The sequence below is a fragment of the Cupressus sempervirens genome, chromosome 10 (genome assembly GCF_028749045.1).
Source record: "Cupressus sempervirens isolate cs-2001-9-10 chromosome 10, ASM2874904v1, whole genome shotgun sequence".
NCBI lineage: Eukaryota > Viridiplantae > Streptophyta > Pinopsida > Cupressales > Cupressaceae > Cupressus > Cupressus sempervirens.
Genome location: NC_143127.1, coordinates 73,515,365 through 73,587,453, shown reverse-complemented (window position 1 = coordinate 73,587,453; position 72,089 = coordinate 73,515,365). Strand labels below are relative to the sequence as shown.

At 34.5% G+C, this 72,089-nt stretch overlaps 1 protein-coding gene and 2 long non-coding RNA genes across 3 annotated transcripts; 2 read left to right on the top strand and 1 right to left on the bottom strand.

Annotated features, from left to right (window-relative positions):
* The first annotated feature begins 9,961 nt into the window (after window positions 1-9,961).
* On the top strand, window positions 9,962-11,268 carry LOC149532647 (uncharacterized). The gene is made up of 2 exons (XR_016357057.1): window positions 9,962-10,245; window positions 10,737-11,268. It is a non-coding gene; the product is annotated as an uncharacterized LOC149532647 (long non-coding RNA).
* Window positions 11,269-20,751: 9,483 nt separating this feature from the next.
* LOC149532645 (uncharacterized) lies at window positions 20,752-71,447 on the bottom strand. Its single transcript, XM_089804815.1, has 3 exons — window positions 70,491-71,447; window positions 21,389-21,990; window positions 20,752-21,214 (listed from the first exon to the last, which is right to left on the bottom strand). The coding sequence occupies exons 1-2, from the start codon at window positions 71,102-71,104 to the stop codon at window positions 21,702-21,704; spliced, it is 903 nt and encodes a 300-aa protein (XP_089660941.1). The 5' UTR covers window positions 71,105-71,447; the 3' UTR covers window positions 20,752-21,214; window positions 21,389-21,701.
* Window positions 24,739-25,485, top strand: LOC149532646 (uncharacterized). The gene is made up of 2 exons (XR_016357080.1): window positions 24,739-24,945; window positions 25,019-25,485. It is a non-coding gene; the product is annotated as an uncharacterized LOC149532646 (long non-coding RNA).
* Window positions 71,448-72,089: the final 642 nt, after the last annotated feature.

The following is a 72,089-nucleotide window of genomic DNA, read 5'->3' as shown; positions in this document are numbered from 1 at the left end:
AAAATTTGATGTCTCTGGATCCAATAGTATGTATGCCTTTACACTATCTTCATGACCAATGAAGGTACAAGGCCAAGATGACTATGCCTTGCATCCCCTAGAAGATATCTTTGCCCATGCAAGACAACTAAAGACTCTGAAGTGTGTCACAATAGGTTTTCTACCACACCATGCCTCAAAAGGAGTTTTGTCATCTAAGGTTGGATGAGGAGAACGATTAAGAATGTGAGTGGCACTAGAGATTGCTTCGACTTCTAATGATGGATCTAGAGACTTGACTTTTATCATGCAACTTGCCATAGACTTAAGAGTTAGGATCCTCAAAGCTACAACATATGTCTTGTGTAGACTGAATGCTAGTGGAGTTTGAAGATCAATGCCCTCATGTCTGCAAAAGTCTATAAGTCTTCTGTTCACATGCATGCTTCCATTGTCCATTCGGAGAACTTTGATGGCCTTTCTAGATTTTTGTTCTACATGAGTCTTGAAGTCTATAAATGTTTCCAACACTTCATTCTTGTTATGAAGAAATTAGACCCAAGTGAATCTTGAAAAGTCATCAACTAAGGTAAGTATGTAGCAACCCTGGTTGAATGCAAAAGGACCTGCTAATACCATGTGAACCATCTATAGAACACCTAGTGCTCTTGAAGACTTCCCTTTCTGTAACTTCCCCTCTGGATGCATATCCACTAAATCTGTTGAACATTCACCCTTAGAAAAGTTGATTTGAGGTAGACCTTTGACCATTTTGTATGTGCAAAGTTTTTGAAGATAGTGGAAGTCAAGATGAGCATATTTTTGATGCCATAATTGCATGTTTGAATTTGATTGAGATAACAAGGCCTTTAAAGGAGACTTGGGCACAAAATGAGAGAGAGTATAACCTTTTGTTATGATTCACTTTCCCCACTGCAACCAATGAGTCGTCTTTAAGACTGTGCACCTTTACTGAGTCTGGAAGGAACTCAAGTCTATGTCCATCTCTGAGGTGAGTGATTTGGTAGATTAATAGGAGATTTGAACTTAGGTTTGGAACATAGAGAACATTTTGAAACTCTCCATTTTCCATTTCCACATTTCCTTTTCCGTCAACTTCCATTTTGTTATCATTTCCCATGAAGATGTGTGGTACCTTTGATTGCTTCATTGAAGAAAAATCCTCCTTTGAAGAACCCATGTGATAAGAGGCACTTGAGTCAAATATCCATTCCTTTGAAGAGTTTGAATTAGCCATGAGTGCTTGCCCTTTGCCCTTTGAATCTGAAGAAGACCCTTTATCCTTATAAGCATTAGGCAATGGAACATTATGTTTCTTCATGATGTTGGTTAACTTATCAATCTTCTTAAGATAACACTCATGCTCTTCATGACCTAATTTCTTGCAATAAGCACACTTCTTCTTCTCCTTATTGTTGTCCCCTTTCTTGTTGGAATTCAAGGACTTGCCTTATTGATTAGATTGTGGTGTTGTCTTTTCTGCATCCTCTGATTTGTTCTTCCATTTATTCTTACCCTTTCCTTTATTTGAAGACTGACCAATTGAATTTTGAGAACCCTTATTGTTGGCCACCAATGTTTTAGACTGAGGTGATTGGAGAATCCCCATTGATTTCAACTTCTTTTCTTCATTATCCAACAATTTAGCATATTCATCAAAAGTGACTTTCTTATAGGCAAACCCTAAGGTAGTCTTAGAGGTGTTAAAAGAAGATACAAATGTGGAATACTCTGATGGCAGATTGTTATGTATGAGATAGATTAATCTGTCATCTATGATAGAACTCCCACAATCAATAAGTGTCCTTAGTTCATTCACCTTGATGATGAAATCCTATATTGAATCATATGACTTAGGATCTAAGTGTTGGATACAATTGTTAATTGTGTATTATCTTTGATGTTACACAAATGTCATATCAGCCATCAGACAGAGTCTACCAAGCTCAGACGGTCAGCAAAGCAATTTACAGTGTCTACTGAACGTTCCTGAACAGCACAAAGGAAAGTTAGCTCTTACCGAGCTCACTCGGGCATCAAAGGATTCTGTAGCAAAAAGTTAATGTTAACCGATCTCCCAAGGTTAACAAAAGGAAAGATAATGTCTACCGAGTTGACTCGGTCATCAAAAAGAAAGTTAGCTTTTACTGAGCTAACTCAGTAAACAAAGGAAGGTCAATGTTTACCGAGTTAACTAGATCTCTAAAGGAAGTTGCAAGGTTTGCAGTGATTACCGAGCTTCACTTGGTTAACACTGGGGAAACTATTCTGGAGCAGTGGTCACCGAGCTGGGTCGGGCAGCGAAGAATTTTATTATTCTAAAGAATTAAGTTTAATTGTTTTGTGCAATGTTTGCAGCCGACTGATTTATGTTTTTTAGTTGTTGTAACTTGTAATTGAGCTAACTTGATAATCTATAAGGTATATATGAAAGGTCAAGTTGTGAATTCATAAGATGTAAGAGTTTGGATGCATAAGAGTGCGAATGTATGGATATGGAATGAGCGAATATTGAATATATGAGCGAATGTTGAAGAAGGATTAGATATGCTTATGGAGCTACAAAGTTATATTCGATCAGTGAGGATCCAGTAAACCAGAACATAGATCTATATTCAACAAAGATAAGTTGCATATATTTCAGATCACTTCATTGTTGCTTTCTAATCGTTGTAACAGTGATTCAAAATCTCTTAACAGAGTTGGTTTAACAGCCATTTTGTAAATCCTCTAACAAGGTGACAATTCAGTTGAATTGTTCTAAAGACCTCTGACAAGGCCACTTCTAACAGGGTGATTAAATCCTCTAACAGGGTCACACCTAACAGTGTGTTTTGTAACCTTTAACAGGGTTGGCTCCTAATAGGGCTCACTTCAGAAGAGTGAAAATTGGTAACTAGTTACTTGGTGTTTTTTCCCAAATTGAGTTTCCACATTAAATTTGGTGTCTCTTGTGTTCATGTTATTTCTTTATGCATGCATGTTAATCACTTTAAATGCTTAATAAGTTAATAAAACATCTATCAAGTTTTAGCATTTATTTGTGTGGTTACCGAGTATCAATAGCAACTATATTTTAAGACATCTAAGGACCTGTGGATTTATTTTTGTGGTAACTGATTCACCCCTCCCCTCTCAGCTACTCCATCTCTATTTCTAACACTAAGGAGACAACCTCATCTTCAATTTTGAACACATCCTCTTCAAACACTTTACCATAAAGGTTTTCAAGGGTATCCCAAGCTTCCTTGGATGTAGAGCACTTCTTGATTTGATACATGATCTTATCATCAACCCTCAAACATATATCACCTAGGGCTTTCCTATCCATTGCTACCCATGCTAAAATATCACTTGTTGATACATTATCACCTGCTAGTTTAGGAAGAGTACCATCTATATATTACGAAACTTCATTATGCATTAAGTGATACCACATTTTTATGGACCATGTAGCATAGTTATGAGGAGTTAATTTAGGAAACTTAAAGTTTCCCATAATGCAGAAAATGAAAGAAAAGTGCAAAAAAGAGAGAACACAACACCAAGAACACCCCCCGTTTTCACTAAATCAAGAAACCCCCCCACAATAGATGCTTTGGGCACTTTATCAGTAGTGTGATTACAATGAGCCACTTGCCAATTTTGGCCTTCGTGGACTTTTGGTTTTTCTTGTTACAACCTCTTAATAGATTACAAATTTGGAACTTTACAATGTACTACAATTCTAAAGCATTACAAAGAAAAGAAAGGCGCTATTGCTGAAAGTGACAATTTTTTCCATACAACCCTACAATTTGACTAAGGATCTGGAAAGTAGATGAAAAATAATGCACTTTCAAAAAAAAATGAAACCTATTTTCGACTCCAGATGTGCCCATACGGAGCATTTGAAGTTGCAAAATGCAGGATTATGCGGGTATAATGGCCAAAAAATGCAATTTCTCAAAAAATCATGCACCAAAACTAGAAAAAAGATGCACCACTAAAAATTTTAGGAAATTCTGCCCAATTTCAAAAAAAATATACCTGATTTGGATTCTAGATGTCTGAGTTATGGCCTCTTGAAGTCGGATTGCAAAATCTAAAATCAATCTGGAGAGGGGTTGCATCAGCGAATGACAGGGTTAAATTTGACGGTTAGAAGGTTTTTTGGTGTTGTATATTTTGATACTCTTATGCTCATCTTGCTAATAAATGTTTGTTGACTCCTCTCTTTATTGTATTTTCTCCTATTCTCAAGCTATTTTGTAAGAATTTTGCTTAGGCTAGAATTCACCCAAGAACTAAGAACTCAAACACAAGTACATAGTAGACCAAAGATAGAGCATGATCAGAATGATGATATTCATTCCATATGCCAACTTGAGAGTACACTAGGAGTACCTGTATATAAAGGCCTCAGGAGAGCTTCTAGAATGCATAGAAATCAGCAACATGATAAGTCATACAACCATGCACATGTCCACCAGATATGAGTTATCGTCCATTAAGCATGGTATTAAGTGTGATGATGTGAGGATAAGCCTACAATGGTGTAGCACACAAATCAGTGGTGTAGACATCATGTGCTAAATTAGGAGTGTGAATAACTATGTTGTCATCATGACAACTCAGTGAATGATGCAAGCTCCTATATTGTAGACACCATGTGCATAATTACAGTTGTGTAACTCATGAGAGTACACAAACTCCTAAGTGTCTCACCTAAATAAATAATAAAATAATGCATTAACCTAAGTAAACTTAAGTAAAGTGTAATAAGTAAATACTTATTTACACCAACATATTCTAATAGAAAAAATTTCCTAAGAGATGGATCCCACTTCCAATCTTTTTTGAATTTTGTATAATTTTTTCTTTATATTTCCTTTTTCTCTTCCTTAAAGTTGTGAGCCATCATCATCTTTGGAATTCTTATCCAAGTTGATTATATCATTCAAGCTACTTTTGGTATTTACTCAAAAATCTCCTTCAAGTTCATCATGATCAGAGATATCAATTTCACCTACTTCTTCAATACGTGGCAGTAGTTGGAATCTTGTAAATGTACTTGTGATGATGCAACTTCCTGATTTTGGCCACAAAATTTTTCACCACTAAAATATGATGATAAGGTTTTGTGGTTTGTTGGCCTTTCTTGGCTTTCCCCATATGTAGGGCTCTTACTCTTGTTGAATGTTTGACATCTCAAAAGAAATATAGGCTGCCAAAAAAAATCAACTTGTTGAAGAAGTGGCAATCACCTATTGCATATATTTATCTAAATGCAATTCATTAGTTGTACGACCTACAATATAAAATATAGATGTTTGAGGTCACCGAGGTGATCACTGACCACTAACAATCTGACTTGTAGCTACTAAATAAGAATGAACCATAAATTGTAGATAAACAAGGGTATTATTTACTCACCTTTCCATCAATTACAGTCATCACTTGCTAATGTTCTCAATAGTTTGACAAATCAAGACTTTGATATGGATCAAAATTGAGAGAACCAACTGAGCTCAATTGTATAAACTAACATTCATCTATGAATGCATTTATACTATACTTTTTTGGTAAATTCAACAGAAATCTTATAGTGTATACAAAATATTTGGCGAAGCTCACTTGATAAATAATAAGTCTTATGTCATTTTCAAGGTGATTATGATATGTCCAATACATGGTCATTTATAATAAAGTTGGTTAAAATGGCATTAGTGTGGGGCACAAGTCCACAAATTGTGGGGCAAATTTTGTCTCTCCTTTAAAAAAACCGTATAAAACATGGATAAATTTAGGTCGTCCAAAAATTTCCCTACGGAAATTGTAGGCCAATGTTTTGAACCATCGTGTGCCAAAAAATAAATTGAATAGCTATATCATGATAAAAAGAGAGAGCCAATAGCATAAATCATTGGGTGATGGACCCAAGACTATGAACCATTTTAACTAAATTTGGGGCAACACACCCTTCCCCGTATGTTCAAATAATTTACCAAATTGATGTAGGTCAATTAGTGAAATTTTCCAATTGGTGATTATTTGTCACTAAAGTAAACCTTGCACAAAGGACTACCCATCAAAGCGATATTTTCCTAAGATACAACTTATTCAATGTATATATAACCATGAAAAAAATTGGTTCATTCCATCCCCGTGCCACAAATGCTTGCATAACAATGGATGATTTTCATACCCCCAACATTCTAATTTTCCTAGATATTCTATTAATGTTTTATTCAGCCCTCCTTCTAATGCCACTTAAATGTTGAATTTCATTATTACACGAGAAAATGACACAAATTATGGATACAAATTCCTCTCTTGAAATAATAATAGAAATATTCCCAAAGTTCCTTTATGTTGTTTGTCAACCACCTAGATAACTCAATTGAAGACTTGTGTGAATTGTTCACAGAGAGGCTTTTGGTAGTTTGAAGAAAGATGTTGGATGCAAACAACGAACTAGTAGCACCAATTTTTGTTTTTTCTTTTTTTGGATGAAGTGCAATTTAGTCTATATCTACCATGAATTCCTATTTTAACTAATCTTTCCAAAAAAATCAAACATGTAGGGTCATAAGAATTTAAGAAAATAATTGAAATTAAAACTGAACATATATTAATTATTACCAAATCATCCTGTGAATTAAACTGCTAGAAAGATGAAGGAAACCCACAAAACATGAAATAAAATTACTCACATAGGACACTTTATAGATGCAATCCTAAAGGAAAAGTACTCCCAAGTGTAAGATATATTAAATTCATCAAATTGTGAAGCTATCACAAATGTATACACCCACAAGACAAATGTATCTTAAAGCACTGAATATAAAATCTTCCTGATGATCAATTGTGACTACATAATAAACATCAAAACTAATGGTCACACACATTAACCACAAGAAGTACAATTGACTCTTGGAAACTCATAAATTAGCTATCACCACTTCATAAATCTAGCATAGATAGTAGAATACTCATCATGAATGAAGCACCGATTGTATATAGATTTATTACAAAAATATCAACCCCACTTACATTATTTTATTTTTCATATATAGTGCTCCACATCTAAAAATGCGAAACTTGTGGCTAGGGTTTCAATTATGCATACAATTTAAAATACAATAGAAACTTTTGTTTTTCTATAAAAGACTACTTCTAAACTAGTTGCTAACTACTATGCACAAATTTGCATCCAATCACAACATTTATTTATGCAAAACCACTCAAAATTTCATCCAAATATGGAGGAAAATAAGTTGCACTTCCACTGTTCTTTATCTTTGGTGGAGCTTGACTCTTAAAATATCTCCTTGAATCTTGCACATGGAATCCTTGCGTGTATGTGATTGATTGATAACTACAAGGCATGCAAGAATGACCCCAAAGCCACATGCAAAATTCCCAAAAATATAGTCAACATGCAAAAAATGTGTGACTACTAGAAATTGTCAAACCTGACTCAAACTCTGAAAGTTTGAAGTCTAAACATGACTAAGTATGGAGTTTCATTTTGGAATTTGTCCAATCATGAATATTTTAAAAGTCTAGAAGGTTTGAAACTTTGAAAAAATGAAGTGCAAAATTTTATTAAGCATTGGAAAAAATTGAATTGTAACTTTTTTTGCTACTTGACCTTAGCTGTATGGTAGGATCGATGTGTACTGCATAATATTTTTGTTACCTATTGGAATTCCTCATAATTAACAATTCTAAGGCATGGAGTTTCCCTTCTTATTTATTTCAAAAAATCATTAAGCGCACCTCAAAATCCTCTATCTTGTCATTTTTCTTCCATCATTTTTTCTATATATCCTTTGCTCTTGAACATTTGCTTCAAATCTTCCTTTATATTCATTGTGGTAAATATCTTTGTGAATTGTTGGAAAATATTTTACATGGAGTAGAGTTGTATTTTTTCCTTATCTTGGTGGGAGTGTGATACCCCTTAAAAAGGCATCTCATTAGTACAACAATTGCCATATCTGAGCTTCTACATGCAAAAGCAATTGTTAGCAATGTATTATTGAAATCATAAAGAATATTATAAATATCTAAGCTAATTATGCAAGAAAAATGACCAAAACCCACCAAAAAATCTCAAAATTTGGGAAAAAATTACAACAAATCCCTAAGATGAATCCTCTGCTATAGTTTTCAAACTTTTGGACCTTTGAAGTCTAAAAGATAATCGAACTCTGAAAGTGTGATCAGACTCCAAAAGTGTGAAAGTTTGGTCTTTTTGTGCATGAGTGAAAAATGAAATTTGGAAGTACCCTTCTCCTTTAGAGCTTTATAGTGTGAAACTCTAAAAATCTAGCAAACATTAAAACTCCGAAAAAAACTAGCAAAGTGTCAAAATTTTAGACTTTTGGACTGTGAAATTCCAACAAAATTCTAGACTATGAAAGTGCAAAAATCCACTAAAGTCCGGACAATGAAAATCCAGTATTGCCTTAGCAATATGAAAGTTGATCGACCTTTAGGGGTTTTTCAATTTTGAAAAAGGACTAAAACTACTACTTATAAATAAACTTGAACTAAACACTAAACCTTAGAGGAAAAGGACAAGCTAGAAGGAAGAGAGACCTACCAAAAAATGGAAAAATGCATCGAACTATCAAGAGCACCATTGGGCCCCACAATCTAACTTATTGGATACCTAGTCAAGCTTACTTTAAGAACTCTAAACCACCTAAAAGGTTGAAATACCCCTAAAAAAGGATCCCCACTAGGCCAAGTGGCCAAAATGGAGCGTTCATTGTGAAAACACAACTTTAAATAAAAGGAATGGAATGACGAAGACATGCATCGAGTTTCAGGACTTCTTAGGAGTCCTTGTCTACAAGGTTTCCAAAATAACCACACAAATCCCTGTGTTAAGCTTGAAGTTTTCTTCTAATTTTCTCCATTGCCAGGGTTTGAATCACACCATGCTCTATGGATTACACCATTAAGTTTCTCTCACTATCCTCTATAGGTTTTGTTTTCTTGTATTTTGATAAACTATCACAACTCATGAAAATAATGTAGTCAAACACAATTTTAGAAAGCTTGTCAAAATACTTACCAAATTCAAAAGTTTTAACTTGCAAATAGGAACAAAAGAAATAAAACTATCAATGTAAGATTGATTTTCTATGAACTTATAAAATTATCTAGTGTGCACATTTTACTATATTAATTATTGACCCCTGATTAAATGATAAAAACCATGTTGAAGGTATTTAGATTATACTAAGTTCAAATTTTGACGAATACCGTGAAATGTGTATTTAGTGCTTTAAAGGCAACAAAACAATTTTACAAAAAGAAAATTAAAATTTATTTTCATAAACTGTACTTATGAATTACTTTGGATAAGATTGTGTGCTAATTTGTAAACATCAATATTCAACATCTTCAAAAACTTTTTTTATTTATTGAATTTTTTTTCCCTATAAAATTATGTACCAATTTTTAAACATCAATATTCAACACCTTCCAAACTTTATTTTTTTTTTTAAATGAACTCTACCAAATGTCCTTCAACATTACACATAAACTTTACTATTACTTCAATCATAAGCTTTGCCATTCCTTATATCATAAACTTTTAAGTGGCCATAAAACCTTACCTTTGGAGAGTCTTCATAGAGTAAATAGCCTCTAAGCACACAACATTTTAGAGAAGACTTTGTGAGACCAAACTAAACCCTAGGGCTCGTTTGGTTGATGGAATAGGAATAGAAAAATTGGTATACAATTTTTATTTTCTGTTTGATTGATGGAATAGGAATGGAAAATTTTGGAATACGATTTTTGTATTCTCATTTTGCCTCTAAAATGAGCTTATACCCATTCCAAAAAATACCTGTTATTGGAATAGCCATTACTATTCCCAATATTACATGCCTATTCTCCATTCCTATGCCCGTAGTGAGAACCCAAATAAATACTCGTGAATCTGCTCTAGGGTAGTGGTGGAACAATAATCTTAGGTTGGCGAGGCGATGGGGATGGATTTAGGGTTAAGCGAGCAAGGCGTGCATTGATATCCTTTCGCTTCTATATTTCACAAGCCATTGGATGAATGCCTGCTCGCGCACAAACGATTTACAGAGCCTAATCCTTGCTCTTCATTTCCCGTGATTTGCAAGTTTTGCTTCTCTGTTACATTTCTATTTCCCTATTGGATCAATGTCTGCTCGCACACAAACTATTTACAGAAACCAGTCTTTACACTTCATTTCCCGTGATTTGCAGGTTTTGCTTCTCTATTGCATTCCTATTTCACTAGTGTTTTTGGCTTTTTATCTTCTTTGTTTGCCTGATAATTATTAGTTTTGACGTGTAGTTTTTGGTTTTTCTCGGAATTGAAGTCTTTTGTTTTAAGTCTTTACTCTTGTTTAATGCCTGCAAATGGGCAGCCGTCAACATTGCAGATGCTTTTATTGATAATCCGTTTTTGAAACAACGAATTCTTGAGTTTTTTGATGCTTGTTGATCTGCCGACGCTTAGGGCTAATGCGGAGCCTGTGGATCACTTTACATTGAGCTTAATTTAGAAACACGGCCAATCGATTACAAGCTTCCGATAAAACACAGGGCAATAGTTTTTTCTTAGTTTAAAACAATTTATTGTTTTTCATTTTTCGAAACATTGGATGCAAGGTTCGGGTTTTCCTTTTTCTATTTGTATTTTAGAATCTAGGGTTATTTAATCACATTCCGTCGTTCTTTTGCGGTGATTGCAGAATCACAGCGCATCGGACCATTTTTCTATGTTATATATTCCAGGTACTCAAAAGATTTATTTTGAATTCCAAAATTTGATCTTTTACATGCCGAAAGTCTTCATTGTTAATGGCCGTAAGCAGTATCATTCAGAACTTAAGGTTTCTTTTATTCAGTGGCTTGATTGATGTATGTATAAGAAAGCTGAAAGCTGAGCTTACTATGCTTTTTCTAAGAAGAGGTAGCTTTAAATAATAAGCAACAAGTTATTGGATAAGAAAGATAAAACTTTTTTCACTGGGTCAGGCTTTATGCTGTCGTTCTAGGGCGTTGTGGGAGAAATGGCTTGAAGAATTCTCCTCGAGTTTAGTGGGAGAGTCAAAATTTCCATTTGTATATTAAGATGATCTGACAAACAGACATGTAAGATTTATTATCTCATGCCATCGGGGCCTGTTTTTCCATGGCTTCGATGCTGGATGATGGATGGTGTAAATGACATGGACTAAGATCTCAAAATTGAAATAGTGAGCTGTTTCTATGCTTGCAAGACTTGAAAGCCCCTTGCCAATCTGTTATGTCATTTGGATTAAACCTTGTTCTATTCATCGCATTCAACTCTGGTACCGGGATTACCCAAGCCATGACTCAATTAGCCCGTGGATCTTCACCATGAAATGACTTCCATCTAGTTTTATTTGTTATGTGAGTCTAGTATGCAGGGTCGATTACTTTTGTCATCATAACCTGGACAATGGGGTCATCAATCTCATCAACAGTTCTGGGGGAGATCGTAGCATTTTTTTTTTTCTCTTCAGCTTTCATCCTTATACTATACTTATTTTTCTTTAATCTTAACTCAGAATCTATGGTGTAATTCCTCTACAGTGACACATTTTCAATAAAGTAAGCTGTGCTCCTGCATAGATAAATCCTCGAAATCCCCATAGCCGGAATTTTGACAATGCATATTCCAAATATGTGCCCAACACTCGGCAGTTTCTGGGGTCTTTTGATAGTATCTAAGTTCCATGATGTTGTCCCATTTTTTCTGTCCACCGTGGAAATGGACGAGCAACGAATTATCATCTCAAACATGTCATCTTGTTATCACTCTTTATGTCCATGAACTCTATGCCAATTCCATCTAAGAATCTGCCAAAATCAAATTCTTTGTTCACCTCTGCATTGTAGAACCTAATGGAGTGCGATATGTCTTGGACAAAATAATCCTCAGAGATATCAGCTTAATAAGGTTCAATTATCATTCTTATATAATTTTAACTAAACTTATTTCCCTGCCCCTATGCTTATGACAAGAGAACCAAGAACACCCTATAATTAATCCAATCATTTGGGTATCTCACAAATAATGAATTGAAATCAATGAGCTTGTTTGTTGTCATGTTTAAGTTAGACGTCTAGATATTACTCTTTATCAATCTGTATCCTTCTTCCCCTGAGCATGTATGGTTCTTCTTTATGAGTTGTCAATATATTGTTCTATTGCTTCAAGAATCAATCTCCGTAAAGTGCTCTACATTTTGATGTAGCGCTTGCATTTGTATTTTTTCAACCTGATCTATAAATTCTTCTAAATTTAACATTATACATGTAGCTTGTTCTATTGTGTCAAGAACCAATTTCTGTAAAATACTCTACATTTTGATGTAGCTCACCAATTTCTGTAAAGTACTCTACATCTTATTGAATCTCTTGTATTTGTGTTTTTTCCAACCTGATCTTTAAATTCCTTTTTTTGATTTTTCAACTTGGACCTATAAATTCCTCTAATTCATGTAGATTATGTCTTTATCGGAACATAAATCTAATAAAAAATTTAAATGTCAATTTATTGCCACTAACTTTGTCAAAAGTGTTTACAAAAGTTGATTTTTTATGGCTGTTGGTAATTCATGTACTCTCATAATTTCTATTAATTAAAAACAACTAGCACAAGTGATCAGCCACTGGACTAAAGACAGTTTCATTTCCTCATTTTTGCATTTTACTTTTCAACTGATTTTCTCTTTCTTTATCATATATATTCATGCTTTTATTTAACTTGTCCTCAATTCATACATTTCTATTCTAATGTTCCATTCTCTTTGCCAGTAGAGTTGTAATTTTTATTTTTAAGGTATACTTGTAACTTTATTATTTGAATCTTACGTGGGAATATGATTTAAAGTTAGAAAAATCAAAACCTAATTTAATATTCAAAACTTTGCATTTCTTTCTATGCTTTCATGTTAGATTTTTTATTGGAAAAATGTAATGTTAGTAATTTCTGGAGGGGTGCTCTATAGAAATCATTTCTTAAGGTGAAAATAGAGACAGCTAGACTTTGAGTTGCTATATTATTTTTCCTTTTTAAGAATTCCTTGATTATTAAGTTTGTGTTATTTTGGCATTTCTTGATGTCTATTATCATAACATTTATACAATTATATTTAGCAATGAGTGAGTAATTGAAATTCTAGATCAATTAGAATAAACTGAACTATATACTTTATAATTGGTTACCTTGTGCAACGTTCATCAACTCCAAGGTCTCAACTCATATTTTTTAGAGGTTAATTTTGTTAACCGAAATTACATTCTTGTTAGCTAAAATCTTTACTTTAGAAAAAATAAACATCACATTCTCAATTTGTTCTTGTTGAACTCTTCATAGAAAGAAATATGTTCTTATTTTGTTGACTAGATATTTGTAATGATATTTATTTAAATTATTGTATATCTTATCAATATTCATGTTTGCAAAGTAAACATTATAGTGAATGATGAAGAGAAAATATCACAACCATTTATTGTACTAATGAATTAGAATGTTGGTTCTTTTTAATGATGATTTGTACAAGCTCATGTAATAATGATACATCACTTTTCTATTTGTATTTGATGTAATTGATACCAATGTTGTAGTGGTATTAGAGAATAGGTACAAAAAAATTGTGAATTTGTAAGTGGTTGAATTCTATTCAAATTGTTACATGTGTAGATATGGGTAGATCACTCTTCATGATTGTGAACAAAGTAAATTATAATTGATCTAGACTTTTATAACCTTGTGGGTAGATCACTATTCACACTTGTGAACATAAGAAGTACAATTGACTAGATTTTTGAAATTGGAATGTGTACATAAATGAGGTTTGGCCAATTCACACACTATCTAGACACTAGGCCTTGGCATAGCTTGAGCTAGAGTTTTTAGAAGCTCTTTTAGTGATACATAAAAGTATGATTGACTAGTTTTTTGAAATTGGAGTGTACTAAGCCTTGGCATAGATTTAGCTAGAGTTTTTAGAAGCTCTTTTAGTGATAGAAAATAGCCTCAAACCCCAATATGAGATATCAATAAGAAGATATTTATGATTTAAGCTTAGATTACTAAGACACTAGTAAATGTTTGTTAGTCTTAATAAAATGGCTCTATACAATTGTGATACAACAATCTCAAAAATAATCTAAAATATATGATTATTTTTGCTTTATCATACAAATAAATGCTTATATTATCTACTAAAATTAAACCTAGATCTACCATCCCAAAAATAAGTCTACAAAGAGGTTATTAGATACCCCAATTCTTTCCTAAAACTTTTAGGCCCTTGGATGCTTTTGTCCTCCACACCTCTATGTCACTACCAATAGTTTCCACCACAAAGTGGTTCCATGGTACATCACATCAGTTCAACATAACTAACTACAAACCATTGTCAATGTGAAACCCCAATCTAGGGACCTCTCATGAAGCTAGCCTACCACAATCTTGTAAAATTGGATTTATTTTGCAACTACAAACCATTGCCAATGTGAAATCCAAATCTAGGGACTTCTCATGAAGCTAGCCTACCACAATCTTGTAAAACTAGATTTATTTTGCAACCATGTTTTTGTGTTCACACTATATTTATAAGATGGGGCAAGAAAAAGATGTCCTAGCACCATTCTAATTGTATGAAAAATCATAGGAAATGCATATTTAATAATACTCTTAAACTAAGTAATGGAATTGGCACAATTCTATTTTGAACTCTATGCAATTACTACTTTTATCAAATTCAAAACATCATGTTAGACAATAGAGTTTAAGCCCAATTAATGCTCTATGCTTAAAATAATTATTTTAAGAAATTTTAGGAGTGCAACATGCTTGCATGGTAGTCTTAATTGTTGTTGTTATTGATCTAGGCCATATCCTTATTAGACTTTTTTTATGACAAATATATAGCATTGACATGAGTGGACCCAAAATCAAAATATAGAAGTACAAACATGCGAATTCTCTTGTAAATGTCACTTAAAAAATTGAGGTTTTTTCATAGTTACAACAAGGTCCTTATTGATTGATTGCATATGTTTGGTTCACACAAGATTTTAAAGCAAAAATCATTCAAATTTTTGGGATTATGTGTTCTTTCAACAGTTGTCATCTTTAGTGAAATGACAAGATAGCTCCTCGTCTATGTATGAAGAATGAAGACATATTTATGACTGAAATTATTTTAAAAAGTTAATAAATTTGTTGGCACTTGTCTCTTTCTTTGATATTATAATTTAGTTGTGTGGAAAACGATTATTTTTGTTTGATCATTCAAAAATGCATATGTAATGCAATTTTAAATAGTATTCATTTGAAGTCAATATATTCAATACTTTTTAAATGCTAGTTGACACTCTCTAATAAATTAACTTATAGTTGATCTAAAATCTTCATCCATATGTTTATTAGCTCATGTCTTATGTATGAAGAATTAAGAAAAATTAAGACATTTATAACAGAAATTATTTAAACAGTTTATAAATTTGTTGGCACTTCTCTCTTTTTTTGATATTATATGTAGGAATTTAGTTGTGGAAAATGATTATTTTGGAAAATGCATATATAATGCAATTTTAAATATTATTCATTTAGAGTCAATATTCTCAATACTTCTTAAATACTAGTTGACACTCTCTAATAAATAAACTAATAGTTGATCTAAAATCTTCAACTAATAAATAAACTAATAGTTGATCTAAAATCTTCATCCATATGTTTATTAGTCCATGTCTTATATCTCAGTTTCCCATGTTCAATAATTTTGGGAATTCAAAAAAGTCCAAACCATAAAGTTTAGTGTCTATAAATTTAATAAATAATTTATTTGCATATTCTTGTAAAAACAGTTTCTAAAATTAATTTAAATATATTTTAATGTTTACATTATTAAAGCCGAGAGGCTTTCTACAGTGGTAGCAATCTTCAATGTAAACATTTTTCATTTTGAAAAACAATTGACGTTCATTTACATGTCAGAAAAATAAAATAGATAGAAATATGCATTTTTTTATTGCTATGACTTTTATGGAATATAATTTTTTTTAAATTTGTACATGGTGAAATAAATTATTGTCTAAATTCAATTTGTTGAATTTTCCAATCTCAAGGTATAGTATATATAAAAACAAATACAATAGTTTATTCATGAAATTTTTGTGTTCATTTGAATACTCTAAATTTAATTTGTTGAATTTTCCAATCTCAAGGTATAGTATATATAAAACAAATACAATATTTTATTCATGAAATTTTTTTGCTCATTTGAATACAATATTTACTAAATTTATATTAATTATTTTGAAATTAGATACCTCTCGGCTTATTTTACAAAAAAATTGAATTAAATTTTTAGATATGCTAGTTAAAGCCGAGAGGCTTTCTACAATGGTAGCAATCTTCAATGTAAACATTTTCCATTTTGAAAAAAATTGACGTTCATTTACATGTCAGAAAAACAAAATAGATAGAAATGTGCATTTTTTTATTGCTATGACTTTTATGGAATATGATTTTTTTTAAATTTGTACATAGTGAAATAAATCATTGTCTAAATTTAATTTGTTGAATTTTCCAATCTCAAGGTATAGTATATATAAAAACAAATACAATAGTTTATTCATGAAATTTTTGTGTTCATTTGAATACTCTAAATTTAATTTGTTGAATTTTCCAATCTCAAGGTATAGTATATATAAAACAAATACAATATTTTAGACGTTCATTTACATGTCAGAAAAACACAATAGATAGAAATATGCTTTTTTTTATTGCTATGACTTTTATGGAATATGATTTTTTAAAAATTTGTACATGGTGAAATAAATTATTTTCTAAATTTAATTTGTTGAATTTTCCAGTCTCAAGGTATAGTATATATAAAAACAAATACAATAGTTTATTCATGAAATTTTTGTGTTCATTTGAATACTCTAAATTTAATTTGTTGACTTTTCCAATCTCAAGGTATAATATATATAAAACAAATACAATATTTTATTCATGAAATTTTTTTGCTCATTTGAATACAATATTTACTAAATTTGAATACAATATTTACTAAATTTATATTAATTATTTTGAAATTAGATACCTCTCGGCTTATTTTACAAAAAAATTGAATTAAATTTTTACGTATGCTAGTTTTAACAATGTGAAAAATCTAAAGTTTGTGTATTTTTATAAATTTAGTTATATATATGCTAATACACAAGTGTATATGGATTTTTTTTTTTTTTTTAAGAAATGAATAAAACATTTAGCACTAATTTTTTTTTTATAAAAAATTAAATTAATAATTATAATTATAATTATAAAGACAATTTATGAATACATTTTTTAAACTCTTTTAAAAATTTAAATTTTGTTGATTTATTTTTTTATAGAAATGAATAGAACATTTAGCACTAATTTTATTTTTTATTAAAAAATAAATTTATAATTATAATTATAAAGACAATTTATAAATACATTTTTAAATTCTTTTAAAAATCTAAATTTTGTTGATTTATTTTTTTATAGAAATGAATAGAACATTTAGCACTAATTTTATTTTTTATTAAAAAATAAATTTATAATTATAATTATAAAGACAATTTATAAATACATTTTTAAATTCTTTTAAAAATCTAAATTTTGTTGATTAATTTTTTTATAGAAATGAATAGAACATTTAGCACTAATTTTATTTTTTATTAAAAAATAAATTTATAATTATAATTATAAAGACAATTTATAAATACATTTTCAAACTATTTTAAAAATCTAAATTTTGTTAGAAATTTATTTAAATATAGCTTTTACAAATATTATATGAATAGAACATAATGCAAACTATTGCATATTACTTTGTAAATTTTGTATATATATAACTATATAAATTTATGCATATATATAGCAACATTATAATACATTTAAAATATTAATGTTGAATAAAATTTTTAAATGGTTCAATTATAAATAATTATTAAATTACTTTTATCTATTTTTATTAAAGTTACCCATGACATTATTTTTATTAAAGTTACCCATGACATCATGAAAACCATCTTCTAATTGAAGTTCACTTGAGGTATTCACATAGTTCAAGAACTCAATTGCAACACTATGGGCTGCAAAAAGGCAAAGTAAAACAATGATTACTAATCAATAGGTACAAATAGCCCACAATACCATATAACACGTAAATAATTTTACCATAGATGGTATAGGTGTTAATTTTTATTAGTCTTCTGAATTTTAAAATGTTCTTTACATACATGTTTAATAATACAAAACTTGGAATAATAGAGAGTTACAAACATCATTTAACTCAATCTTTAAAAATGAGAAGAATTCAACATTCTTTGTTTATATTTAGAGAAGCAAAACACACCATTCATATTGAACTATTTATGTACATTACCATCCAAAGTAAGAGAAATGCCTGGAAGATACATTTTCAACCTTGACATTGAATACAAATAAAAATTCCTTGACATTCCCTAGGATCATTATTGCCATTATATTTCTCTAAGCATGACAATAATCTTCACCATTATATTCTCTAAATAAGCATGACAACAATTTTCACCTCTACAAGAGTTAATGCTAATTGTATCATTAAACATATAACGTGCATGAGAATAATGAGGGGTTAAAGGGACAAAAGGAAATGTAGGTATATAAAGTAGGGGTCATAGAGAGGGTGAAAATTGAGATATGTAGGAGAGATGGCTCGAGTTAAAAGAGTAGAGATAAAATGAGAAAGAGATGGATTAAGTAGACGTTAAAGAGGTAATCAAAGAGCTCCATATAAAGGAAAAATGGATTGAAGAAGCCTAAATGTTCAAGATCTGAAAAATGGGAAGGCAAGGCAGCAAATTAAGTGATAAAGTAGAGGAGCGTAGGAAAGGTAAACAAACGAAGAAGTGAACGCAAGGTAGCAATTAAGTGATCAAGGAGAGGAGCACAGGAAACACAAACATTAGGAAGGTCATGCAGAATAAGCATATTTTGTAAAATGTGCAGGAGAAGGAAATGTCACCATGATAAGAAGATAAGCGGATGTCACAAGATAAGATTAGTAAACGGCAGGCAAGGTATTACGAAAAGATAATAATGTGGACAACTAGGTGAGAGCAAGATAAAGAGATGCAAGAGAAATTTATCGAGGGCTGGATATTTGATGGATCAAAGTGAATGTTTGCTGGAGAGACTCGTGGAAAGAGAAAGTGGAGTGTGAAATTCACCAAATGAAAGAAGGAAAAAGAATTGTTCCCCTTTAATGTGTTTTTTTGTCAAAAATTGGTGTTATTATTTCATAATACATTTGTCAAGGTATAAACTGACACACTTTTTATCTCATACAATCCCACTCTAATCTAATACAGAAAACACAAATTCTGAAATATGACCCAGCTGGATGAACAGGATAGCAAGGTGGGGGGGTGGGGCTGAGTTGTAGAGGCTTTGAATGACTCTATGAAGGTCCTACCAGAATATATTGACCAAATCAAGAAACGACAAGAGCTGTCCTTTTGAAAGGATGCAAATGTCTAAATGCCAACCACTCGTGTATGACAAAGGGCGCACTTGGTAATTGTTGACGATGTTATACAGTTTCTAGGGAAGCTTCATCAAGTTTTTCAATGCCTTTCTCTACCCAGCCAAAAACTATCGTAAGCTACTTTAAACTTCATAACCTTGCAAGATGGTCGTGTTAAAAATGAGTTTTCCTTGATTGGTCCCATAGTCCCCTTCTAGGTATTTCCAACAGGTGTCTACAAGAGAGCAATAATAGACATTGAAGTCAATCTAAATCTAATGTAAAAGCTTTTATGTGCAGAAATGTTGGATGATTAGGAAACCCTGGGGGTACATGGCATAGAGGCAAAGAAATCAGACACAAACTGGGTAAGGGATCGAATCACTTGATGCTTTCAAATTTCAAGACTGAGGTTTTGGTAGGCTAAGGATTATAAGAAATGGAAGGCAAATGAGCTACGAAGCAAGGGGAAATGCTAACTACAATATAGCATCAATCAAGGGGGTAGAGGGATCCATTGCTTAAGAGATTCAACGATGTTACTTGAACCTATTCTCCTTGATAACGTACTTGCAAATAACCTTTGAGAGCTTTCATGTGTAAGCATTATGAGTGAACAGTGGAGAAATGTGGTCTAATAAAGGTTTCTGAACTAAGTTTTTGGCCAAGTGATTACTGATAATGTAGTAGGTAGGTCATCTAGAAGCTTCAGGTTAATTTGGGGGTGGAAACAGCAAAACTCAGTTTGTAAGAGGGCACATGGCATTAAGTGATAGGCAGTATAAAAAGTTAGCCATGTCATTTATATTATTTATGTTTTTATGTATATCCTACAATTGTAACCCAGCAAAGAAGCAGCCGAAATTTGAAAGCGAAATGGTGATCCAACCGAAGACGATACAGCAATCTTTTACTGATAGCTCCTTTGTGGAAGTCTCACTTATCACAGGAATCTAGATAGGTACGACACACACCACTGCCGATTATCCAGAAGTAAACATAAAACTGAATTCAAGTGTGACAAAGCTAATGAAATTGGTTTGGGGATAATTTTCAACCCAAATTCTGTGCAATACAATATAGTCATAAACTAATCCATCTGAGAGGGAAATTCAAATATTTGCAATGGAATAACTTTCTAATTTGCAATAGTCTTCAAAGAAATAAGCAGACACACCAATGCTATAAATTAAGAAATTTGAATTTATCATTTGTCCACATGGGAAAGGTGTTCTAACATGTGAAAAGCATAATTGCAATCCAAATAAAATTTCCCTCTTCCTTGGTTATCCAGAAGAACATTGCCATTATAGATTGGCCTCCAAAATCAATATAATTTCTAGAAATTTGGACAATATGCCAAGACTGTTTTGTTGTGCCATCAAGCAAAGAAATTTGAAAGTGAGCCATCCTTTTCGCTGCAGATGATATGAGAACAGACCACGTTATAATAATAGTTATAAGTCCATTGTCATCTCTACCGAATGTCATCAAAGCTCAAAAGATCCGCGCAGAGCTGAAGCATTTTTTTGGGGCCTCAAGCAATCAATTTGGGCACTGCTTGCTTCATGCCAGGAGAAAACATCAGCATCTTGCAAGAGACAAAATTGGTACTACAAAGAAGGTGGAGTATTTAGATGCAGCTGTAGGACAAACAATCAAGATGCAATAGAAATTTAGTACTTCGTAGTTTCAAGTTGAATAAACTAAACATAACTGATGAATAATTTGTATCATATCACAACTTAACAAGAACAAAATAAACAAATAAAAATATAGAATGATAAATTACGAGAATACGGTATCTGTTAAAGAACCTGCATCAATAGGTAATTAACAGAAACTCTGCACTTTGTGTAAGAGTAACTGAGAAGTTGAATTCTCTGGAATAACATTAGGGCAATTGGCAAGCTGAAATCTTCAGTACACATTCTCGAAAAATGTGATGTAATTAACATCTTATAAATAGACATTTTTTTCTGGCAAGATTGCATGAATGTCCAAAAAGATAGCCCCCAAAGCTGCACCATACTTTAGTTACTATGTACAACTCAAGTTTGATTATAACACTCAAGCTATGATTCTGGGATTCAACTGTTCAATCTTTCAAGTACAAAGAAGACAGAAAATCTAATGGTTGTTAGGATCTTTTCTTGTACTCAAATTGATGAATCCTTCCTTGTCAGAATTATCAATAAGTCCAGCAGCCCGAGCTTCCCTTCTTTTATTCTGAATATAGTTTACATATTCTGAAATAATAAGATGGAATTTTGGGGCAGATTTGGAAGAAGTGTTAAGTCCTGCCCTTTTCAAAGAACGTGCAACATGTTTCTGGGCATTCTGGAAGTGAACCGTACAGAGAGAGGGTACAGCTGCTTTCAGCACAGGTTTTCCACATGTGACAGGTTTGGGCTGTCCACTGCAAATCCAATCAAATGAGAGTAATATGTTAAGATACATGGAAAGTATTTCTCTGACAATAACATTAGTATGTTAAGATACATGAGACAGATCTTTCTCTCTAATTAAGCCTTTTAAGGATAACAAAAGAAAATTACAGGCCCAAGGCTTCAGCACATATTATCTATAGTATATACAACTGAAATTCATTCAGAATCCTCTAAGGAGAGACCCTTTTCTCATAATTAAATCATTATAAGCTATGGGTTCATGCTATGTTATCAGTAGATACCAAGATTATCAGATTCGTGCACCTATGTCTAATAAATGATTTAAGCCACACATAAACACTTTGCCTCCATTACCCAGGTTATACAAAGCAGAGTTGAAATACACTGCAAGTACGCATAGCACTTGTGCAGGAAAGGTGCCAGCAAGTTACTCCCCCTTTTACTCATGCCAAGTATTGACAGAAAACATCCAGAGCTCATCATGAAAACGGGCAAAAATGCATAAATTTATGATACAAAGCTTTAAGGCCTACCTGCCCCACTACCCAGGGCCCCAAAACCACAATGGCTTATGGCATAAAATCAACCAGAATTTCAATAGTTTAGTTTCCAAATAAATTATGTAACTTGCATATTACAAGACTCATGGAGTGATAAACAGATTTATTTACTGTACGGTCTCTCTAATTCAGAGATACATTTGACCATAGATGTCCATAGTCCAACTCCATACCATTTATTTAATACCTACTTTTGAATGTGAATAGCGTAAAGATCAATGATATATTGATTTAGAAATCTCTATAAATTCCTCATGAACCCATCATCCCTATGAGCTGACTTTTGGTTACCTCTACTCAATAACCAACAACTATTAAACAAAATGAATTCTATATCTATTCCCTATACCAGGACAAAAATTATTATCCATGATTTTTTTTTGCATCTAGATCAGAGATAAAAAAAAATATCAAGAAGAAATATAATTATATACTATGTCCAAAGAATCAGAAAGGTGTATATTTTGAAACATAATACAGATAATGTCATCTGGTGGCAATAACTCTCGATGTGATCCTCTATAAAAAATTAGGTACAGAAAATTAGAAAGAACTAATATAAATAGCATCAGAAATGGCATGAACCAACATTAAAAACTTGAAGATCAAAATTATATACTTGCATTGACAGTGTGTAAACTTTAAGCCATCTTCCCCAAAGCCCATGGGAAATAGCAGAAAGCAGCACGGAGTAGCCTTCTATACGCAGGCTAAAATGCTTCTGAAGTCTCAATTGACTTAAGACAGTATCTAGAAGCTTAAGAATTAAAAAAACTCCTAAGACAGGCAAACAACCATCCTGCCCTCAGGAAAATGGTTTTTAGGGTCCATAAAATCAAAATGTCACCATTTTTTCTTCAACAATAAAACAGAAACTTGTGGTACCTGATGGAGCCCTATTTTTTGGCAAAAATCCGGGCCTCCATTTATGATGTATAAAACTGAAGATAAAAATCTGAGATAACTTTGATATGAGCTACAGATATAGACAGCAATTAGAGATCTTAAGGGGACTTCAGATTTGAAGAACTTGAAACAACAATCAAACAGGGCTAACCATGTAGATCTTACCCACTATTTGTATTATGCTGCAATACACTGAAATCAATCCAATTATGGCAGTTGTGGCATACCCGGTAAAATTGTTGGCATAAATGATCTCTTAACATCCATAGCTGACAGTTATATAGCAAGACATATTCCTGCTGCCCACAGGATGCTTCTCCTAATCCAGAAATAAATGAAAATCTAGCACACAATAGGTGGTGAATGATACACATATGAAGATTACCAAAGACGGTTCAGTTATGCACAGAGGAAAATTATTCTTGATGCAGAAGTTCTTTATCTCAATAAGAACAAAAAGAGATGAAAGTTCAAGAGTGCTTCAGCAGCAAGTGTGAAGAAACTCAACAGGGATGTGGCAGACTATATTCCTCGGGACAGCCAATGAATGACATTCCTTGGTCTATATTCGAATTGATAGGAAATATAGTAATTGGTTGATTGCAGCGTAGGGTAACAAAGAAATAGCTGTGACAGTTTATGGAACGATACATGGCAATCAAACAACTGGATGGAGTATCTCAGGACACAGAGCACTGAGACAAGACTATTTAAAGACATGTCATTTTGCAATATGGATGGTAATATATTAATTCGGATGTATATAAGTATTCAGCATTCAAAATAAAAACATATCAAGAAGAACTTGATTCTTGTGAAGCCTGATAATTTCTTGAATAAGTTGACGATAAAGACAAAATATTGTTTTGTCCTCTCCTGAAGCCCGCAGAATAGAAGACTAAGGTATGCATATACGTCAAATACATAAGGCAGATAATAGTTACAAAGTCCGAGAATTCTAAATGCACGATAATGTATGCATTTCAGAAAGAATTGAAGTCCAGGTCATTGCCAATGTACAGAACAATAAAAGACAAGGGTTTGCTTCAGATTACATCATGAAGAAAAGACAAAATGAATATGCTGTCAGATGTGTTGCAGAAGTATAATTTCACGTTTGCTAGGGAATGTAAAAAAGCTTATTATTTGCTGTGTTTAACTTCTGGGAAGAGGTTACCATCTGAAAGCCTTCATAAGAACCTATACATGAGATGGACATATTCCTGTTCCAAGACTGCAAATGATTCCACCAAATGGAAAACCATGATGCATCGTTGGTAACTTGTTGAACATGATAATCACCAAGCAGGTATATATGTCTGAAGATGATTTGTGCTCTTTTGCAGGTCTGGAGAATATATACAGGAGGATGGTGATCTTCACCAAGAGGATTTAATTGTCCGTTAAAGAGAACAATATTCCATGGAACTAGAGTTATTGATTAACACATCTAGTAAAGACAATGCCTTGCAGAAGGAACAGAGCTGCTGGAGCAAGGTGATTTGCATCGATGGTTAAGGAGCTTCGATTAATATTTTACACCTCTAATGTTATTTTGTTTTGGTTGCAGGTCTATATGATGAGTGATTAGAAGAAGCATCACCAGTATGAGGCGCCAATTGACATGGGAGTCAGATATATCCTAGTCTGAGTGTCCAACACATGCGGAATGGGACTGGAAGATTCATCTTTTATAAATACTCTTTGCCGTTTGCACCAGGAGCACAATATGGAAGCACATCGACTCAGGATGCTCACTTTCCAATGTTTGAATATTTATTCTATACGGAATATCATTGCCTTTGGTTCGATGGAAAATAAATCAATGTTCAGGTAGAGCAAAACAATTATATGTCCAAGGTTTTCTTAGAATATAATTTGGCTAACTTGAGCAATCAGTTTTAAATTGGTTGTCATTTGCGAAAAGACACAATGGTTGGGTGACAACCGTATAACTATCTATACATTTATAAATAGGCGATCAAAATCAAAACAAGGGACGATTCAAATAATTTCAAAACTTAGATATTCATACTATTATGCACTTTGATAAATTTTATTCTTTCATTGGCAAATAAATGAATTTTTGAACTAAGCCTATGGATTGTGGATTATTGAATAAATTCTTGTGCGATTCTAGAGTCAAATTATATCGGATAGATCATCCAATTTTATTTCCAGCATTATCAATAAGAAAATTTCTTTTTATTTCCTTTGCATGAAGCTTTAGAGTTAAAATATTATATAGTTTCGTCCTTTATAATTATTATTTTTAATTTTATAAATAATTTATATGATAGATAAGGTGGACAGGACCAATTATAGCATTTCAAAATCGCACATCATAGATATTGTGAAATATTTAATTGTTTCCAAATCTATGTCTAGTTTGTCTCCATATCACAGGAGTTAAAGTGCATCCTAGGCTAGTTTAAAATTGCATTCATATAATTGATCCATCACGTCTGAATTGTTAAAATTATTTATAATTTAAATACATTGAACTTCATAAAGTTATATGTTTCAACTTATAATATTGACTCCGTTTGCCCATTTAATTAAGCACTGGTCTTTATATTACTCTTGATTCATAATTCATATGCTGGCAATTGTTTCATTTCTTTCCTTTACAAGGAATTAACTTATTCATTTGTTGCATTAATCTATAAGTATATGCTGGCAATTGTTTCATTTCTTTCCTTTACAAGGAATTAACTTATTCATTTGTTGCATTAATCTATAAGTATTCTTTATTTAAAACAGTATCACATTTATACAATCATTTACTTTTGTTCTCAGTTCATAATTTGCGGGTTAGAAGCTTTCTATAATTCTTGTCATTTTGAAAGCTTTAATTATATTCGCATTCTAATCAATCTGCTATAAGCATCCTAGGCTTAAGTGTTTTGTTCAAGATTAGGTACTCCCGCCTTGGTTTTGTAGAGCCAAAAGTGTAAGGGATTTCGATCGCATCGATTAGTCCCGTCAAGTTGGCCATAACTGGTTGGATATCCCAACATCGAGTTGGCAAGACCCGTAGGATTCCAATATGCGGTTTTGGGAACCAAGAATACCCTTCATCTTTTTACTACTCTACCCTGTTCATTTATTTTTTAGAATATATCTATTTAGATAGTTGTGCTATTCGCGATGCTATTCATGTATGAGGAACCCCATGGGAATTTTGAGTGTTGATTTTATAATATCGACTTGCGTAACCCACGACCATCTTTGGTTGGTTAATTTGACCATGTCTAAAATTAAATTAACTAAGTCTTTAATTTAGGTGTCCACTTCTCTGGACACAACTGATATCCTATAATATAAAGTAGATGCCATTGTTGTTAAATATTAACTATGATACTCATACTGGTCTGAGAAGTGCAGACCGCACCTTAATCTTCTCCCCTTATGCCATACGAAAGCAATATATACACCATACTTGGCAATAGGATGGGCGACGATCCTTGGGAGTAAACATATCCTGTACTAACTATAACTAATTGTTATGTTAGTTAAATATATTTGTTATCTCTCTTAAGGCGCCAATTTCTGCAAGTAATGTATGGGCCGACCTAGAGAGGGTCATGTCCCTTTAAGGGACATGCCCTTTGGTTTTGGTATAAGGGGTGGGTGTTATTGTAGTTTGAGGACACACAAATAACATAAGTTTGCTCCTTCAAGCAATACTGCCCCATATGAATTTATTGCAAAGACAATTAAATTCAGAACAAGATTCAATATTTTGATAACTCCTACATTCAGAAGTCAAAGAAGATTATCTACAACACCCCAAGTGTATTTGAAAAGTCTAATTTTATAACAGAATTTGCAAAAACTTTACATGGTATCAAAGCTTTGGTAGTCGAACCTAGGTTCTACAAATTAAGTAATCAGACCTTATATATATCTAGCATCATTCTCCTATCCTCAATGACATACACAATCAGACCCAAGGACAAGTTTGATGGGAAAGAACACTTCGATGCGTAGAAATTCAGAATCATGATGATTGTTGAAGAAAATGATGTAGAACAATTTGTTGAATCAGCATCCAAACAACCTACAATTGAACCTCGTAAATCTATCTGGAGTAAAGGAAATAGGAAAGCCATTCAGATCATATTAGATGGAGTGAAAAATGATATTGTACTTATGCTAACAAAACATCAAACAACATTTGCTATGATGAAATGCACTACTAAATGCATATGAGGTTAACAATGCAACTAGAGTTCTCGCACTAAAAAGGCAACTAAATCACATACAAATAAAGAAGGGAGAATCGATGAATTCTTACTTCTTAAGGGTTGTCAGCCTAAGAGATGAACTTGCAAGTATAGTAACCATCATTAATAACACAAAACTAACACTGATTGCTATAAATGGATTACCAAATTCATGGGAAACTTCTGCACAAGGAGTAAGTGCTAGAGATAAACTTCCTAACTTCAATAGACTTAAGGGAGATTGTCTTCAGAGAGAAACCAGAAAACTAAAGAAAGGAGAGAAATTGAAAACAGAAGATGAAGAACTTCATGTTCTTAATACAAACTCCTATAAAGGCAAGAAGAAGCATTTCAAGAAGAAAAGGGGTAATCAAAAGAATGACAAATCTAAGAAAGATCTATCCAAAATAAAGTGCTTCAAATGTGAAAAGTTTGGACACTACAGATCTAATTACCCTGAGAATTCTAAACAAGTGAACTGTACAAATGTTACTAGGGAAGAAGATAACTATGATCCTAAAAATCGTGTATTCTATTCGTCACTATCAAATGAAGTCTCAAATAAATCACGGGTGACTGATAGTGGATCATCTAGACATATTACAAGATACAAAGAAGCACTAGACTCTATATCAGAAAAAGTTAATGGCGAAGTCACCATCGGTGATAATTCAACACATTTCGTCAAAGGAATTGAAAATTGCGCCTTGAAACTAAAATCATGAAATTCTCTTCTTCTCAAAGGAGTACTCTATGTACCAGGAATAAAAAAAATCTAATCTCAATTACAACACTTGAAGTTGATGGACATAATGTTGCATTCATAGATGGTAAAGTAATAACCTGGACTAAGAGCTCCTCAATTAAGAAAGCAAGATTGATCAAAGAAAAGGTATTTGTATGAATTAAATTCAGACCCTAGTCGACCTATTCAAGATTTAATTCATGAAGCTGCGGACATAAATGAAATATGGCATAAAAAGTTAGGACATCTAAATTTCAAAACCTTATCAACTATGGAGAAGATGGTTACTAGTTTACCTAAACTAAATAAAGACCACTCAAGCATATGCAAAGGGTGCGCTCTGGGTAAGAACACCGGAAGTCCATTTCATGATAGCGCTAGTAAAACCAAAAAAATGTTTTGGAATTAATCCACTCAGATTTATGTGGACCTATGTCTATTCCTTCTCTTGGAGGATTATGGTACTATATTCTGTTCATAGATGAATTCTCTAGGAAACTTGGATTTACTTCTTAAAATGCAAAGAATTAGAAGAAATCCTAAAGAGATTTAAAGAATTTAAAACATTAACTAAAAACTTATTAAGACAAAATTAAAACTCTTAGAACTGATAATGGAGGGGAATACACCTCAGATTTGTTTAAAAGGTTTCGTTAAAAAAGGGAATTAAGAGAGAGCATACCGTTCCTTATAGCCCACAACAAAATGGGGTAGCAGAAAGGAAGAATTGAACAATTATAGAAACTGCTAAAGCTATGATATTTGACCAAAATCAAGAATATTATCTTTGGGCAGAAGCCTCTTGTACTACTGTCTATATTCAAAATAGAAGCCCTCACTCCTACCTTAGAGATAGAACTCTTGAAGAAGTCTTTAATTAAGGTTAAACCCAATATAAGTCATCTTAGGATTTTTGGGTGCCCTGTATATATCCATGTTCCAAAAGAAAAGAGAACTAAGTTAGAACCCTCAGGGAGGAAAAGTATTTTTGTAGGGTATAGTGAAACATCTAAAGCATATAGGATTTTCATGCCTGGACAGAAAAATATTGAACTTAGTAGGGATGTAATTTTTGAAGAAGACTTGGCATTCAAAAATGCCCTAAGTTCTGAAGAACCCTCTCCTTTACCTAATTCTGAAAGAAATACTAAAACTGAGTCTTAGAGGGAGAACATTGAAGAAATTGAAGATGAAATTCAAAATCTTAATCTTGAAGAAACTCAAAATTCTAAGAAAATACCACTTTGGGCCATTAAGACAGTAGAGGAAGCACAAGACTTTGCTGCACCATCCGGAACAATCAAAGAAAACAAAACACCCAAGAGATTTTCTAGTTATACAGCAAACATGAATAATTCGTCTAAATTTGAACCAACCAATGTTTCAGATGCGCTATTAAACATATAGCTTGGAAAGATGCTATGACGGAAGAATACCGATCTATAATGAAAAATGATGTTTGGGAAATTGTTCCAAGACCTAAAAGAAAATTTGTTGTTTCTTCCAAGTGGATTTTTAAAATAAAGCATGCTGCAGACGGTGGCATTGAAAAATATAAAGCCAGATTTGCAACCAAGGGATTCTCTCAGAAAGAAGGCATTGATTATGAAGAAACTTTTGCTCCTATTGCCAGATACACCTCTGTAAGAGCAGTCCTAGCCATTGCAACATCGAAGGGATGGAAAGTACATCAGATGAATGTAAAAACAGCATTCCTAAATGGAAAGATTACAGAAGAAGTATATTTGGAGCAACCTGAAGGATTTGAAACTCATGATCCTAACGTTTTTGTTTGTAGGCTCAAGAAAGCTCTCTATGGGCTTAAGCAAGCTCCAAGGGCTTGGTATGAAAGAATTGATAAGTATCTCCCTGGCTTAGGATTCTCCAAAAATGAAGCCGATCCAAATTTATATTATAAAAGGGATAAAAATGATATAGTAATTCTAAATACTATATGTTGATGATTTACTAATAACAGTTGATGATCATCTCATAAATCAATGCAAGAAAGATCTAATTAGAGAATTTGAAATGAAAGACTTGGGACTCCTTCATTACTTCCTAGGACTGGAAGTACAACAGAATTCTGATAACATTATACTTAATCAAGGGAAGTATACATCGAATATTTTGAAGAGATTTGGAATGTGGAATTGCAAGTCTATGTGTTATCCAATGGAGACTAATCTACATAAAGTTAAAGAAGCAGCAACAGAATCACCTTCCATAGATTCTACTCTCTACAGACAGATGATTGGGTCCCTTGTGTATTTGATAAATACAAGACCTGATATTTGCTATGTTGTTAATGCCTTAAGTCAGTTTATGTGTGAGGCAAAGGAGATTCAACTAGTTGCAGTAAAACACATTATGAGATACTTACAAGGCACTCTTAATGTTGGTCTCAAATATGAGAAAGTTGACTTAGATTTACATGGATTCACTGACTCAGATTGAGGTGGAAGTGTTAAAGACAAAAAAAGTACTTCAGGATGTTGTTTCAGTTTAGGATCAACAATGATATCTTGGATATGCAGAAAACAGTCTTCAGTATCACAAAGTTCCACAGAAACCGAATACATTGCAGTAGTGATGGCCTCTCGGGAAGCAGTTTGGCTTAGAAAGTTACTTGTTGGATTATTTGGGCAAGCCATGAATCCTACGATTATTCATTGTGATAATCAGAGTTCCATCAAGCTTTCGGTGAATCTAGTTTTTCATGACAAGGCCAAGCATATCGAAATTCCTTACCATTATATAAGAGATATGGTAGACAGAAATATTATAAAATTAGAATACATTTGCACTGCAGATCAGACAGCAGATATTCTCACCAAATCTCTCTAGAGTGAAGATAGATCACTTCAAGAAAAGACTTGGTATGGTTGAATTGTAATTCATTTGTATTCTTTAAATCATTAATACAATAATTTTATTGTTAGGCTATTGACTGCTATGTGCTCCACCATCTGTATTCATTATTTAAGTGACGATCTCTGAGGTAATGAATAGTTGTATAAAAGACATTATGAGAGACGACGATTTCTTAGATAATGTATTGAACAATATAGAACTATTGTTAGATCTAGATGAGTTCAAGATAATTTGTGACATAAGCATTTCCATGTCTATGAATCACAAACTTGGATAAAGGAAGAACTTATTCTTCAAACTTCATCCTGTATTCTAATAGATCTTAACTCAAGATCAAGTTGTGATATAGGATTGCCAGTTCCTATGAATCACAACCTGGATAAATGAAGAACTTAATCGTTCTTCGAATTTTATCCTATGTATTGCATTACATGCAATACTGACATTGCTAGTATAAGTGATAAGTCATATCACAAGATAGTTATATGACTCAGTATCATATGTTCCATGATACTATTTTATCAGAAGATTCAGATAGATATAGAGTATCAATCTATGCTTATTCATCGTAATTGATGATGTTAGATATGTTATCTCTCAGTGTGATTATCAAGTCAAGAGGGAGCATTAAATATTAACTATGATATTCATACTGGTCTGAGAAGTGCAGACAGCACCTTAATCTTCTCCCCTTATGACATACGAAAGCAATATATACACCATACTTGAAAATAGGATGGGCGGCGATCCTTGGCAGTAAAAATATCCTTTACTAACTATAACTAATTGTTATGTTGGTTAAACAGTTTTGAAATCTCCCTTAAGGCGCCGATTTCTACAAGTAATGTATGGACCAAACTAGAAAGGGTCATGTCCCTTTAAGGGACATGCCCTTTGGTCTTGGTATAAGCGATGGGTGTTATTGTAGTTTGAGGACACACAAATAACATAAGTTTGCTCCTTCAAGCAATACTGCCCCATACAAATTTATTGCAGAGACTATTAAATTCAGAACAGCATTCAATATTCTGATAACTCCTCCTACATTCAGAAGTCAAAGAAGATTATCTACAACAACCCAAGGATATTTGAGAAGTCTGATTTTATAACAGAATTTGCAGAAACTTTACAATTGTCTTCTGTTTGTAGGTGCAATAGAGGAGGGGCGGTGACAGGTAGGTTAGCAGGCAGTTAGCTCCGTTGGTCATGATATCACTTGAAGAAGAAAAGATACTAGCTAGGCATTATTGTATTTCACCCTTGTACTATATTGAATCGACTGTTTAGTTTGTTATGTATAGTGCTGGCCTTACTCTATGACTATGGGTTGAGCATATGTGCCATTCAGATTTATAAATTAATTTTAAATATTTTTTAACGTTGACATAAGATGGGTAACTAGTTTATTTCATGATGTTGAAAAAATAAAGGAAATGTATCACCTGGAGGATAATGAAGAAGTGCATGATGAATTGGCCGACCTTTTCAAAACAAAACTTGAACCACTGAACTGAATGTGGAATGACAATGAAAAGTGAGTAGATATATAGTGTTTATATGGGCAACCTAATCAAATCCCTGCTCCCTCAGCCATGGCCTTCCCCTCCTTTCTGTCACCCCCACATAACTTAGGAAAAAGAATAAACTATATTAGTCTTAAAGAGAAAATTGAATCATTGAGTGTAGTTATAGAGAGGAGATAAAGAAGATAAGAAAAGACTTCCAAAGAAAATAGGAATAGTAAAAAATAAACAGTTTGGAAGCTCTGCTATGTAAGGAAAAACAGGGTTCCAATTTTAAGGCTGTATCTCATCCTTCACAGTCCTTTCAGATATAGCAAAGAATAAGTCCCTCAATCTAGAGCTACTTGGTAACCTTATGTCTACAAGGTCAAAACCCTTTCCAGTGATATTGTTTTTGAGATCACTTTCTCAGCAAGTTTTTGCAATGTTTACAAGGTTTTATGTCAGTTGGATCAAGTTGTGTTGATCATATTATCTCCGAAATGGTTAGTAATCAGGGATGATCCATCACTTAGCTGATGTATAAGGTAGCAACGAAGACATCCATGGATGGGATTATGAGGGCACTGAATATGACAGCTATTTCTTTGCAACTGAATATAGTTCTGGTTCGGTTTGAACATGTATCAAGAATCTGTGTACTAAACATAAACTGGATTACTAGAGGAAACCAGTATGAGATATCTGATCTCTGTACTGGTGAATTTACTAAATAAAGAAACAATGTAGAACCTAAAGTCAAAGGCCAGGTTAAGGAAATGAAAAAGAAGAGTGACAAATTCTTCTTTAACTCTACTGTAACCCTAAAGGGGTGTCATTGAAAGCACACAATATTCACTAGAGGAATCCACAAAAAATCCCATCCTACCATCTCCAAGTTTATTATGGTTACCAACCACATAGCAAACCCATGAGTACCACGGCCTTTAACAGATCATTTTGAAGAGGGGACTTACAAAGTGCAAACAGAACTTTTTGCAAGTTCTGAGTCCATAGTCAGATCAAAAGCCTGCTCCCCAAAAATCTCTTACATAATGGTGCATATCAGCCACCTCAACAACCTGCTGGTTCACTAGTACTAGCTTCCAAGTTCCCTTTTGGTTTCCCCCTGCAATCCACACACACACTCACTTCCCTCTATAATAGCTGTCATATTCTAGTCACCTGCCATAGAGTTTTATGGCTTGGCACATGCAATTAAGGAATATCTTGCCTGACGGCACAATCATTTACAAAAACAGCCCCTCAAACAGTCATCCAACAGCCTTCATTTGCCAGATCTCTCGAGCACAGCTCAAACAGTTAATGGATTCCCTCTAGCTCAACTGCTACAATCAAGAAGGAGGTACAGTCAATCATCTGAATGCTCCAATCAGTGTCTCTAGCTAACTGTATAGCTGATCTTCCTCTCTGCTCAGCATCTATCATCCTTTCTTTTTTCTTTTGTATATAGCAATTCTTCTAGAGACCAGATCAGTGAAGGGGGCATGATCCCAAGGGCTTATAATGTTGTATAAATATGGGCCAACTTCCTCCTGAAACATCTTTTGGCATGTTAATAATAACCTATAAGATCTGCTAGAAAATGTCCTTCGTCCATTAGTGACTCTTGTGTGTGCCTGTATTACCACCAAAAGCTAATCTTAACCATAAACTAGTAAAAGCACTACTTAGGTTAGTCACAAACTTACATGTTTTATAATTATTAGGGGCTGTTGTTAAGGTTTCCAGTGCAAATGCACAACATAGATCAGAGAAAATGGCAGAAAGAAAGACCAATATACCTTGGAGATACTTTGTGGGTAAACATTCTACCGAATTGTGAGTAACCCCTAAGTTGATGTACTATAGCTGGCAATTACAAAAAGTGTCAGACCTCAGGCTTGCAAAACACTGCCCCGCACTATTTAAAACAGCTTCTCTATCGATCCTTAGATCCCTTCACTTGCCTCAGCTGCTAGCAGTCTCAAAAACTAGAGAAACCACAAGACAATTCTCTAATTACAACCCTGAGAACCAACCCTCCATGGTGCTGCAAGCCAATAAGAATTACATAACAAAGTCTCCACGGGGCTAGATTAAAAACATCATACAGATGGAAGTTAAATAGACCAACAATTTTGAATAGTGGAGAAAGAGCAACTGAGAATTAAAATCTGACTGGATATGGACAATTGTGTATGCCAAATTCACCTCTTTCTGCAGACGAGCAAATGCACTTTGCCACTTTCATGAGCAACTCCCTGCTATTTCAGCTGATCTCATCCTTCTAGGAGCCATAACTTTTTCATACAAACTCAGCATGATGTTTTCTTTTTTAATTGCATGACTTTTCAAGAGGAATCTAAATGTGTAATACTTTTGGAATCACCTAAGTAATGATTCTTCCCTTACAAAACAAATCTATTTATGAAGCCAATAATGGCCAGAACCAATCTTGAAATGACATTCCCTCAACCAAACACTGTTCCAATGTGTCCTATATTATCCAAACCTTCTCTGCTATCAAATAAAGCCTTTTGTCCCAAAACATGCCATGAAGTACAAAACAAGATTCTCTATGGATAACAACAACTAGATTAGGAATATTTTGGTCCCTAAAAGCTTAGAGACTAAGCAGAGGAATATGGAAAACCCCCCAACAAGGAATACATATGCCACTCAGCTTGCACTGCAAACAGATACAGGCCAAAATTTAGTTGAACTATATTTTCAAATGCCCAAATGCTACAATAAAAATATGTTTGAGTGGAGTAACATTTCCAACATTATTTTTCTCTAGAGGAAGGACATAAGTGCTACCATTCATTCTCCTATTAAGATCCAGAGCCTTAGACTACCTTTTGCCATGAAAAGCATACAGCATTAAAGATTTCCCATTCTCGCTGACCCAATAATTATTTTCTTAGTCATACAAATAGAGACAGCCAAAAATAATCCTGCCAAAAATTCACAAGACAAACATCTACAAGAATCTCATCAACAAAGTTAGAACTAGTAGAAACTTCAAATTATATTTCCAACATTTTAGCATCTTCTTTAATCCAACCCAAACCATGGTGTTGAAAAGTTCTAAAGTCCTAATTTATCCATATATGTTTATGTCATTAGCTTAGTTTGGTAATACATATCAATCAAAACATTCACCTCACCACCATTTACATATTAAGAAATGCTTCTCGGTAACCAACGCACATTTTCTAGTAATGGAAGAAACTTTCAAATCCAATTCTAACAAAATGCCTTCCTTCTCTTCATCCTTCCCTCTACAGAGATTTGTTACTAGTCTTACCATTATTACCCTTTTTGTGAGGGTCTAAATCAGGATGCAGCCTCCAATATGAGGATTTTCTATGACCATCTTCTGACAATGATACCAACACTCGACAAGTTTTGGCTTTGCATTATTTGTCTTGGTATGGTTTCACTTCCCTTTGAGGATGAATGAGAGTTTTGAGCTTGCGCACTTGCTCCTTCAAACATTTTCTCCCTTCATAACAGGTTGGGTTAAATTATTTTGAAACAATTTCTTAAGATTATCCCAGGATTTTTATAGAAGCATGCTTTCCAATAGCCATAGAGATGAAAACCTTCAAACCATTTTAATGCAACTTTTGCTAACTGCAACTTAGCATGAAATTTTTTGTCCAAATCAAAAGACTGCAAATGAAAATATACCTCCAGCTGCTCAGATCATTGTTCCTGCCTACAACCTTTCTGTATCTACTTGGAATGATGAAATCTCCTCTTGGCTTGCATTCTTCTCAAGGCATGCTTTGGAGACTTGGTTTCCCTTGAACACCGTCCTCTATGAATTGCCCCTCCCCATTCTCTCCAATGAGCTTAACTATTCTGTAAGGGTCTGCATTCGGCACATTGTACACTGAGGAACCTTCTTTCCTTGCCAAGGCTTGAAGCTTGTCTATCCATGCTTATGGCTTACTTTTTGGGATTTCACGAGTCTCTTTGAGAAGGCACGAGCTTCTCGACTTGCTCTATGTTATGTACCTAGAAATTGACCACAAAAACTCTACAAGGAAAGAACTTGCTCTGATACCACTTCATCCATAAACCACCAAAGATACCACTAATCTGAAATTACAAGAGTTGGCAGCCCATATGATTACAAAACACTGCTCCACACTACTAAATATAATTCCTCTCCCAAACTTAAGAGCACTTCCCTTGTGTCAGCTGCTACAACAATCTCAAAAATCAGGTACAAGAAGATTCTCTAAATATGTCTCCCCAAATGCATACAAGCCACTAAGAATTCAATAACTAGCAAACCTCATCAGATTCGTTGACCAACCTAGAAAGAAACCCCACCCACCCTACTGCTCCTCAATCTAGCTCAGGCCTCTCCCCATGCTTGGAACTCCTCTCACTCATTTTTGTAAAGGATTAAGAAACCAAGACATTGCAGTAATGTGCCACTTTTGTTTACAAGGGGAATCAGTCATTCCTAAACAACTGGCATCATGGCATGCAGCCCACAACATGCCAATCAGTCACAATAAGCACTCATTCAGCTAGGCAGAATGCACAGAAGAGGGCATGGCTTTTGAGACCACCGACACATCATAAGCATGGTCTCAAGTTGATTTACCATTTTTTATTAAAACTACAACACCATAAGCTCAATAAGTAGTCTATGAATATCAGAAATTTTACTCTCTACATAATTATGGTCCAATTTGAGGTAAGACTTAGTGTTGTAATGATTTGTGTGCATGTTGTGATGACAAATGTAGGTTGTAAATTCATCAGGCTATTTAGTAAATAGCAACAATTAAGTATTACTAACCTCATAAAGGCGAGGATAAATTACCTCTGCAACCTTTTAGGCAATGCTGCAGCAGTTGTAAATGGCAAAAATAAATTGTAAATAATCTCATGCTCTTTGAGGATTACTGTCCTTAGAGATGTTGAGGTATCAGGACTTAACTTAAGGGCTCCTACAATCCTAGAAAAAGGGACAATGATAGTCAATCTATACGTGTGCATTGTAAAGGCCTAAAATATAGCTGAGGCCCAAGGTTTTGCATGATGATGAATTGCTGTTGTAGATTTAGAGGCAATAGGTAAAACTGTAACATATACAATAACATAGAAGATTAGCAAGTGTTTTCCTAAGACTGATTACATGGAATTCAACATGGTTTTAGGACTTAGCGAGTACTCACCAGAACTCATGTAGCTCATGAGTCCAGTAGCTTGGCTAGTTTACTTGCGAGCCAAGTCCCAATGCAATGCAGTCTGTTCTCATTATAATATCATAGTGTTCTGTAACAACTATTATTATAATGCGTTCTGTTCTCATATCATCTGCAGCGAAAAGGATGGTGCACTTTCAAATTTCTTTGCTTGACGGCACAACAAAACAGTCTTGGCATATTGTCCAAATTTCCAGAAATGATATTGATTTTGGAGGCCGATCTATAATGGCAATGTTCTTCTGGATAACCAAGGAAGAGGGAAATTTTATTTGGATTGCAATTGTGCTTTTCACATGTGACAACACCTTTCCCATGTGGACAAATGATAAATTCAATTTTTGAAATTTATAGCATTGGTGTGTCTGCTTATTTCTTTGGAGACTATTCCCAGTTAGAAGGTTATTCCATAGCAAATATTTGAATTTCCCTCTCAGATGGATTAGTTTATGACTATATTGTATTGCACAGAAATTGGGTTGAAAATTATCCCCAAAGCAATTTTATTAGTTCCTGCCGCAGGAAGGTAACTTATGGAATCCTTTAGACATTTCAATTATTTTTTTGACTGGTCAAGGGATGAATGAAAGCAAAGTATTAATTTTTCTTCTACATAAACATTATAGCTAGTGTTTAATATTTATTTTTAATAATCTATAAATATACTTTTTCTTATATATAATTGGCTAGAGCAATGAAAAAAATCAGTTAAAGTTACATAATTTTTAAGATTACAACTTTTAAATAAATTAAACATCAGAACAAATCTGGAAGCTTCTCATTGGAAACTTCTTGAAACTTACAGGTTTTGCTTCTCATGTATCGGGAAACTTCTGTGAAGAGAAACAGTGTCGCCATAATACCATGAAATGATCGAAGAATGAGTTTCTCCTCCTCTGAAATCACATTGTTCATAACCAAAGATTTCAGTATCTTCAGAAGAAAATCCATAAACAGAGGTCACCAGGTATTTCAGATGCGCAGAGACTATGTGTTAGCTATATAGAAGTATATATATAGCAGCTAAGAAAAATCACTTTGGGAAACCCAAGTGAATACTTGAAGAAATTAGTTTCTTTATTTTTAGAGTTTTGTTGGCTTGAAGATATCACCATCTCTGCTTCCCTCACCCTAATGGTGATTTCGCTAACTTGTTTCAGAAATTGAAATTCCTTTTCCACATGATTAATTCTACATAAATTCTTCATTTTCCTTCACTGCGTTTATGGTTTCATGCCCACAGATTACGGGAATTCACAGTTTGTGCTCAGAGTAACAGCAACATCAACACTCATCTTCTGTATAATATTTACTTCACATAATTTAGCAAACCTGCAGGTGGCGTTTTCAGTCCTGGGTAAGACTTTTTTTTTGTCTGTGGAGATCAGCGCTTCTGAACATTAGATTTTAAGGAATATGGTATGAAGGGTAAAAATAATAAATCTATCACTTTTCAGCTAGATTTTATCCCTGCCACTCTGATTTGCTGCTCTACAAAAGGGGTATCAGGGGTACCCATAAATTATTTAGAACACTTAAATAATAAAATAGGAAATGTTAGCCTTTTTGGATGAGAAGTTGTGACAGGGTAAAGTAACAACACAGAAAATGAAGCTTCTTTGGCACACTAAGGAGGAAGGACATGATGCCAAAAATTTGACATAATTTTCTGGTACGCTGCTTCTGAGCTAAAAGTGCAGAATAACTGCAACAAACCAAATTAGCATACCATAGACATAGCCTTGACAAGACCCAATATTTTAAGACTGAAGACCTCATTTTTACTCTAAATAATTATTGATTAAAATTCAAATCATGCTTACAGACAAATTGCAAAACAAACAACAATTTGCTATCCACAATCCTTTCCAACCACACAATCAATCCAAGTTAGATGCAGCGATTCAATGATTCTATTTATATATACACTTTTAAATAGAAATCGATGATCAAAATCTGAATATTCTGTTCAATTTTGTTGAGTATCTATCAATCCATGACGGTTAATGCTAGTACTGGGTTCTCAAATAGACCTTTCACTACCAAAGGAAACATGGCAGATCATCATCATGGCGACCCAGCCAGAAACGGGGTATGAACTTCCATAACATTCTTTCCCTGAATAAAGGTAGATTAGATGTTTGGGGTCTGTTTTCAAGTGACTATTTTACTGAATGGTTGGGGATAAATTGCATTAGAGATAATGAATGACTGTAAAACACACAGTTGTTTTTAGGATTAGCGATAGCTTGTTATGAAGCAACACCCATCTATTTACCTCTCATTGCATCCAACTCCAATTCACTCTCGCTCCTTGTCCAATGTGCATCCCCTCCATAACCCACCAACAAAGCATATTTCTCCATGCCTGCAGAAAAGAAGAAAAACCTAGTATGGGCGGCGAGAGAGAGGATTATGAATTTGGATCCCTTCACCCATGAATGACTTATAACATTCAATGCAAAGAGTCTAGCTTGGCTTCGTAGCTATCCTTGTTTTTGTGCCCAATTATTTTTTGACTTCAACTGCACATTGTGTTCCTCATTGCAAAGAACACTTCTGCACATACTCTGCTCCCACATATCCTCCATGTGCAGGTTGTGCATATCCTCGTCTCCCACATCTTGTCCAGGTGTAACAATCTAACAACAAACTATTCTAAGAAATCGCTGCTTAAAAATATTCTGGCATTTCTACTATATTGGAAAACGTTTTTGGTGGCCCTATCTTCCAGGCCATTCATGAAAATTTAAATTGCTTAAAATCAATTTAGCATGATTTGATTCTGTATAACTACGAAAGAGTAGAAAAATCTACCGAGAATTTACTCTTTTTGAAAATAAGTCTATTTTCCAAATCAAAATTACAAAAACAAGTTGTTTTAACATTTTTTTTTTTTATTTCACTATTAAAATCTTTGTCATTTTACTATCTACCTTGTATCATGCCAAAGTGCTGGAAAAGGATAGTGCAAAAAAATGCCAGTAGGAATGATGTGCATTGCAATGCATATTCAAATTCTTAAAGTCAATGTGGAGTATGACTTTCAGGATGATCAAAGATACTCAAAGAACAGTTCAAATTTCAAATTTTATTTGCTGTGCGGCTTCGTCCTCTACAAGACCATAAGCTATTGGGATAAGAATCCAACATTGACGATGTATGATAAGATTGGCAGAAGGTTACCTGTCGAATGTTGGACGTATATATGGGATGTGTATTGTTGTAATGCTGATTTTGTCACTTTCCACAATTATTTTTAATAAGGATTCTTGATCTCTTAGGAGTTGAAGTTCTAAGGTTATCTTACTTAGTTGTAGCATTATTGAGGCCAGAGGATATCAGACCTAATGTGAGCCATGAACACAATTGGGTGATTTGTTCATCCATGTTGATTCAACTGTTATGAAGTTGTATGGCTGTTCCCAAGCTTCTCTTTTTCTACTCTAAGTTTGTTCCCCCTAGGCTTCATTTCTTGAGTTTTTTTGGTAACTAATGTAGGTTGAGAAAGAGCATATGTAAAGTCAGAAGAAACGCACCCTTCTGCCTTAGAATTTAAAACATTCTAATTGAGCATGTTTATACTCATTGCTGGTCAAGATATAAAAAGTACACTGCTGTTGTGATCCTCTGACTCTAAGGAATATGTGGAAAATTTTAGAAGGAATCATTTGAAGATAAAAGTGTTCAAAGTATGAAAAAAGAACTAAGGAAGAGCAGAAATTAGTTGAAGAAGTCGTAGTGGCTAAAATGGCTAAGTGGAAGTACTCCCTAGAGGAACTGACAAAGCAAGTGCCTGATATCCTACTGAAGGTTGTTACACATCATTGGGCGAATGCTTTAAATGTTGTCAAGGACATCAGAGAACAAACCTTGAGACAACTTATGCCAAATCTTTTTGACAAAGGAAGTGAAGGAATCATTAAAGAAGAATGAACAAAAGTTGAACCCCAAATTCAATGCATTCCTGATTCTATCAAAAGATATTGAATCAGCTGTGAAGTCAAACACAATTACATGGAAGAACATCTATGAATTGCATAAACCTACTGAGGAGGTTGTGCAAATAGATGATCTTGAGAAAGATGATGAGGAGAGAAATGATGATGAAATTGACAATGTGGATGAAGATGTCAATAATGAAGAGGATCAAGCAGCAAGTGGAGATCTTCCTGAAATTCAGAGTATTCAAGACTCAGATCCTGAGAAGATAGCAGCAGAGGTAATGACCTCCCTCCCATTCTCTCCAAGCAAAGCCTTAGTGAAACCTACCTCAGAGAAGGCTATTACCGAGTCAGTTGAGGTAAACACTATCTTATCAAACATCCAATTAACTATTAGAGCAACTCTACCAAGTACAATGATGAGTGTTGTTTCCATCACTTCATCTACCAAGCAATAGGCTCCAATCATCTCAGCGACATGACAAACTGAGTCTCAACAAGGTACTACAAGTATTCCTATTATTAGTGTTGTTTCTCCTACAATTTATATTGTTTCTACTGTGGCAAGTGCAATGACAGTTGGGGTTAAGCCTCAACCAAGTAGTGAAGTCTTGAGCACAGGAAAGAGAATTATTCCTCCTGCTATACATAAAGAAAAGGGTAAAGAGGTAGAAGCCTCTATCAAGGAAATTGATCTAGAGGAAGATATTGTAATACCAAATTGGAATCTCTCCAATCTAACCCCTAATCAAATGGATACCTTGGGTGAGCTATGGAAGAGAAGGGCCAGACAAAAAATGCTCAAAGAAAAGAAGAAAAAGAAAAATCAAGCTCTTGAAGATATTAAGAGCATATTTGTTGATGCACTGAATATTTGAGGTTGATGAAGAGCAACCAGTTTTGGATCAAGTTGTTGAAGTAGTTCATAAGTTTAATGACGAATTGAGTGGACAAGAAAAACTTCTGCAGAGGGCAGAAAGGAAATTTGAAAATAAAGTTTTGAAAAAAGTGGCTCAGAAAATAGCCATTGATCAAGTGGAATTGTCCACCATTCTTGTTTCTTTTGAAAATTCTGTAAATTTTATTTGTGAAGTTGAGTGACACATCAAAAAGTAAATAAAAGATAAGTTCTCTAAGATAGATGGTGATATGAAGGTGTTAGTGCCCGATATGGTCACAATTTCAAAGCTTCAAGTTCGGAGTTTTTGAACCACTTCGAACTAAAGTTTGAAGTAGTTCAAAGTAGTTCAATGGTTCAGAGGCACAAGGTGGTTCATTGGTTCGACTTGCAAATTCAGATCCTGACGCAAATTGTCAAGTTTAATATTCCAGTGTAGACGTTCAGAGGTCATAGTTTGGAGACACTACCTAGCCAGAGAATAAAATATCACCATGGTGGAGCTTCAGAATTCTTTTCAGTGGTTCAGAGTTGATTCAATTTGTTTGAAGCCACAGGTTTGAGATCACACTTCAAGAGCTTATTAAAACCAAAACTTCTAGGCCCAAGGTGTAGAAGGTATTCAGGATTCCATGGAGGACGCCCGAGCCCGATAAATAGAAGGCTGATCTCTTACCCGAAGCATGAAATTGAGGGCCAATACAAAGCAATGGCATGGGGTGTAAGATCTACCCTCAGACTGTTCTATTCCCAAAGGCTGCGGTACTAAATTATATATTCAGATATGAAAGCTAAGTTCCATTATGAATGTGGAGGCATTTTATTGAAAAACAAGCTTACTGTGAACATCCATAAAGGAAACCAAGCTCGAATAAGGCATCGGCATATTTCTATGAATATGAGTCAAGATGTTCTCCAAAAGACTCGAACCTCATCCTCCATTAGACTAAAGATGTAAAAAGGAAATAAAGCAGCCAAAGTGGTTGGATAGCTAGTCAAAGATGTGTTTTCAGATTATGTGCATGGGCTCGGATTTTGAAGTGTATATATATGCATTCTCTCACCTTGGAACCCAAGAGTGAATGCATGCGCAATAGGTGCAGTGCGGCTTTTTCAATTCAAAGAAAATCATAATGTTCAATTTTAAGTTCAGAATATCACGAAACCTAAGCCGAAATCTGGCTCCGATCAAATACAAGGTGTAACTGCAAGACTTGGAGGGGAAAATTAATTTTCCTGGACAGAGATGACTCCCATTGCTAACCAAGAGCCTTCGAGGACAGGGAATCCTGTCAGAGCGACATCACCAACGATGCGGAGTCCTATGTCTTCCCGACCATCACCCTCTATCGCTGGATACGTATTCTTGTTGGGTAGATTGAGATATCCTATCGAATTCTCACCGCAAAGAGGTAGACATCTGTCATTAGAATCGATAGAAGATTGGCAATTGTATCCATAACGTGGCAACATATTTTGGAGGCCACATTTGAATTGAAAATCAGCTCGACTTCTCTAAAATAGAATCCTGCAAGTGACGACTCAGAATCCCGAATTCATGTGCATTGCATGGATTTTATTTGAGTGCAACTGCTTAAGACAGATAGGAATGTGAAGTGATTGCGAGGTGCAAAACGGTTGTCATTTGAATTTAATTGATAATGACACCAATCATCATGCGAAAGGAAGATGTGCATCAGGCGGTTGAGTTTTAACAAAACTCTCAAGTTGGGTTTGAGGGACAGTTTTCAAATTTACATCCATGGCAATCCTGTTGATATTTGAGTGATCCACCCGATTGTTATGAAGCCCGATAGAATAAAGATCATTCTCCCTCAAGTCGAGCTCTGCATAATTATACATTTATTCCATCACCAAACACATTTTTGGCATGATCTTGTAAGCATATGAATTGTTTTGCTGGCCTTGATTGGTCAAGTATTCAATGCTTAGTTCAAATGGTTCAATGCTGCAATCATAGTCTCTCACTGAGGAAGGAAGTCCTTTTCAGGGGCATGCCTCGTTATAAGGGAAAGATATTATGAAGGCGTGGAGATGAATTCAGGTATACTGTTGGAAGATATTTTTGAGCACATGGCCGCAGGCAGTATTCCATCAGGGATAACATTCTTTATGTCAACTCCAGCCAAGAGTCAAAATCGTTGGTTTTAGATTCATAAAACAAAATAAAGAACATGTTCCTTGTGTGCTCACCCGAGCATAATGAAGATAGGATAGGCGGTGGTCCAGATCAAAGCCACATTCTATGAGAGGCTCATGTGCAGGTGTAAGCCGACTCATGTGAACATAATGAAGGACAGGGAACACACCAATGGTGTATTGTATGATTTGATGATTCATTTTGAAGAAACACTTCAAGTGCAGCAAGTAATATGACTTAACAATTCCCATTCAAAGGTTGCCCAATGATGCATAGTGACAGGTGTCCTGGATAAAAACTTAGAGAGAAGCAAATGATGTTATAATGTTTTATAAACATTATATCATCATTAGTGGGGAATGATACTTAAATATCTTATAAAGATAGAAAAAGCCGATGACAATCTGATAGTAAAACAGGGCAGTTCCAAGAATCAGTTTTGATAACCAAAGATGAGTTAATCTTGCAAAAATAAAAGTTGAGGAGTTAACGAAATGGTGGAGGGAAAATTGAAAAGTTTCCACGAGAATGATTTAAAAGTAATACAGATTTTCAAGATTCAGTTACATGAAACGAATACCACCTACTGATGTTTATTTATGATCAGAACAGCAAAGGGCAAGGGGGTTCCAGTTTTCTGAGTTTTGGGCTGAGAGACTTTGGGCTACAACAGAACAGAGGCTGTGAATACAAAGGGGGAATTCTTCCTGCTTCCGACGGTAGACTTTGTGCTCCAAAAGGGAAGAAGACTCTGCAAATTATTCCATTTTTCTTGAGAGGTTGTGAGAGGCAAAGCATGGGTTATTTCTCTTTTCCAGAACTGTGTGTCTGAAATAGAGATAGGATTTTGATAGTTGATGTAATATTGTGAAAGGAGTTTTTGTCTTTCTTGAAATAACGGTTTGGTTGTAATGTGCACAAGATACTTTGTGATCTTTTGCAGTCAGGGAAGGGAGACTAGAGGTTAATTACATCAGAACTTTGATTATGGTGTATCTTCCTTCCACTGATCATGAACTTTGCGTCATTTTCAGTTTTCTCTGAATTACATTTCAATACCGTTGTTTTCTTGTTACATCATCAGTTCAAACATCTTTAAAGGCTTTGAGTTTATTTCTCTCAAGAGAATGGAAGATATATTTTATTTCATTACACAATGCAGTGTTCAGCAAATGAACTTTGTGTCACTTGTTGTTCTTTGCTTTCTTTCTATGCAGTAGTATAGGTTTTCGTATCTACGCTGTATTTATGGGTAGATATTTGATATCCTTTCATGCTTTCTGGTAAAAGCACCCACATTTAATTCATTTAACATCTTGTACGGGGAGCTGTACCCGATAAAAATTCAAAGGGAAGTTATCAACCCCATGATAACTTCTCCAACTGTTGGTGTTAGTTTGTCCTTTCATTTGGGCATTCAGAGTAAGATTTGCACACATTTCCTCGAAGGACAATCTGTTCACCAACAGATTTTTGGCGACTCTACTGGGGAAGAAGCGAAGATTTAAGTGCCTAACAATGGCTTCCTCAATTTTGTGATTATCTCCGTGTGCAGGAGATTGGCGACTCTACATTTTTAACCTGGTGAATCTTTGATTGTGGAGTTTAAGTTTGTGTTATGGCAACAGTTGTAACTCAACCATGGGGTGCTCAAATCGGACCATTTGCCTTGGCCCAATATTCAACCTTACCAAAAAGGTCATCAAAATTCCTTCCCAAGTTTCATGGAGACAGAACACAAGGTCCGGCTGATCATATCAAAGTGTTTATTGTTGCATGCAGGATTCTTGGTGTACAGGAAGAAGATGTGTTCATCAGATTGTTTGTTCAAAGCCTTGTGGGAAAAGCAGCGGAATGGTTTCAGCATTTACAAGATGGATGTATTACAACTTGGGATGATCTTAAGCAGAGATTTCTGGAAAGATTTCAGCCCACAATTAATTCCCATCAATTATTGGTGAACCTTCTTCAAATTCAGATGAAAGATGATGAATCTGTAAGGGAGTTCATTGATAGGTTTAATTAAACTGTTGGTAAAATTCCTCTAGCCAACCAACCAAATGAAAGAAATCAGGTATGCTTCTTTATTGATGCTATGGATGTTGAAGTCAAGTTTTGGTTATGACGCTTTGGAATGCAAAATTTGGTAAATGTGCAGAAAGAAGCAATCAGGTTAGATGATGCCTTAATTCTTAGTGGTATTAAATCTATAAAGACTCCCCCAATGGAAGAATACCTTTATGGACAGCAACAATACATGGATGAAGAAGTTACAAAAAAGAAGCGCATTTTAGAAGAATCCAAACCTACTCCCAAGGTTGCTCATTTTCAGAATCTAACAATCTTTAATGGTGGAGACTTTAAAAGACCCTTGTTGGCTGAAGATGGTGCTTTAAAGATGTCAAGATTCTGCTGCGCGCATATTGAAAATGATAAAGAGGAGCAAAGCAATGCTAAAGAGCTCACAGATTCAGGTAACAAGATTTTACCACAGTCTTTCTTCAACCCAAAGACTAGATCTCCCAAATCCACAGGTACAGAATGTTATCTAGTTTCAAATGGTCCAGATGGTAAAGATTTTCATAACGGTATTCAGAAGTTTAGTCTCACTGAAGGAAGGAATATGGATGATTCTTTATATTCTGAAAATTGTAATCAGCAAGTTGAAGAGTCTGTCATATGTGATGCTGAAGTTATATCATATTCCTCTTTTGAAACTTGTGCTGATAGTAAGGTGTCATATGCTGATGAGGATAAAATTGTTTGGAGTCACCTTAATCCACTTTTCATGCCGATGGGGTTTGATTAGAATACTTCTATCAAAGAAAATCCTCTTTTCCAATTTCAAGATTCACACTTAAATAATGAAAATCTGTTCAATAGCCCCCAGCCAGGTGAAAACTTTTCTGAAACACCACATGAAAATCTCATCTATGAAGAAGAAGAAGCTATGGGTATGTCTCTGCCATCACTTAAGCTGGATCGTTTTCCTGATCATACCTTAGGTACCTGTTCAAATGAGTTCCAGAATGAAGCATGTATCGAAAATTTCCCTCCTCATTCATCTATGCATAATGTCATTGATTTGGAATGCAAAGGAAATGATGAGATATGTGATGACATTCTGAAAAGAGAAAGGGATGGGATTTGTGGCATGATTGATGACAGTTGGTTTCTTGAAAGAGGTGAAGGAGATATACATCCAAGGGCTGATCCTATGCTAAAGGAGGCATCATTATGGCTACAAACTGATCATGACCATGCACAGGAGTTGAATCTACATGACAATATTTCTGAGGATCGCACATCATCTTTGGATGAGGCTTGTTTATTTCATGTTTTTCAGGCTGAGGAGGAATCAGATCCTGCCAATGTGAAGGATCAATTCTTCGATGGAGATGAGTACTATGATGAGTCACAACTTTTTGGAAAAGATTATTGGTTCAGCATATGCATGCATGCTGTCAGTTTGAAGCATGGCATTGAAGGAGTCGTCATCGAACAAGGGTTTGGAGCTGTTCCATTGAGGTACGCTTTGCTGTTTTGGAAAGGCTCCTATTTCTCTCAACCAGTAAATGGATTCACTTAACTTCTTATTTCTTCCGATCATTATGGTAGGTTCTTCTCCTACCTTTGTAAATATTGTAAATAAGTTTTTGTTGTGCGTAGTGTAGTCTGAATAATGTGCAAGCTTCGTGCTTGTTGTTAGTTTAGGTGTTTGGTTTGTTGGTTTTGCCCTGCTCCCCTCCGCCCTCTCTGCAAGCAGCTTCCAATTTTCTTCTCCTGTTGACTCTATTCGCCCAATGGTCAAGGTAGTGTTCCTCTCCCAGAGATTGCTGGAGTTCTCTGATTTTGCATCAAAATCAATCCCGCAGTTAGAGCCCCTGTTAGTGCCCGATATGGTCACAATTTCAAAGCTTCAAGTTCGGAGTTTTTGAACCACTTCGAACTAAAGTTCGAAGTAGTTCAAAGTAGTTCGATGGTTCAGAGGCACAAGGTGGTTCATTGGTTCGACTTGCAGATTCAGATCCTGACGCAAATTGTCAAGTTTAATATTCCAGTGCAAACGTTCAGAGGTCATAGTTTGGAGACACTACCTAGCCAGAGAATAAAATATCACCATGGTGGAGCTTCAGAATTCTTTTCAGTGGTTCAGAGTTGATTCAATTTGTTTGAAGCCACAGGTTTGAGATCACACTTCAAGAGCTTATTAAAACCAAAACTTCTAGGCCCAAGGTGTAGAAGGTATTCAGGATTCCATGGAGGACGCCCGAGCCCGATAAAGAGAAGGCTGATCTCTTACTCGAAGCATGAAATTGAGGGCCAATACAAAGCAATGGCATGGGATGTAAGATCTACCCTCAGACTGTTCTATTCCCAAAGGCTGCGGTACTAAATTATATATTCAGATATGAAAGCTAAGTTCCATTATGAATGTGGAGGCATTTTATTGAAAAACAAGCTTACTGTGAACATCCATAAAGGAAACCGAGCTCGGATAAGGCATCGGCATATTTCTATGAATATGAGTCAAGATGTTCTCCAAAGCACTCGAACCTCATCCTCCATTAGACTAAAGATGTAAAAAGGAAATAGAGCAGCCAAAGTGGTTGGATAGCTAGTCAAAGATGTGTTTTCAGATTATGTGCATGGGCTCGGATTTTGAAGTGTATATATATGCATTCTCTCACCTTGGAACCCGAGAGTGAATGCATGCGCAATAGGTGCAGTGCGGCTTTTTCAATTCAAAGAAAATCATAATGTTCAATTTTAAGTTCAGAATATCACGAAACCTAAACCGAAATCTGGCTCCGATCAAATACAAGGTGTAACTGTAGGACTTGGAGGGGAAAATTAATTTTCCTGGACAAAGATGACTCCCATTGCTAACCAAGAGCCTTCGAAGGCAGGGAATCCTGTCAGAGCGACATCACCAACAATGAAGAGTCCTATATCTTCCCGACCATCACCCTCTGTCGCTGGATACATATTGTTGCTGGGTAGATTGAGATATCCTATCGAATTCTCACCGCAGAGAGGTAGACATCTGTCATTAGAATCGATAGAAGATTGGCAATTATATCCATAACGTGGCAACATATTTTGGAGGCCACATTTGAATTGGAAATCAGCTCGACTTCTCTAAAATAGAATCCTGCAAGTGACGACTCAGAATCCCGAATTCATGTGCATTGCATGGATTTTATTTGAGTGCAACTGCTTAAGACAGATAGGAATGTGAAGTGATTGCGGGGTGCAAAACGGTTGTCAGTCGGATTTAATTGATAATGACACCAATCATCATGCGAAAGGAAGATGTGCATCAGGCGGTTGAGTTTTAACAAAACTCTCAAGTTGGGTTTGAGGGACAGTTTTCAAATTTACATCCATGGCAATCCTGTTGATATTTGAGTGATCCACCCGATTGTTATGAAGCCTGACACAATAAAGATCATTCTCCCTCAAGTCGAGCTCTGCATAATTATACATTTATTCCATCAACAAACACATTTTTGGCATGATCTTGTAAGCATATGAATTGTTTTGCTGGCCTTGATTGGTCAAGTATTCAATGCTTAGTTCAAATGGTTCAATGCTGCAATCATAGTCTCTTGCTGAGGAAGGAAGTCCTTTTCAGGGGCATGCCTCGTTATAAGGGAAAGATATTATGAAGGCGTGGAGATGAATTCGGGTATACTATTGGAAGATATTTTTGAGCACATGGCCGCGGGCAGTATTCCATCAGGGATAACATTCTTTATGTCAACTCTAGCCAAGAGTCAAAATCGTTGGCTTTAGATTCATAAAACAAAATAAAGAACATGTTCCTTGTGTGCTCACCCGAGCATAATGAAGATAGGATAGGCGGTGGTCCAGATCAAAGCCACATTCTATGAGAGGCTCATGTGCAGGTGTAAGCCGACTCATGTGAACATAATGAAGGACAGCGAACACACCAATGGTGTATTGTATGATTTGATGATTCATTTTGAAGAAACACTTCAAGTGCAGCAAGTAATATGACTTAACAATTCCCATTCAAAGGTTGCCCAATGATGCATAGTGACAGGTGTCCTGGATAAAAACTTAGAGAGAAGCAAATGATGTTATAATGTTTTATAAACATTATATCATCATTAGTGGGGAATGATACTTAAATATCTTATAAAGATAGAAAAAGCCAATGACAATCTGATAGTAAAACAGGGCAGTTCCAAGAATCAGTTTTGATAACCAAAGATGAGTTAATCTTGCAAAAATAAAAGTTGAGGAGTTAACGAAATGGTGGAGGGAAAATTGAAAAGTTTCCACGAGAATGATTTAAAAATAATACAGATTTTCAAGATTCAGTTACATGAAACGAATACCACCTACTGATGTTTATTTATGATCAGAACAGCAAAGGGCAAGGGAGTTCCAGTTTTCTGAGTTTTGGGCTGAGAGACTTTGGGCTATAGCAGAACAGAGGCTGTGAATACAAAGGGGGAATTCTTCCTGCTTCCGACGGTAGACTTTGTGCTCCAAAAGGGAAAGAGACTCTGCAAATTATTCCATTTTTCTTGAGAGGTTGTGAGAGGCAGAGCATGGGTTATTTCTCTTTTCCAGAACTGTGTGTTTGAGATAGAGATAGGATTTTCATAGTTGATGTAATATTGTGAAAGGAGTTTCTGTCTTTCTTGAAATAACGGTTTGGTTGTAATGTGCACAAGATACTTTGTGATCTTTTGCAGTCAGGGAAGGGAGACTGGAGGTTAATTACATCAGAACTTTGATTATGGTGTATTTTCCTTCCACTGATCATGAACTTTGCGTCATTTTCAGTTTTCTCTGAATTACATTTCAATACCGTTGTTTTCTTGTTACATCATCAGTTCAAACATCTTTAAAGGCTTTGAGTTTATTTCTCTCAAGAGAATGGAAGATATATTTTATTTCATTACACAATGCAGTGTTCAGCAAATGAACTTTGTGTCACTTGTTGTTCTTTGCTTTCTTTCTATGCAGTAGTATAGGTTTTCGTATCTACGATGTATTTATGGGTAGATATTTGATATCCTTTCATGCTTTCTGGTAAAAGCACCCACATTTAATTCATTGAACATCTTGTACGGGGAGCTGTACCCGATAAAAATTCAAAGGAAGGTTATCAACCCCATGATAACTTCTCCAACTGTTGGTGTTAGTTTGTCCTTTCATTTGGGCATTCAGAGTCAGATTTGCACACATTTCCTCGAAGGACAATCTGTTCACCAACAGAAGGCAAGTGTGCATCAATTGTCACTTGATCCTAGCGGTAGTTTTGCACATTTTGTGAAAATAAGATATCTAATAGACCTACAGGCAGAATTGTTGAGGGAAGAAGCCAGGATAAGGGCAACATTAGTAGAAATTCAAGGCATGATACTTCTAAATATTGATGCAATGCAAAAACATATTGCACATGCCAAAACATTGATCCATGACAACAATTTCTCAATTGTTGATCACATGATGGAACTATCAGCAGAGGTGCAGATAGATTTGCACAGTTCAAAATTTTTGCAAGAGAATTGGGACAAGACAATGTCCATACTTTTGAAGGTACACAGTGATTTCCTTTCACATTTTGGTGTTACCTTGTAGCTATGTAATTTTGGCATTTATATCATATGTATATCATAAATAAAATCAAGGGGAATGTATATATACAAGAAGGAAATATATGTGCATTAAGAGAGATGTATATACATAGCTTAAATATATTTAAAAAAATAACTTTCAAAAATAAAAATAAAAAAAGAAAAAAGAACACAGCCAAAGTTTACTGAGCGGCAAACAGCAATCAAAATTAAGTTATAGACCCATACATGTTGATAGGGGGAGTTTGGACTTGTGTTTCGAGTATTCAGATTTTTGGTGTGATAAGTGTTTTTGTCACTAATGCCAAAGGGGGAGATTGTTGACATTAAAGTCAAATCATTTGTCAATTAGTGACTTAACACTTAGTCAGTTGTTCACAGGTGCTATCGAGCTCCATATGCAGAAAGGAGAGTCTCCCGAGCTTAGCAGAGTCTACCAAGCTCTAGAAGCAAATACCAATTGCTACTAAGCTCATCAGTGTAATCGATGAAGGTTTTAGTGTTAACCGGCCTTTGTAGTGTCTACCAAGTTTATCAATGTCTACCAAGCTACAGTGCGTTAACCAAGTTGAAGAAAGACAGTGTTGACCAAGATGTAGTGTCAACCAAGCTCTTCAATATCTACCGAGTTCTTCATTATTCACCGAGTCACCCAATGCTAACCGAGTTCCTACTACTCCAGAGTGATCAATGTGGACCGAGCACCAATGTCAAACGAATGCCAGAGTTTATTGAGTTAACAGTGTTGCCAAGTGTCAAAATATCACCCGAGTGGTCTTAAGAACCCGAGTTACAATAATAAGATGACTTAGTGAAGATTGTTTGAAATAGGTGTTGTAGCCGACTCCTGAAGCTAATTTACTGGATTGGTATATATGTAATACTTCTTATCGTATCCAATGCATCGAAGTGAATCAAGCAAGAAGCAGTATGAGTGTGAATTAAGAAGGCTGCAAGCAATATAAGGAAAAGCAGAGTCTTATCTATCACAGCAAGGTTATTATTGTATTTCAAAGGAATCTCAATCAACAAACTGAGTTGCAGATCAAAGATCAACCACTGATTCATCCTAACAGGTGCATCAATCAAATCCCCTAACAAGGTGGAATTAATAGTCTTTTCCAAATCTCCTAACTGAGTGTATACTTGATTGTATGTTGTAAATCCTTTCACAAGGTGGATCTAATAGTCCTTTTTGCTCCTAACAGGGCAGATCACCAGAAGTGATCAATTGTAAGCTTTAACATGCTAACTTTATATTGTAGTACTAAAGCTTGTGGGTATCATCCCCACCCCAATTTTACTTTCTATTTGGAAGGTTTTTGGGTTACCAAATATTGTGTCAAGCGTTATGAATGTTTTATTGCTTTAAGTCTTTCATGCATGCAATTAGATCAGATTATATTAAGAAGGTTTAATTGGTGAATTAAAGTACAAGTTTTATTGGTACCTGATTCACCCCCTTCCCCTCTCAGTCACCTGATCTATACTACATTTCCAACAACTTGTTTCTTATTTCCCATTACCCTCGGTCTCAATGAACTCAATTGGTATCTAAATATTCTCGTCAATTTCATCGCTAGATAAAATGACATGGAGAAGACGTTCTTATCAACATTTTGATCCCAAGAAGATCTTGTTATATGTCATTAATAGTTAATTAGAATCCATAAAGAAAAAATGAACCATTGTATGTCTTTAGCAATAATTTCCAACATGCACTCAACAGTGTTTGGATGCCTTTACACCCACACCAGACCTTTCCCTTTGAACTTACCTAGACATGTTGGATCGAGTTGTCTCAACATTCATTATACGAATAGTACCTACACAAGGTTGGGATTCCCTAGACAAGGTTTATGCCCTAGCGTTGGAAATTTACAACTAAGATTAAAGTAGAGAGATTGTGATGAAGGGATGGGATGTAAGGAAAGGTGAACACATAGATTCTGCTTTCTCAAATCCATGGCCTCGTGACAAGTGTTTCAAGGAGAATGAGTGTAAGGGGATAAGAATCCTAGAGGGATAGTTAAGTAAGAGAGGTGTGAGATGTACTTCAGTATACTCAAGTGGGCAACGGTATGTGGCATGAGATTAGACTTAGGATATAGTCAAGAAGTCTTGATTTCTGCTTAAAATTATGCAAGTGACTTGTGGAGGTGATCAGGCTTACATAAGGGGTTGATGTGGCTAGCAAGTGGATATGTTAGAGAAATGCAAGTAGAGGGATTAATTAAATACATTCAATTATTAATTTAAAAATAAACTAATTATTGGTGCATAGGTTGGATTAGGCTAAACCAGTAGGTTGAGGATTAGTTAAGGTTTGAGGAATTAATTAATTAGATGGGGGGGATTTCAAAATTAAATTAAATAGCGTGTATACGTATTTAATTTAATAGAGGAATGAGGATCTAATTAATAAATCACACTGTTGGTTGTCATTTGATTACTAATTGGACTATAATCAATTAAATTAATTAATTAACTACATGATAACATAAATTAATCAAATATTAATGATTTAATTAATAATGCCTTAAGAGATGACTAAATAAGATTACTTGATCATGTGATCAGATTTAGGTGGTGGGTGGAAATAAGACCCAAAGGGGGTCAGATTCAGACCCAAGTTAGGCAATTTGCTTGCAATTTTATAACTCAACACTTAGTCATTTTCAACTCAGAAAGTGGGTCAGACTCCGACCCTAGTTAGGCAATTTGCTTGCAATTTTATAACTCAACACTTACTTATTTTCAACTCAAAAAGTGGGACAAATCCTGACCCAAGTTAGGCAATTTGCTTGCAATTTTATAACTCAACACTTAGTCATTTTCAACTCAAAAAGTGGGAGGATTTATACAAATATAAAATTTAAATAAAAATTATGTTTGAAGTTATATTTGTATTAACATTGCCAGGATATTTGAGATAGGCTTCAACTTCATAGGAGTTATAATAAAGATTTTAGATTTTGGGGTTTCTTAAGAAATTCTAAACTTAGCCAAATTTCATGATTCAACATGCCTTCAACAATGTTACCCCCCTCAATTTATCTTAAATTTCTAAGTTTGAATTGAAGCTATAACAACGATTCTATGAAGGATTCAAATCATTTCATTCCAAATCTCTTAGTTCCAACTCCATCTCCATAACTAGCTTAACCCAACTTTCGCTTATGTCCCAAATGGACATGACTTCTTGACATGTCAAAATTTCTCAAACTCACTTCCTTGACTTGGAGACTTGAAAATGTTGCCATCTAAAAACTCCTAAGACCACCTCCACTACTACTACTAAAGCAAAAAGTGGGGCAATGGTGTGAAAACCTTACAACATACAAGTAGCAACATAAGCTAAAAAGTGCATGAATGGAAAATGACTGTTTACCTTCCTTAAAGTTCCTTTCTCTCACCTCATCCACCACAAATTGATTTATTAATACAATGTAATCAATTAATCAACAAGATGAATCAATGCGGTGAAGTTGATCAATCAATGGCATGATTAGACAATGAGAACAGTTTAACAACAAAATTTCAATTAACAAAATGACAATAAATATGATCACTTAAAACTCAAAAAATTAATTAGAATTATCCATTACTTCAGAAGTATCATATCAAGTTTCAACAATTTCATTAAGTCCCTCCCTTAGCTATCCTACTCTAATCTCCTAAAATGTCAGCTCTTTAGCTTCTAATCTCCTCCTTCCTCTCTGATGAATTATAAATGAGAAGGTCCTAGCCTTTAATAGATGTTCAATATAATGAAGGACTAAGAACAATTCAAGATCAAGGTCCAAGATTAATCGAGGCTACAAAGCCTAATCAAGGCTATAAATCTTAGAACTAATCACAAGAAGGCACCACATCACGAGCCAATGACAAAATTACAATGATTATTACAATCAGTTAGAAAATACAGTACTTGGCATGATTTAATTGACTATTCTTGAATATGGAATTTTCTGACTGGAGGGAACAATTAATTGCCACCTCATGATCCTAATCCTATAAATCTATTTAAGATCATGTGCTTTGCATCTTAGCTTGTGGATTTTTTTGTTAAAACTACAAATATTTCCTTCTTGGTTGTTAGGAAGTAACTCTCAACATGTCAATCTTTGATTAACTCTTTTAAAAGTTTCAGTCTCTTAGGGCCCATTTAGAGTGAGTATTTGAGCAAGAATTGGAATTCAGAATTCTCAAAAATTCCTAATCCATTGTTTGGGTCTACAAAATGGAAATTGAAATTTGAGGAAATGTGGATTTGGTATCCCCATTTGACCCCCAAAACAAGAATTCCATCTTCCCTCAAAATACTTCTTATTTGGAATTCTCATTTTAATTCTCATTTTTTTTAAATGAGGATTCCAAACAAAACGAAATTTAATTAGATTTGACATTCGTATGATTAATTTATATGAACCACCATGAACATCTCAATTGTCGATGGCTTAAATCTGCCTCTTTCAGTAAACCCTACTTCAAGAAACCCTGATTGCACAGGTATAATTGTGTGCCTAAGCGACATTAATTCATAGTGCCCTAAGGAGCTGAAAGGGGGTGGAGGATGCCTAAGCGGGTGCAACAAATATCAATATTACAACAATACCCTTTATGCCAAGTACTTCAAGGAACAATGCCCCCAGGCTTACATCTATCCCAAGGATGACAACACGAGCACCTTTACTTGTCCTACCAGAATAGATTACAAAATCATCTTTTGCGGTATAAGTGATTTCATTTTCGATCTCTTCTTGTATATCAACATAATTAACAAGTAATAAACCTTGATGTGTTCAGATCTACATTTTTCTTAGTAAAACTAGATTGAAGCAATAGTTTGGCTTTTATTTGCTTATTATTGGAATTTCCATTGTCATAAGTATATATTGATAATCACAGGGGCATCATTTTTTATCTACATGCATAACTTGTGTTTTAATAGAATGGGTGAAATTAATCTAAATTGAGGCCATGATGGGCACAGAAAAATGTAGGGGCTTATGTCTATGATTGACTATTAAAAAAATTTGAACCACGTATTCGAATTTTGAACCAAATCGATTTGGAATAGAAAATTATGAATATCAATTTCTTTTGGTTTGAACCAAACGGTCCTAAGATAAATTTTGGAAACGGTAATCTGGATTTCAAGTTCCAGAATCCCAAACTCAAAGATTTCAAATGCCAATTCTAAAATCATATTCCAGCAACCAAATGGGACCTTAAGGATGATTGAGATGGGTCATATCTCCAAAATTGCTCCCATCTCTCAAATTTTCTCATGGCTTGAATTTAATTCGCCTTCTAATGATTGGTCTTGAATCCCACATCTTAAAGTTTTAGACTTGATTGCATTTAGGAACTTGGTTATTTTGGTGAACTTGATCTATTCTTCATATTTGAACTTACATTTGAATTTAATCAAGGTCACCGGGAGACGGGGAGACTTTGAGGTCTTCGGTACTGGTACTGGTACCGGTACGGCAATTTTTCAAATAGGAGACGGGGGTACTTGGAGACGGCAATTTTTTTTTTTTTTTTTTTTTAAATAAATTTTTAATAGTTTAAACTTAAAGAGTCTAATACTAAAAGTAAATACAAAATTTTAAAATAGTAATACCGTAAGACTAAAAGACTAAAGTAAATAATAAATTAATAATACTAGTGTTGTCACATTAAAAATTAAAATAGATTCATAGAGTCAAACTGTCAAAGATTATAATAATAATAAGCGGTCAGATACAGAAGTACATTACTGAAATTGATTTTAAAACCTGACAAATTGGCATTGCTGCAAAAAATTTGTGAAAATTATTGAATTATTCAACATTGATGCATGCATAGAGACACACTTAGGATTTCTATTTTCTAACTAAGAGTTAGGATTGCTTAGTTTAAAAGGGAGTAAATCATTTTGTAATAGTGTTTTTATTCCAGTTACACAGATTCAACTAACAAAGATTCCTATATTGGTACTAGGATATTGCCAACAGCAGATAAACAGGTACGAATAACAAATATGACTTATACATCAAACTGAAACATGATATCCTCTTGAAAAAACAGAAATATGGGACCAAATACATTCATGTTAACATACATAAAACCTCTAGTCTATCACTGTTATCGCTGAGTCTTTATCAGCAAATAGATGCTTGGTTTTCATGAGGAATAATACTATTATCAAGCATTTGCATATCAGATTTTTGTAACATACGTAATACTATCTTCTAATGCACTAACAACAGTTTTTGCACCCTAATTCCTCAGCCGCATAAATTTATGTGATTTGGGATCTTTACTGCAATCCTGTACAGCTTCCAATATGTTGTCTTAGACTTGTATCGTGTTCCTGTAGGTGACGTACATCACCAAGCAGTTGTTACGCAATTCATATAGTACCTTAGATTTTTGCATTAAAAACATTTAAATGAGGGCTAAAATATATAAAATTATTTAATATTATATTTTACATTTATATTTTATCAGGAGACTTCAGGGAGACTTCACTTTTTGGATTAGGAGACGGGGAGACTTCAGGAGACTTCGTCATGAAGTCTCTAACCTTTTTTGAGGTCTCCGGAGACGCGAGAAGTCTCCGAGACGCGTCTCGGTCTCCGAGACGCCACTTTTAGGGGGGAGACGGGTCTCCTGGTAACCATGAATTTAATCTTTAACTCTACTTGACCTTTCCTCCCTCTTCCCATATGAAATCCATGAGCATGAAGCCTTTACCCTCACTCCTCTTCTTTCAAGCCTTCCCTCAAACAAATTTACCTTGCAAAATGTGTGTGTGTGCGTGTGTGTGTGTGTGAGAGAGAGAGAGAGAGTAAAAAATGCAAAATGAAGGAATTTGAAACATAAAAATAGATTAACAAATAGTTTATCTCAAGATAGAGGTTAGAGTTTTTCATTTTTGCTTAAATTTTGAGATAAAATTATATTGAAAAATGGGAAACAAACAAGTTTTCTATGATAAATATGGCCATATTTCAATTTAATCGCCCCCATATGTGATGTTTGTTGCCTATCACATATATAGTTTGCTAAAACTTGGAGACACATTCAATGTCTTTACTGACTAATAAGGATATCATTGGTCATAGAAAAAGTTTTCTTCCTCCTCTTAAAAAAATGATTCTAATCTTAAAGGTTATAGTTATTGCAAGTCAAGAAATAATTCACTACCTACCTTGGAGATTGCTCGTTGCTAATACGAGAGCCTTCTTTATTTGCTTTGATGTTTAAATGAATAATTTGAAGCCTTTATTTATAAGCAATTTACAGGTTAAAGTGACACATCTTCCTAGGCATGGATGATTTGTATCTTTAGCCAAAAATATTTAATTAGAATTTCATTCAATTCACCCTCACAAAGGTTGCAAGTGGCATTTGTTCAAATCTTGAATTCCTTCTTCAAGGTTTGACTGGACTTTGGTGAAATGCTAGGTGAAAATGAATATGAATTGAGAAAAAAAAATGTAGAAGGATGGTCCATTTTTTACCCTTCTTGAGAAATTCCTCTAAAAACAATTCTCCAACAAGCCATGAAAATGTTTAATTTGCAAACACAAAACATCACCAAGCCCCCCATTTGGCAATGAAAATACACTTAGTACTGGATTTAGACCACTTAAGGTGAATATAAATTCTTGATTTTTGGGCATCAGTGCCCAATGAGGGCCTGATTCTGACCCTTCCTAGGCAATCTCAGTAAAAACAAACTTGAATCTTCTTTCCTCGACTTCTCCAATCATATTTTTGCTTAAAAATTTACCCATTTGTATCAATTTGATCTATGGCCCCACTTGGAGAAAAAAATAGGATGTATAAAATATTAGATTTTTGGGCATTAATGCCAAAAACAGGTTGGATTCTGACCTATTTTGGGCAATTCCAGCCCACTTGAAATTTCTAATCTATCAAACCACCAAAAGCATTTGTTTTCTAAGTTATTTTCACCAAATTCCACCAAGGTTAAGGCAGATTTCAAGAGATCCTAATATTTCGGCCTGCAATAAGGGGTAAAAAATCTAGGGGTTTTGGGCACTAATGCCCAAACCAAGTTAGATTATGACCTTATCTAGGAATTCCTAGTGTTATAAAAAAATTAAGTCCCCAAAATCTCAAAACACTTGTTTGTTCAAGCAATTCCCTTGTCAATTCATGAAGTTTTCACAATTTGAATCATGGTATGAAAGGTTGGCATTGAAAGGGAAGATCACAAATCTTATGATTTTGGGCATTAATGCCCAAAAAAGGTCAGATTCTGACCTATTTTGGGCAATCCCAACCATGAACAAAATGTTTTTAAGTGTTAAATCCACAAATTACAAACCCACAAAGGAATCCCACACAACTTTGTGAATTACAAAATCAGAAATTTTTCAGAGAATTTAAAGAAACCCATAAGAAATTTTTTTTAGGGAAAAAATATGAAAACCCATTAGAAAAAAATTATGAAAACCCACCAAAATTTTGAAGGGAGGCAAAACACGAGACTTTGCATGGTAAAGCAGCACATGCAAACAACATGCAAGTACATGTAACAAACATGCAAGCACATGCAACCCTCAAAAGTTTAAGTACATGTAACAAACATGCAAGTACATGCAACACTTTTGAAAACCTCCCCAAAATTTCTAGGCAATTAAACTATGTATTTTATTGGAAAAGTTCACCAAAAAACAACTTCTTCTCTAATATCATTGAATGATAATTGATTGATATTCAATATTAAACAAATGAGAGGAAAAATCCTTAAATAAGCAATTACAAGATCTTTTTATATTGGAAATGATCAAGAACTGAAGACAGAATAGAAAGTTACTAAACTAACTAAGCAACTTAAAGAACATAAAAGTTACTAAAAATTAACCAAACATTAAAGAAAGTTACTTACATGACTGTTGTACTAAATATTAAAATATTACTTTAATATTATTGAAACACTAACATATGCTTAGCAGTATTAATGAAACCAAAACAGATAATACATGTCATCATGACCTCACTACTAAAAAGAAGGAATCATTGTAGATGATTACCGCACAACCAGTGAGGAGGCTGTCAAGAACAAACTGTGTAGACCCTACCATTCTTAATCACTTAAAACTGTCATGGAGTTACTTTATCATATGTATATAGCAGTAGCTGAACTAATGTTCTGAAACAGACGTATCTAATGAACTCTAGACAAAAGCAGCTCTGCAATAGATCAGAGCTCCTGGACTTTACATGGTATGAAGTATGAACCTGAATGTTCTGAAACAGACATATCTAATGAACTCTAGACAAAAGCAGCTCTGCAATAGATCAGAGCTCCTGGACTTTACATGGTATGAAGTATGAACCTGATCAATACATGTCTCGTTGTATATGTTTCTTAAGTAAAAACAAAACAGGGATAGCCAACACACTAATAAGGTTACTCGAACAGATTGCTGCTCAATTATTGACTAACATAATCACTTCGGACAAGTGAACAGACTTCTTGTCTTTAAAAACTATACCGAGTATGTCATAAGTTGAGTGGATGTAGATGATACTGGGGCAAAAAACAGTATACTTTTTCATTAGTAGTCTTTCACGTGTAACAAACGCAATCCTGCTTACTAGATTATGAACTTACCTATTCAAGAATATCAGTGACAGTTTCAATTTTGAGGCATGCACATGATGACTGGATCCTTTTAGCTGTGCATTTACATTTTTTGATGTTGAGCAGTCCCACTTGGTAGACATTACTCCTGAACATATTGGTTGCCGTCTTGTTTCTTATTCTAGCACTGATGGCTATCACAATTGATTGCTTGACAACTTTATAGATTATGGAGGAGTGAAGATAGCTTTTGCATAATTTATAGCAGCCTACTGGCAACAACTTATTTAGATTATATTTAGCACCTGTAGTGAATACCTATCTGTGGCATCTTCCTTGTGACAGACTTCTAAGTTAAAATCTTCAAACAGGATTGCTACAAAAAGAAGACAAATTTCTGCAAACTAGGGCACTATATCTTGAAAGTTATTTGCATATAAATATTGTCATTAAGAATAAGTAGATTTCCACAGTCCATGAGTTAATTGTAGTGTAGCTTCTGGAGTTAATTGCATGAATATTTTTTGCATCAACATTTCAGATCACACTCCATGATCCATCACCAAGATTATAGAGTCAACATTTTAGATCACACTCCATGATCCATCACCAAGATTATAGAGAACACAAGGAAAACTTCCTTGTGTTCTCTATCATCTTGAAGCAATAAAATCCAGAAGATCCACTGCAACTAAAATTTCCATTACAATCCCAGACTTCTGATCAGATTCCAGAACTGATTTGTGCAGATATAGTTGAAGATAATTTCTGAACTTAGGAAAATACAACAAGAAACCCTCATTACTTCCCACAATTTTCAGACAGCAATACAATGTCTTCCCTAAAAATTTCTGGGAAAGAAGCACAGATAAATATGCAGACGTTAATACCAAAAATACTTCAGAATTGGTCTAGAATTATTTCCAAAACCTAGCTGACCCTCAAAGTGGCTCTGAGCTCCCGGAATGATTAACACTCCTCAGAAGCCGTCCACAGAATGCTCAGAAATTAATGGTCTGCAGCTGTAGAGTATTCAAGATCTGAGTCTTTGTCACTGAGCTTCACCTCCAGTTTGGTCTCCAGACATGATGAATACTTACAGCCCAGATGTGGTGCAGTTTCACAAACCAGAGTTCTTTCTCTGAAACACACACTTCCAACTAGGGAGAGCGTGTATGTCTCAACAAAATCAGGGATTGAGGGTTTCAAGCCTTAAGTCAAGATGCAACAGCAATTAAGAGAAATCTTTATCACATAATGAGCTCAGAATGAGCCTCGGGAAGCTACATAACAACTCCTAAAGAGATGAGTTAGTCTCCACTTTGAAATTCCACCTATAACTCCAATGGCCCAAAATAAAACCCTAAAAATATGCTCTTACAGCTTCTAATATGTTTTAAAAAATCATTTGAAGAATATGACAATTCGCCAACTTAAGTCCACTCACTTAAAATTACTTTAGTTACCTAAAAAGACATGCCCATATGTAATGTTCTGCAAATTCTGAGTCTTGAATCAGACTTGTAATTCAGTTCAGAGATTGGCTGAGAATGATCTTCTTAATATTATCAACATTAAGTATGTTGTTGAAGGTTTATCTTGAATGTAGATTCAATGTTCTATTTCCAAACTGATAATATATAATATTGCAGACTTATTGATTGCCGGAAGTGAGATGCTTATAGGAGCAGACTGTTGTGAATTGTGTGTCCTCTAATCTGCATCCACAACCAAATATATACCTTGCTAGAGGGTGTGTTCCTTAAGGGACATAACCCTTCACTTAACATTTAATAATACCTCTTCCTAAGTCAGCAATTTCAGGAGACTTAGTTTAGGATTTAACTAAACATTAGTTTAGTCAAACACAAACAAAGACATCCCTAGAAAGTCGTTGGCACCTATAGCATAAGCAAGTATAAATATTAGATGCCAATCTTAAGATATATCAACACTAAGAGAGGTATGGTCTGTACTGTCAGACCTATAGGATTATATAGGTTAGAATCTTAATACTCCCTCTTAACCTGATAATCCTACAGAGAGATTTATATCTAGCTATCATCATTACAGATGAGTAAGCAAGTATTAATACTCTATATCTGTCTGTCTCTTATGTGGTATCATAGAACACATGATACAAAGTCATATTACTTAAACCTGTGATATGACAAATCATTGATACTAGTGATATTATACAGGATAAATCTGAAGGGTAATCTCTTCATTTATCCAAGTTATGATTTCATAGAAACTGGTATCATAACATGATCCTAAGTTTTAAGATCTACTAGAATACAAGATAAACCCGGAGAATACCAAGATTCTTCCTTTATCCAATTTGTGACCCATGAACATAACAATGTCAACATCACAATATGATCTTGAACTCATCTAGATCTTACAGTAGATCTCTACTGTTTAGCACATTATCTAAGAGATTGTCACCTCTCATAATGTTTCATACGAGTATTTATTATTTTTTGAGATCGTCACCTCTTAAAATAATGAATACAAGTGAATACAAATGGTGGAGCCCATAATAGTCAATAGCCTGACAAAATAAAATTATTTTATTAATAATCAAAAGAGTACAAATGGATTACAACTCAACCATACCAAGTCTCCTCCTAAAATGTTCTATCTTTACTCTAGATAGAGGTTTGGTGAGTATGTCTGCTGTCTAATCTGCAGTACAAATGTATTCCAATTTTACAGAATTCCTATCTACCATATCTCTCACATAATGGTAAGGAATTTCAATATGCTTGGATCTGTCATGGAAAACTGGATTCACCGAGAGCTTGATGGAACTCTGATTATCACAATGAATAATCGTAGGGTTCATGGCTTGCCCAAATAATCCCACAAGTAACTTTCTCAACCATACTGCTTCTCGAGAGGCCATCGCTGCTGCAATGTATTCTACTTCTGTGGAGCTCTGAGCTACTGAAGACTGCTTTCTGCATATCTATGAAATCATTGCTGATCCTAAACTGAAATAGCATCTTGAAGTGCTTTTCCTGTCTTTAACACTTCCACCCCAATCTGAATCGGTGAATCCATGCAAATCTAACGCAACTTTCTCATATTTGAGTCCATAATTAAGAGTGCCTTGTAAGTATCTCATAATGTGTTTAACAGCAACTAGGTGAACCTCCTTAGGTTCACACATAAACTGACTTAAGGCATGAACAGCATAGCAAATATTAGATCTTGTATTTATTAGGTACATCAGTGACCCAATCATCTGTCGATAGAGAGTAGAATCTATTGGAGGTGATTCTGCAGCTACTTCTTTAAGTTTATGCAAATTGGTCTCCATTAGAGAAGGCATAGACTTGCAATTCCACATTCCAAATTTCTTCAAGATATCTGAAGTGTACTTTCCTTGATTCAGTATGATACTATTAGAATTCTATTGTACTTCAATCCTAGGAAGTAATGGAGAAGCCCCAAGTCTTTCATCTCGAATTCTCAAGTTAGATCTCTCTTGCACTGATCTATAAGATGATCATCACCTGTGATTAATAAATCATCAACATACAATATCAATATTACCATACCATCTTTATCTCTTTTATAATATAAGTTTGGATCGGCTTCATTCTTAGAGAATCCTAAGCCGGTGAGATATTTATCAATCCTCTCATACCAGGTCCTAGGAGCTTGTTTAAGCCCATAAAGAGCTTTCTTGAGTCTGCAAACAAAGGCATTAGGATCATGGGTTTCAAATCCTTCCAGTTGCTCCAGATAGACTTCTTCTGAAATCTTTCCATTGAGAAATGTTGTCTTTACATCCATCTGATGTACCTTCCATCCCTTAGATGCGGCAATTGCTAAGACAGCTCGAACGGTAGTATATCTGGCAACAGGAGCAAAGGTTTCTTCATAATCAATCCCTTTTTTCTGAGAAAAACCTCTAGCTACAAATCTGGCTTTATAATTCTCAATACTGCCATCAGCAACATGCTTTATTTTGAATATCCATTTGGAAGAAACAACAGATTTTCCTTTTGGTCTTGGAACTATTTCCCAAACATCATTTTTCATAATTGACTAGTACTCTTTTGTCGTAGCTTCTTTCCAGGCTGGATGTTTAATAGCATCAGGAGGATTGGTTGGCTCTGTTTTGGATAAATCAATCATATTTGTTGTATGACTAGAGAATCTTTTAGGTCTTTTACTTTCTCTGACTGATCCTGAAGGTGCAACAAAGTCTTGAGCTACTTCAACTGTTTTTATGGCCCAAAGTGGTCTTTTCTTTGAACTTTCCTCAAGGTTTATATTTTCATCTTCGACCTCTTCTAAGTTCTCCCTCTGGGATTCAAATTCACTAATTCTTTCAGAACTTGATAAAGGAGAGAGTTCATTGGAGCTTATTGCTCTTTTGAATGCAAGATCTTCCTCAAAGATTACATCTCTGCTAAGTTCAATAGTTTTTTGTCCAAGTATGAAAATTCTATATGCTTTAGAAGTTTCACTATACCCTACAAAGATACCTTTCCTCCCAAATGGTTCTAACTTGGTTCTCTTTTCTTTTCGAACATGAATGTACACAAGACATCCAAAAATTCTGAGATGACTTATATTGGGTTTTACTTTAGTAAATACTTCTTCAGGGGTTTTATCTTTAAGATAAGAGTGAGGGCTTCTGTTTTGAATATCTACAACAGTACAAGAGGCTTCTGCCCAAAGATAGTATTCTAGATTTTGGTCAAAAATCATAGCCCTAGCAGCTTCTATAATTGTCCTATTCTTTCTTTCAGCTACCCCGTTTTGTTCTGGGTTATAAGGAACAGTGTACTCCCTCTTGATCCCTGATTCTTTACAAAATCTTTTAAATAAGTCTAAAGTATATTCTCCTCCATTATATGTTCTAAGGGTTTTAATTTTATGTCCTAAAAAATTTTCAGTTAATGCTTTGAATTCTTTAAATCTTTGGAAGATTTCTTCTAATTCCTTGCATTTTAAAAAATAAATCCATGTTTTCCTAGAGAAGTCATCTATGAACAAAATATAATACTAGAATCCTCCAAGAGAGGGAACGAACATAGGTCCACATAAATCTGAATGAATTAACTCAAGTATATTATTTTTTTTCCTAGTACTATCATGAAAGGGACTTCTAGTACTTTTACCCAGAGCACACCCTTTACAAATACTAGGGCGATCATTATTTAATTTAGGTAATCCAGTAACCATCTTTTCCATAGTCGATAAGGTTTTAAAGTTTAGATGCCCTAATCTTCTGTGCCATATTTCATTTGAATCTTCTGCTTTGTGAACTAGGGCTTGAATGGATCTACTGGGTTCTATATTCAGTTCATACAAATATCCCTTTCTTTGACCAATTACTTTAGCTTTCTTGATGGAAGAGTTCTTAGCCCAAGTTAGTACTTTTCCATCCACGAATGCAACATTGTGTCCATCATCTTCTAATGCTGTAATTGAGATTAGGTTTCTTTTAATCCCTGGTACATAGAGTACATCTTTAAGAAGAAGAGTATTTCCTGTCTTTAGTTTCAAAGAGCAGCGACCAATTCCTTCAACTGAGTGTGCAGAGTTATCACCAATAGTAACTTCACCGTTAACTTTCTCTGATAAGGAGTCTAGAGTTCCTTTGTATCCTGTCATATGTCTTGAAGATTCACTATCAATTACCCATGCCTTATTTGAGATTTCATTTAATAGAGAGAAATACAAAACATGGTTCTTAGGGTCATAAGTCTCGTCTTCTCTAATGACATTTGTACAATTTCCCTATTGTTTGGAATTTTCCGGACAATTAGACCTATAGTGTCCAAATTTTTCACATTTGAAATAGTTTATTTTAGATAGGTCTTTCTTGGGCTTTCCACTCTTTTGATTTCTCTTTTTCTTCTTGAAGTGCTTTTTCTTGCCTTTATAAGAGTTGGCATTAAGAACGTGAAGTTCTTCATCTTCTACTTTTGGTGTTCCTCCTTTCTTTAGTTTTCTTAACTCTTTCTAAAGACAATCATTCTTGAGTCTGTTAAAGTCCGGACGCTAATCTCTAGCACTTATTCCTTGTGCGAATGTTTCCCATGATTCTAGCAATCCATCTATGGCCATGAGCGTTAGTTCGATGTCATTAATGATGGTTCCTATGCTTGATAATTCATCTCTAATGCCAGCAACTCTTAGGAAATAAGAGTTTATCGATTCTCCTTTCTTTATCTGGATGTGATTCAATCGTCTTTTAAAGCAAGGACCCCAGTTGCATTGTTTACTTCAAATGCATTCCGTAATGCATTCATCATATCGTAGGCAGTTTGGTGTTTCGTAAGCATAGGTACGATATCATTCTTAACTCCATCCAAGATGATTTGAATGGCTTTTCTATTTCCATTGGTCCATATGGATTTGTGAGGTTCAACTGGTGGCTGTTTAGATGCTCCATCAACAAATTGCCTAACATTGTTTTCTTCAAGAATCATCAAGATTCTGAATTTCCATGCTTCAAAGTGTTCCGTTCCATTGAATCTGTCCTCAGGCTTGATTGTATATGCCATTGGAAATGGAAGACAACTACTGAATATATAAATGGTCTGATTACTGAAAAAATTTGCAGAGCCCTAGGTCTGATAACTTGGCTCAGATACCATGTAATGTGCTGCAAATTCTGAGTCTTGAATCAAACTTATAATTCAGTTCTGAGATTGGCTGAGAATATTCTTCTTAATATTATCAATATTAAGTATGCTGTTGAAGGTTTATCTTGAATGTAGATTCAATGTTCTATTTCCAAACTGATAATATATAATATTGTAAACTTATTGATTGCCGGAAGTGAGATGCTTATAGGAGCAGACTGTTGTGAATTGTGTGTCCTCTAATCTGCATCCACAACCAAATATATACCTTGCTAGAGGGTGTGTTCCTTAAGGGACATAACACTTCACTTGACATTTAATAATACCTCTTCCTAAGTCAGCAATTTCAGGAGACTTAGTTTAGGATTTAACTAAACATTAGTTTCGTCAAACACAAACAAAAACATCTGTAGAAAGTCGCTGGCACCTATAGGATAAGCAAGTATAAATATTAGATGCCAATCTTAAGATATATCAACACTAAGAGAGGTACGGTCTGTACTGTCAGACCTGTAGGATTATATAGCTTAGAATCTTAACACCATAACTTATAATAACTTAAGTTCACTTAAGTAACAAGTTCCATAAAAAGATGTGCACACAACTGAAAAATAAATTGAGAGCAAGCCAAAGACTCCCAAATCTTACCCAGAGATGCTCTTCGTCCTTTTTGCTCTTGGACAATCCAAGAAAAGGACAACCAGTCTGCTGTTAATCATTTTGGATTGAGTTGGGACACTATACTTGGTTCCTAAGCCACTTATATATAGATAGCAAAACAAAAGGTTGATCATCAATGGGGAATAAGGAAGAAAATAAGTTGAGAAATTTAAAAAAGAGTCATAAATCTTTTAGGAGATCTACTGTAATTTTAAGTCTAGTCATGAGTATCAGTAGAGATCAGTTTCTATTCATTTCTTGAAGCCCAGATCAACAAAGGTAATAGTCTATTCATTGTAGTAGTCTATTTTGTAATAGTCTATCCCTAACTTCTTAATTCCTATCAATTAACCTAGGATTGCTTTAAACAAATAAGATTAGAGGTGATTTAACACAGTTGAATAACATAACAGTTTTTTTCGTCTTCCCAGAATTGATGAATGCAAATTTAATGTAGATTTTCATTCCAATTGAAGAAAGTTTACACTCCTCTGATATATAAGAGGATGTTTGAAAAGTTGTATAAGCTACATATTCGCATCTTCATTGCAGCATTTGACAATTGGGAAAACAACAATTGGCTGGACAAAAAGTAGTTTTTTCTCTACCTACAACACTGGGATTTTGATTTTAAGCCAGTTATACTCAGCGCTCAAATGCCTCGTAAGCCAGCTGAAAACTTGGTTGCAAAGAAATGCTCAAGAAGAGGGTTTTCAGGCACCGAGCGATAGCGCCCAATTGCTAGAGTTAACCCCGATTCCCATATACAGTAAAAACTCAATAGTCTAACCTTCGCACACCCAACAGGAGGTTTTCCTAGACCTTATCAAAATTCAAGTCTACTCATGTACATGTGTGTGAGAGATTGAAACTCAAACTTCTAATCTATAGAAATGGGTCGGGAAAACATATGAAATTTTCAAAAAAGGAAAAAGAAAGGACCAACCTCTTGATAACGTAAGAACAGGGTTTGTAAAGTTGCTGCCGAGCATCCGACAGGATGTGATTATAACAAAACGAACATAAAGCCATAGGCTTGGACTTGCAGCCCTGAAAAACACACTTCACACTCTCCATCCCATTTTCCCAACTAGAATGTGTAGAGCCAGTTCCTCCACCATTCCTATCAACAAAATCTTTCTCTTCCTTGTCCTCCTCTTCAACTTCCTCCTTCAACCCACTTCTCCCGTTCTTCATATAAAACTCCCTATATTTAGACTTTAGCTCATCCATGATAGCCCAATAATGTCTCCTATACAATCTAGCAAGCTGCCTCGTCCTTCGGGCCCTTCTCCTCAACACTTCTTCGACAGTCAAGGCATCTGCATTCTGTAAAATCTCATCTTCCTCAACGCCGTCAATGCGTATCTCGGGCACTTCCAGGTCATTGTCTGAACCTTGGTCCTCCTGTTGCTTACCATCTGTATCACTGCAGCTGCAGCTGGCATCAGCTTGAGGGTTCAAACTCTGGTAGTTGTTGGTCGCAAGATTTTCAGAACCTTTTCTTGTGGGTACCTGTGAATTCTTCTTGGCAAGCTTCTGCTTGCCTGTGCTGCCCATTATGTTCGAAAAGAAATATGCATACAAATTTTCGAAGGGCTTTTCGTTTTAGTTGCTCGGCAAGAGTTAACAGAAGTGAATTTGTCAGCTGAAGAGTATCTTCAGAAAGGGATTTAAGGATCTGAGCATCTAACACGGCTATTTTGAAAGATAAATGTTACTTTTGTGCTACCAAGATCTGTTTCTGCTTTTGGGGCTGCCCCACAGACAGTCTCATGAGCTTTTCCTGTCTGATTCTGTCCGCTAACATTCTTGCTGCATTCTTTTGGAGGGAATAAATGTATTGAGTTTCGATGACTGTTTTTGTTTTGTACGGGAAACTTTCCAATACCAGACAAATGTATACCTCGAGTGGGAGCTTAGATATCCAAATACGTATAAGATCATTTTTTTATAGGTAGGGGACCGGGGTTATGGATGAGTTGAAAATTGGGAGGACATTGCAATCGTATGTCTTTAAATTTGTTAATTTTCTAAATTTAGGATGTTTAGTTAAATTGAGAAGTATTGGGATGGTTAATTTTTTAGAAGGCATAAACATGTATTAACTATTAGATCTATTTGTTTGCCTTTATGAATATCATCTAGAGACATTAAGTGTCAAGTGTCATTTAAAGACTAGCACTATGTTTATGTGCTTGTAAATAAAATTATTTTTTAAAATATAATCTTATGTTAACAAATTAGATTATTAATAAATTTTAATTTAAATAACATAATATTTACTAAAATCTTTTAAATAGATTAATAAATATGATTTATTAATTTCAATTTATCAAAAAAAAATCATTTAAAAAAATTCCATCAAAAAATCTATTATGAAAAATTAATAAGAGAAATATAAAAAGATATATGAAAAAATAATGTCTTTATTAATAAATTTCAATTTAAATAACATACTAGTTACTAAAATCTTTTAAATAGATTAATAAATATTATTTATTTAAATTTATCAAATATGAAAAAAAAATCATTTTAAAAAATC

Bases quoted from the DNA above. Each gene is read 5' to 3' on its own strand.
- LOC149532645 (XM_089804815.1), bottom strand. From the start codon at position 71,104: ATGGGCAGCACAGGCAAGCAGAAGCTTGCCAAGAAGAATTCACAGGTA. The intron at 21,991-70,490 runs GTTGGTCCTTTC...TTGGATTTGCAG, and splicing joins TGTTCTTACGTTATCAAGAG to TGGACAGCCCAAACCTGTCA.